This window comes from Helianthus annuus, chromosome 5 (genome assembly GCF_002127325.2).
Source record: "Helianthus annuus cultivar XRQ/B chromosome 5, HanXRQr2.0-SUNRISE, whole genome shotgun sequence".
NCBI lineage: Eukaryota > Viridiplantae > Streptophyta > Magnoliopsida > Asterales > Asteraceae > Helianthus > Helianthus annuus.
Window position 1 is genome coordinate 159,314,969 of NC_035437.2, and position 72,089 is coordinate 159,387,057.

A 72,089-nucleotide genomic window follows, 5' to 3' on the forward strand; every position below is an offset into this window, starting at 1 on the left:
GGGTTGCCGGAAGTTAGAGTAAGGAGGAGAAGGATGGTGGTAGTGGTGGTGGCCACGGTGGAGGAAATTAACATGGTTTGTAATGTTTTTATGTTTGAAGTGGTGTTTAGACAACGTTGTAGTTGGTTATATAGTGGAAAGTTGTGTGTAAAGAGTATTTTACCCTTTAGGGAAACCATAATCAATGTTAGAATTTAATGATATAAATAAAGTGATAATAATTATATGAGTTTGTTAGACCATGCGGTGTGTTCTCGTAAAAGCTATTCGTTAGCTTAGGTGGTACTCGTGGTCACTAGTGAAACACCGTCCTCTCACTAGTGGCTTTGAAGCTTATAGAGATTTTTACGATTGTTACGAAGAAGCGAGAAACGCATATGTCCATTGGTAGTGCTGAGAATTGGTAAGGGGATAGTGGATTAGTGAACCACACCCTTTGGACAGTGAAGGAGATTGATAATGAAAGGGGGGGGGGGGGTGCTACTATGGTGCTTAGATGGAAGATGATGATGAGGCTCTACACGTGAACCACACCCTATGATCTTACCATCCACCACATTTAATTGTGCATATCTTCATTTTAGACTATGTGTAGCGGGAATGGAAGATAATGTGCCCTAACTCTTGGGCGTTTTACGTCATGTGACGGTCCAGTCAGTATATGGGTATCATGGGGCATTATCTTAAAAAGGGTGTAGTAGGATAATGCCCCACAATACCCCAACCAATCATTACCGATTCATTTTCGTCCTGATCCACCACATTATTAATTTTTTTTTTAAAAATTAAAACTAATAAAATTTCATTAAATAAAAAAAATAATATTGCTAAAAATAAAAATAAAAAATAATATTGCTAATAAAAAATTACATTGCTAAATAAAAAAACTAATAATCTAAAGTCCGTATTTTTCACGGATTTGTTGTCGACACATTTCTGCTAGGATCAAGGCGTCACCTACGAGGTTATCGATCGGTTTAGACAAAAATTCTATGTCTTTCTCCATTTGCCTCGATTCTTGTATCGCGAGTTTTTTTTTTGTTTTCGGCGTTTCTTTATTGCATAGTCTCTAGACGCCTATGACTGATGTCTCGAGTGTCTTGTAAGCGTCGGTTTATCTCTTCGAAATCTTCCTTCATTTCGAAATTAGCGGAAGACGATTCCGCCTTTTCCCCCTCTTTTTTCCCACTTCTTCTACCGGGCGGTCATTCCAACTCCACATCCTCGTCGTCCTCCAAATTAATGTTTAAGTCGACGTTACGAGCATCGGAAGTGGGTGTCTCAGGATCAACCGAGGATGATGGTTTGGACCATTTTGCTTTAAGTATACCACTAGACGTTATAGTTGGTACATTAGACCATTTGGGACTTTCGCGTAAAGGCTCCCAACATCTCAAGTATGTGAAAACGCCTCTCGTTTGGTTGTACTTAGGGGTGTTCAAAACCGGATATCCGAAAATTCGGATATCCGAATTTCGGATATCCGAAATTTTCGGATAGTAGATTTCACTATCCGAATCCGTATCCGAAATTTCGGATATCCGAAATTCGGATATCCGAAATTTCGGATACGGATTCGGATAATGAATCGGATATCCGAAAATCCAACTTTTTATTTAATTTTTATTTTTTTATTATTTTTTTCATATTCGGAAACGGATATTCTGGATAGTTTCGGATATCCGAATATAAATTTTCGGATATTTTTCGGATATTTTTCGGATACTTCGGATATTTTTCGGATATTTCGGATATTTTCGGATATTTTTCGGATATTTCGGATATTTTCGGATACTTCGGATATTCGGATATCCGAAAAAAATGAAAATTAAATTTTTCGGATATTTCGGATATCCGAAATATCCGAAAATTTTGAAAATCACTATCCGAATCCGAATCCGAAAAATTCGGATATCCGAATTTCGGATATCCGAAATTTCGGATATCCGATATTTCGGATATTTCGGATTCGGATATCGGATAATTCGGATCGGATTTTCGGATACGGATACTTTTGAACACCCCTAGTTGTACTCTTCCAACTTTACGAGCATCGGAAGTGGGTGTCTCCGGATCTAGACGAAACACCGAAAGGGGGTCGGAGGGGATTCATGATGTAATTTTTTTTATAGAATTTGAAATAGTATAGAAGAGAGTAGGGTAAAGTTTATAAAAAAGAAGTGAGAAGTGGGGTGTTTTATAGGTTAAAAAATGAAATAAAAAAATTAAAAGTTTTTGTTTGTTACCGTTGAACAACGGTATAATTTTGAAAATGTATGAAATTTTGGCGTTGTAAAAAGAACGATGCAGACATTGTTTTTGAAAAAAACGCCCCAGGTGACAGTCCTGTGTCATGGTTGGACTTTTTTTAGGAAAAAACGCCAAAAAAAAACCCACTACGGATGGTCTTATAGATACCAAATCTAATTTCAAATCTCTTTAAAAGAATCTCATTTATTTTCTCATAAAACTAAGCCTATGCAAACCTCTAACACCTACTTTTTATATAAACAATGTAAAAATAAAATTGTGTGGGTCAGTTTCACATACTTAGCCACATCACCCACATTGTGGGTGCTCTTATCAATTTCAATATATTCTTGCGTAATTAGAATTTGAGTTTTATAATATACTTAATTAATTTTACAACGTCCGCTCGTATATTAAGGGATATTGTACGTTAACCGGACTCTATTGTTATATTCTTAAAAAATAAAACAAATATCTTTTTATAACACTTACCAACTTCGGGGTCCTCCGATATGTCGAGTCACGCCTGTGCTAACGCATACTCCTCATCTTTCGACCAAGCTAGGTAAGTTCGATTCCGGCGTGGAATAAAATTATTTTACGAACGTACAATATATTGTATTTGTTTTATTTTTTAAATAGTTTGGTAATCGTTTTTTTTTTTTGTAGCAAACTATCAAACTTTATACATTTTTTGGAATAAAATTCGTGAAACTTTTACTAATGCGAGGGGTAAAGGTAAGTATCGGGACAAAGATTCGATATCAAGCAAATAGACCGATATAAACCAGAAATGTAGAAATGTCATCAGTTCCAAAATGTTTTTCGACGCACGAGGGATAACTGGGATAGAGGACAAAACAACGCGGGTATATCAACGAGAGCGTTGGAGGAGTACAACCAAACGAGAGGCGTTTTCACATCGTTGAATTGTTGGGAGCTTCTACGTGGAAGTCCTAAATGGTCTAACGTACCGAGCATGACGTCTAGTGGTAGACGTAAAGCAAAACGGCCCAAAACATCATCCTCGGTTGATCCGGAGACACCCACTTCCGATGCTCGAACCGTTGACTTAAACATTAATTTGAATGACGACGAGGATGTAGAGTTGACCCGACCGCCCGGTAGAAGAAGTAGGAAAAAAAGGGGGAAAGGCGGAGTCGTCATCGGCTAATTTCGAAATGAAGCAAGATTTCGAAAAGATGAACTGACGCCTACAAGACATTCGAGACCTCGATCATAGGCATTTATAGACAATGCAAGAAAGAAATGTGGAAAACAAAAAAAATTGTCGCACTACAAGAATCGAGGCAAATGGAGAAAGACATAGAATTTTTGTCTAAATCGATCGACCACCTCGTAGAAGATGCGTTGATCCTAGCGGAAATGCGTCGGCAACAAATCCGTGACAAATACGGAAATGCGTTGATCCTAACGGAAATACCATTTACACCCATTTTAAACAAATGTTCATAATGCCTCAATGCTGACTAGACCGTCACATAACGGATAATGCCCAAAAATGGGGCATTCTCTTCATCCTCTCACTACACATGGTATAAGTGTTTAGCAAGAGATATAAATATCAACTTTGATTCTCTTTGTTGAAATAATGTGATGTGATTTAGAAAGAGTTTTCAGCAACCAATGTTTTTTTTTTCAGCAACCTATTTGTCGAATCTAAAACTAGGTGCGTGTATCTCCAGCTTATATTTATGCTAAATCTAGATGCACATTTTTTCACCTTTTATTTATCAAGTCGTTAAAGTTTGATTCACTATATTAGCTTTTACAAGGCTTTTATTCAAATTTTAATTTTTTAATTATTGAGTTCTAAGTTTATTCTAAATTTACTTTATAAATGTTTCGTTTTATAATATTATTAATATATTATTATTAGAGCTTTAAATGCTCAAAATATACAAGACATTCAAATAGTTCTAGAACAAAATCGACCCACGTATTTATTTATAGTTCGTATTTATTTCATTTATTATGGAGGGGTTGTGAGCAATAATTTGGGTGATGAGAGGGTGGTGGTTGATGAGTTATGTTATAAAGCTTTAAATGGTATGGTACTAAACTCCTGATCCACCTACCTAGCTTAGTGGGTTATTTGTTGATTGCTTATTCATTTTGTCAATGTTTTTATAGATTTTTCAACGGGAGGGCATTTTGCTTAGTAGCTTCTTGAGAAAATGTGTCTCCAAAAGTGGTGATGAAATTTCAAGTCATGCTCGACAAATAACATATGGTGTAAATTGAAGTATTGTATTAGAGTTGGTGCGAGTTAAGCTGGTTGGTGTGGTTTAAAGCCCCTAGAGGCTTTATAGTACCACATATACACCACATAAGTGAGAAGCTTTATCGTTAACTTTCACGGTGTGGTAGAAAACCCCCTATTAAAAAAATAAAAAAAAAATAAAAAGGAAAAATCAAACATTGGGCCTCACCTGCACATACCATTGGCGCTCGTTACTCGGATGGAGCCCCTTCCATAACACCCCCCCCCCTTTTGGCGCCTAGGAAATGGAGAAGGGGCGCTATGGGCCGCCATTGAAGCTGATGTGGCGGAGACGGTATACCACACCCACCAGCCTTAATGATTCTAAAGAAATATGTTTGAACCGTTCGTATATAAAAGTAAAATAAAAAAACTTTTACTATAATTACAACACATAACTAAAAAATGTACCAAAAAACTAGTACAACTAAAATAATCAAATAAAATTAAGAAAATATAAGACAGAAAAGAAAATTTGCTGAGGATCATATTAAACATAGGTCACTTAAAACAAATTTTGGATCTCTCTAAGAGAACTTATTTTTTTTTTCCTAGAGTATACCAGCCAAAGAAGTTTGTACCATCGGAGAAGACCCAAAACCCAAAAGTATACCTTAAAGATTAAAGAACGTAAAAGAGAATTGCTAGATGTTTTTGTGTTTGCTATACCTCAATTGCGTTTGCAAACTTAGGAACCCTTAGTGTGTGTATATACATATGGTAGGAGTTGGTTATAAAGTCAATTTTTCATACAAAGTGTAGGAAGTCATATCTGTGTGACATGTGACAATTAGATATTTTAATCAAAAGGGCAGGTTAGTAATTGGATAATTAATTTATACAGGTTATGGCCTGTAAACAAGGAAAGTTGTTTCTCGTTGATCTAGGGTTTCTAATAGTATGTCGGCGTGTTAACTTGGGGCCCACGATTCGTAACTCTCTTCCATGCACACGGCCCGTAAACACAGACTTGGGCCTGCATTCAACACATCTTCAATAAACTTCAATTTTGGCCTGAAAATCCTCCAATTTACTTAGGAATCTGTAAAATACTCATAAACAAACATTTAAACCATTCCAAACAGAATTTACAACAAACAACTATCAAAATGCGGGTTTTTACATTATAATAATATGTTGCCTTTCAGACACATCGATAGGCAACAACACTACTAAAATATGCCTAGGCCGACTTGTTTCTAGGGCATCCATTTTCGTTTTTGCTTAGTTAACATGGCCTGAGAGACCGTTTTTCAATTGTCTGAAAGATCTCCGTTTTGATCTATGTCTCGATCTACTAGCTTTTATGAGAGATCTACAATCTCTTAAATCTCCCCCCTATCTCAGAGAACTGGCTTTCGGGGAGATCTAAAAAAATATCCAAAACCTCCTTGGTAACGGCCTGATTCTATTCCTTAGCTAATGAGTTATTTTAACAACCGTCGGTAACTCCTTATTAGCAAGATAACAAGAGAAAAATTCTGAACAAATCTTTGAATCAAGTTATCGCTTTCCTAAAATAAAGGTCTCACTGGAGAAGCTTGACTGAAGGGTCCTAAGAGCAAGGACCAAGTTTTCAGCCTCATATTGTCCTTGGATGTCAACGACAATCAACTAAAATAGATTGATGTATTAGATACAATGAACTGTGATTTACAAATTATCGTTATCTTTGCTTCATCTTTTTCGGATTCTAAGAATAGATTGCTCTTGAAGGTTTTTGCAAGGTTAATGTGTATTCCTCTGCTACAGGAATCAAAAAGATGTGAAATACAAATTGTTCTTCTCCTTTTTACCCATGTTTGGATAATGAACTTGTTATTCACGACTTCAAGTGCAAGCATGGGTGATATAGTCTGAGCATCAAATGTTAAACTTATGGGACCATTGGCTTAAATAATTGGTAAACTCATTGTTTTGGTCTGGCAATCATGTTCACTGCAGCCACAATGAGTTAAAATTTTTGAGCTTATACCTTGAAAACCGAAGTCCGTGGGTTATGTCATTACCCCATGGTTGGCTAGGCGATGATGATACCCAAAAAATTGGTCAGATCATTGTTTGGCATGGCAATTACCCTATCTATTAATATGAGAAGGATTTGAACGTTTTTTTTTCCCGTTTGTTGCTTGATCTATGGTGCATGTTGCGTGTTTGCAAAGCCTTTGTTGGCTTCCTTTCAAATGATGGGTTTATTTGCAGCCACAACGAGATGTAGTTTCTGAGCATTTGGATCTGAGCCTTTGAACATCACAAAACAATGCTTCACATGCACTTTAATAGTCGATAACCAAACGACATTTTGCACATCTTGGATTATGATCATGTAGCTGCAGGTAAGCTATTTTCGTTTGGACCGATGGCTTAATGCATGGGCAGGGTGGGTCTAGACCTGGAAAACGGGTCGGGTCATGGGTCAAAACGGGTTCAGGTCGAAACGGGTTTGGGTCGAAACGGGTCAATTAAAAAAAGGGTTGTTTTGGTTCGGGCTGAAACGGGTTCGGGTCAATTAAAAATGAGTAGGTATTCAAGTTTTGGCTCAAAGAAGAGATCATCCTTCTGATGTCGATCATAAACAGTATTATGTTGGATGCCTCATCTTTTAATATGTTGGTTTATGTGTTTACAAGCAATGTCATGAGTAAATGTGGCGCGTTTCGGGGCAGCCTTCTATCATCTATGTTAGTGCCATTGGTGAACAAGGGCGTAGGATAGTGGGGGCGGGAGGGGGCGGCCGACCCTCCGAACTTTTCGCTCAATATTGGAGAGTATGTAGTTTTCGTATAGAAATTTTTGGGTATATACGTTTTCGACCCCCACGTTTTATAGAAATTTTTGGGTGTGTACGTTTTCGCCCCCCCCCCCCGGTCGGAAATCTCAAGATTCGCCACTGTTGGTGAAGGAACAAGTGATATAGAAAGTTACTTTTTGTAAACCTTTCAGCAACTTGGTTTGAGATAACACTAAGGCTGCCATAATGCATAACCTTAACGCACTAAATCGTCTAAACCCATGTCCCTCGCGCAGCGCGCGATAAGGAATACACCTAGTTTAGTTGAAATTGTAAGGAAGTAAAATGAAATTTACTCTAGATATTAAATTAAAATGAACGTTAGACCGTGCGGTATGGTGGGGCTTGGGTTTGGTTTAGATTAGGGCATGAGTTGACACGTGGCTTGGGGGGCAGACATGGGCTGACCCACATCACACACGGTATGGTGGGGGGGGGGGGTTAGGGCGTGGGTTTGGTGGGCTTCGCTGGGCTATTTGAATATTTTTTAAAACAACAAATTTATTTTTTTTAATATTTTTAAATAAAGAAAATTACATAAAAAAATTCCTAACGTTTATATTTGTTTTTTATCTCTTCTCTCATCTCCAAGACTAGTTGCAACTCGTCACCCTCAAGGTGATCAATGCGCTCGGATAGAAATTTCAAATCATCCCGTCTTTGTTTCAGGGCATCTCTAGCGGCATCTCTAGCTTCTTTGCTCTTTCGTTGTTCGGCCCTTTGTTGTTGGAAGACGTTGAATGTATCTAACTTGCATGCAATGTCATCCAACCGATCCCTGTATATTCCCCTACGCGAGCCCGAACTCCCAGCTGAAGGCGATGCCGTACCAGATCTTGATTTTTAAGCACGCCTTTTTGCGGCATCTCTTCCATACTCAGGCCGGTTTGGGCTTGGCGAATCATCCAAAGGGTCCTCAAACTCTTGATCTCGTGCATCAGATTGGGCTTGGGACGAGGCCCTTGACCTTTTGGAAGACGGTTATTTTCTTGGATTGCATACGGGTTGTTCGGTTCATAAGCACGGTTATGAGGATGCATTTTTTCGTTTTGTAGAAGAAGAATTGAAGATGATTATAGAAGATGTGGTTGAATGTGGTAAAAAATGGAAGAAAAATGTGAGTTTTATAGTGAAAAAATAATTTTTTTTAACATAGCCGTCGGCCAACGAGTAGCCCAACGGCTAGTTTGGTTTGGCCATTGAGAGCCTGCCATGTCAGCTTGTCAAGACCGCCCCACGCCCGGCTTGAAACCCAAGCCCCAAGGGCCACGCCCCAACCCAAGCCCACCCGGGGTGGTGGCTTGGGCGTTTTCCCCCAACCCACGCCCCAACCCAAGCCCCATACCCCATAGTCTTATGTCATCATGTGAGTGACACTTGTTAAGAGTTAACAAAAAAAAAATTAACTGGATTATGACAAAAGGACACTGTCCGATGAAAAACAATAACATAAAGAACATCTAGTGTAATTTCTTTAGTTAGAGGATAGCGTCTGCAATTTACCTCAAATTTAAAGAACCTAAATTACAATTAGTAGTTTTAAATTCATTCTGAATTAATTACTTTTTGAATATTACGTTTCTAATTATTATCAAATTATTAAAGCTTTAAATACTTACATTATACAAGACATCGAAATAGTACTAGAACAAAATAACCTACACATTCCATTTGTAGTTTGTATTCATGTCATTTAACATTTGTTACACTGGTGGGTGTGGGTGTGGCTTTTGGGCGTTGTTGGCCCTTTAACGTCGGCTGCTTTAACATGGGTTGGTGTTTTGGTCGGTGTTGCCCGCTTGGCGTGACAATATTGTTTGGCGTAGGGCGTTGGCCTGGGGTGACGTGACTGGCAATGTATGGCTGGGTGTTGATAACCGTTTGGCTAGCCCCTTCCACAACGCCGGCTTGGCCACGCCCCTTCCACACCCCACTTTTTTGGGTATGGACTGGTGAAGCCCACATCTGTTACGTGTCGTGTAATGCCCCCAACCCAAACCCCTCCACACCCCATAGTCTTGTGGAGACCTGAGTGTAATAATTTAGATGATGAGAGGGTCGCTGATGAATTTTGTTATAGAGCTTTAAATGTTAAAACTTTATATGGTATGGTCCTCAACTCCTGATCCACGGACCACCTACCTTCGTCGGTTGTTTATTGGTTGCTTATTCATTTTTTCAATGTTACATAGTTTTTAGATTTGGATACTAATCTTATCATGCTCATTTTTTCAATGTTACATAGTTTTTAGATTTGGATACTAATCTTATCATGCTGACATTATAAACGTAACAAGTTATAAAAATTCCAATTAGTGAAAACTAAGGTTGAATGTTATTCACACGTCTATATTGTGTTATATTTGGATATTGATCCGTTTGGAAATTTTCAATAATGAAAGTTGAAACACACTAACATACTATATTAATTGGAAACATGTAAAAGTGTGCCAATTGATTCCCATTACGTTTGTTTTACAATCCTTATTTTACCAGTGTTATTAAATCCATATTGTTGGTTACATGTAAACGTGTGCCGATTGATTCCCATTACGTATGTTTTACGATCCTTATTTTACCAATGTTTTGATACTCCGAACATGCATAGTGGTTGGAGTGAATAATGCCTCATCCTTAGGCGTTGTCCTTCACGTGTCGTCCTAGTTAGCAAATGGACGTTTTTCTAAAATGGGTGTAGTGGGGATGTGGACATTATGTTAAAAATGATGTAAAGAATTAAATAAATAAAAAACATGAAAGAAATTGATTGGCTAAAGAAGATGGGGCTTACATGTGATTGGGCCATCAAAATGGGGCTTTGGCGTTGTTATTAAAACACGCTTTGGCGTTTTCGGGCAACAAAACGCCCCAAATCCACACCACTACGGGTGGTCTCATATCGTTCATTGAACTAGCTATTCTACTACTTCATCAGGTGATGTCATAAATAATTTAGAGTTAAATGCCATTTTAATCCCTTTGGTTTGGGTTATTTTGCTAGTTTAGTCCAAAGGTTTCATTTTTCGCCTGTGGGTCCAAAAAGGTTTCACTGTTGCCATTTTAGTCCACTGGGTTAACTTCATAATATAGAGAGTGAGAAAGAGATACAGGGGAGAGAGATATATAAGAGAGAGAGAAAAATCTAATAATAATTTATTTTTTAATTTTTTAATTATAAGGGTATTTTGGTCATTTAACAATACTTAACCAAAAAATTCTAACAGTGTTATAAATTTGGACTCGAATGGTTAAGAAAAGTGGCTATATGGACTGAGCGCGTTAAACACAGGGGCGGAACCAGAGGGGGGTCAAGAGGGTCCACTGACCCCCCGGACATAGAAATTTGTAAGATTTTTATATGTACAATATGAGATTTTTATAGGAAAAAATATGTTTTAGACTCTCTAGTTGTAGCCGGTAGAAAAGAGAGTCTTATGATGACCCTTGACAAAAAAAGTTCTGGTTCCGCCACTAATTAAACATTTTGATTTTGAACTTAAATGTTTAAAACCTTTAAAACATGGAGACTCAAAAAGTAACTCGTATCATACATTCATAGCTGATCTTTTAATCATAAAATTAGTTTAAAACTTTTCTAGAAACCTACCAATAAAATCACCAAATCCTATAAAATATTGGATTAGGATCAAATACAAAGAATCCTAATTGTAAGAAGTGTAAGAAGAATTTATAGAGTGACAAGTGTCTAATAACCTAAAAAAACCCACTACACAAAAAAAAAAAAAAAAAAAAAAACCTTAAACATCCACCACCACCAAAAACCTAAACCCCCACCCCCCTCCCCCCCCCTCACCCACCCTAAAAAAAAAAAAAAAAAAAAATTTGCCGAGTGGGTGGGGGGGTTAGGTTTTTGGGTGGGGGTGGGTGTTTAGTTTTTTTTTTAAGATTTTTTTTATGTTTTTGGGGGTGGGGGGGGGGGTTAGGTTTTTGGGTGGTGGTGGGGTGGGTGTTTAGGTTTTTGGTGGTGATGTAGTGGGTTTAGTTTTAGGTTATTAGACACTTGTCACTCTATAAATCCTTCTTACACTTCTTACAATTAGAAGCCTTTATAGAATAACTTGACGCATAAAATATTTATCTTTATACCTTAAACGTTATGCGTACGTTGGTGAAATGTGTAATTGTCGTATGGCTCTGATTCAATTGTCAGAAAATGTAGTGGGATGAATAAATGGCAATTTAAGGCTCCATGCCTTTTGTAGTTAACTTCACATGCACTCAGGTCATTTCCTTTTCTTTTTGAACGGCAAATTATAATCTTTTATTCAATCACCAAAAAAAAAAAATTCATCAAAGCTATTAGCCAAGAGTGTGCCTATTGGCACACTAAAGTGCCTATTGGCACACCAAACCCTAGCAAAAGTTAGGGTTTATCTACGCTGCGTATTGGTCAATACGCAGCCTATAAGGTTAACCCTAGACGCTGCGTATTGACCAATACGCAGCGTAGATAAACCATAGATCTCAGTGCCTGATTACCAATCATTGCACAGAAAACAAGGGCCCTATACGCTGCGTATTGACCAATACGCAGCGTATAGAAAACTGATGCACATTTGGGGTCATTTTGGTAGGTTTGAAGTGTCAAATGTTTGCCAGGTTTCTATACGCTGCGTATTGGTCAATACGCAGCGTATATAAACTTGGTAAAATTTGACACTTCATACCTGGAAACATTTTGTGTCAATTTCAGAAACATAAGGGACCATTATTGTAAATCCTGGAATCATCAGGGACCATTTATCTAAATTATGAAACAACAGGGACCATTTTTGTCTATTCATGAAACTTCAGGGACCATTTTTATAAAAAATGAAACACCAGGGACCAAAATGTAAATATATATAAAATCAGTATAAAAGGGGGTCTTCTTTAAAGAACCGGCCCTTATCAAGAATCGAACTCGTGACCTATCATTTAGAACCGTAAAGCCTTAACCAGTTTATCCTCCGTTCCGGAGCTGTTAGAACATGGAACTTAATTCATATATGCAGTAACTGCTAATAGGCTGCGTATTGGCCTATACGCAGCGTATACTGACACCTTGTATACGCTGCGTATTGACCAATACGCAGCGTATAAAGCCTTCTGAACTTTAAATTCACACAGAACTTGTTGTATTCCAGATACAATCGTTAGGCCCGTACGCGCCTTACGGACGACGTCGACTAAATAATAAAAAAATATTATTTAGTCGACGTCGTCCGTAAGGCGCGTACGGGCCTAACGAGCGTCGAAACTAAGTCCGTCGTTGCCCGTTAGGCCCGTACGCGCCTTACGGACGACGTCGACTAAATAATAAAAAAATATTATTTAGTCGACGTCGTCCGTAAGGCGCGTACGGGCCTAACGAGCGTCGAAACTAAACCCGTCGTTAAAATTTTAACGACGGGCTTAGTTTCGACGCTCGTTAGGCCCGTACGCGCCTTACGGACGACGTCGACTAAATAATAAAAAAAATATTATTTAGTCGACGTCGTCCGTAAGGCGCGTACGGGCCTAACGAGCGTCGAAACTAAGTCCGTCGTTGCCCGTTAGGCCCGTACGCGCCTTACGGACGACGTCGACTAAATAATAAAAAAAATATTATTTAGTCGACGTCGTCCGTAAGGCGCGTACGGGCCTAACGAGCGTCGAAACTAAACCCGTCGTTAAAATTTTAACGACGGGCTTAGTTTCGACGCTCGTTAGGCCCGTACGCGCCTTACGGACGACGTCGACTAAATAATAAAAAAAATATTATTTAGTCGACGTCGTCCGTAAGGCGCGTACGGGCCTAACGAGCGTCGAAACTAAGTCCGTCGTTGCCCGTTAGGCCCGTACGCGCCTTACGGTTGATAAATTTACAAAAATGGTCCCTGAGGTTTGATGTGTTTACAAAATCGGTCCCTGAGATTTGATGACTTTACAAAAATGGTCCCTGGTGTTTCCAGGATTTACAAAAATGGTCCCTGGTCAATTTCTGAAACACAAGGGACCATTTTTGTAAATCCTGGAAACACCAGGGACCATTTTTGTAAATTCATCAAACCTCAGGGACCAATTTTGTAAACACATCAAACCTCAGGGACCATTTTTTTAAACATAAACTTAAATTGTTTTTTTTTTAACGACGTCGGGCCTTACGGGCAACGACGGACTTAGTTTCGACGCTCGTTAGGCCCGTACGCGCCTTACGGACGACGTCGACTAAATAATAAAAAAAATATTATTTAGTCGACGTCGTCCGTAAGGCGCGTACGGGCCTAACGAGCGTCGAAACTAAGTCCGTCGTTGCCCGTTAGGCCCGTACGCGCCTTACGGAGGACGTCGACTAAATAATAAAAAAATATTATTTAGTCGACGTCGTCCGTAAGGCGCGTACGGGCCTAACGAGCGTCGAAACTAAACCCGTCGTTAAAATTTTAACGACGGGCTTAGTTTCGACGCTCGTTAGGCCCGTACGCGCCTTACGGACGACGTCGACTAAATAATAAAAAAAATATTATTTAGTCGACGTCGTCCGTAAGGCGCGTACGGGCCTAACGAGCGTCGAAACTAAGTCCGTCGTTGCCCGTTAGGCCCGTACGCGCCTTACGGACGACGTCGACTAAATAATAAAAAAAATATTATTTAGTCGACTTCGTCCGTAAGGCGCGTACGGGCCTAACGAGCGTCGTAACTAAACCCGTCGTTAAAATTTTAACGACGGGCTTAGTTTCGACGCTCGTTAGGCCCGTACGCGCCTTACGGACGACGTCGACTAAATAATAAAAAAAATATTATTTAGTCGACGTCGTCCGTAAGGCGCGTACGGGCCTAACGAGCGTCGAAACTAAGTCCGTCGTTGCCCGTAAGGCCCGACGTCGTTAAAAAAAAAACAATTTAAGTTTATGTTTAAAAAAATGGTCCCTGAGGTTTGATGTGTTTACAAAATTGGTCCCTGAGGTTTGATGAATTTACAAAAATGGTCCCTGGTGTTTCCAGGATTTACAAAAATGGTCCCTTGTGTTTCAGAAATTGACCAGGGACCATTTTTGTAAATCCTGGAAACACCAGGGACCATTTTTGTAAAGTCATCAAATCTCAGGGACCGATTTTGTAAACACATCAAACCTCAGGGACCATTTTTGTAAATTTATCAGCCGTAAGGCGCGTACGGGCCTAACGGGCAACGACGGACTTAGTTTCGACGCTCGTTAGGCCCGTACGCGCCTTACGGACGACGTCGACTAAATAATATTTTTTTTATTATTTAGTCGACGTCGTCCGTAAGGCGCGTACGGGCCTAACGAGCGTCGAAACTAAGCCCGTCGTTAAAATTTTAACGACGGGTTTAGTTTCGACGCTCGTTAGGCCCGTACGCGCCTTACGGACGACGTCGACTAAATAATATTTTTTTTATTATTTAGTCGACGTCCTCCGTAAGGCGCGTACGGGCCTAACGGGCAACGACGGACTTAGTTTCGACGCTCGTTAGGCCCGTACGCGCCTTACGGACGACGTCGACTAAATAATATTTTTTTTATTATTTAGTCGACGTCGTCCGTAAGGCGCGTACGGGCCTAACGAGCGTCGAAACTAAGCCCGTCGTTAAAATTTTAACGACGGGTTTAGTTTCGACGCTCGTTAGGCCCGTACGCGCCTTACGGACGACGTCGACTAAATAATATTTTTTTTATTATTTAGTCGACGTCGTCCGTAAGGCGCGTACGGGCCTAACGGGCAACGACGGACTTAGTTTCGACGCTCGTTAGGCCCGTACGCGCCTTACGGACGACGTCGACTAAATAATATTTTTTTTATTATTTAGTCGACGTCGTCCGTAAGGCGCGTACGGGCCTAACGATTGTATCTGGAATACAACAAGTTTGTGTGAATTTAAAGTTCAGAAGGCTTTATACGCTGCGTATTGGTCAATACGCAGCGTATAGAAAACTGATGCACATTTGGGGTCATTTTGGTAGGTTTGAAGTGTCAAATTTTTGCCAGGTTTCTATACGCTGCGTATTGACCAATACGAAGCGTATATAAACTTGGTAAAATTTGACACTTTGTGTCAATTTCAGAAACATAAGGGACCATTATTGTAAATCCTGGAATCATCAGGGACCATTTATCTAAATTATCAAACAACAGGGACCATTTTTGTATATTCATGAAACTTCAGGGACCATTTTTATAAAAAATGAAACACCAGGGACCAAAATGTAAATATATATAAAATCAGTATAAAAGGGGGTCTTCTTTAAAGAACCGGCCCTTATCATGAATCGAACTCGTGACCTATCATTTAGAACCGTAAAGCCTTAACCAGTTTATCCTCCGTTCCGGAGCTGTTAGAACATAGAACTTAATTCATATATGCAGTAACTATTAATAGGCTGCGTATTGGCCTATACGCAGCGTATATTGACACCTTGTATACGCTGCGTATTGGTCAATACGAGGCGTATAAAGCCTTCTGAACTTTAAATTCACACAGAACCTGTTGTATTCCAGATACAATCGTTAGGCCCGTACGCGCCTTACGGACGACGTCGACTAAATAATAAAAAAAATATTATTTAGTCGACGTCGTCCGTAAGGCGCGTACGGGCCTAACGAGCGTCGAAACTAAGTCCGTCGTTGCCCGTAAGGCCCGACGTCGTTAAAAAAAAAAACAATTTAAGTTTATGTTTAAAAAAATGGTCCCTGAGGTTTGATGTGTTTACAAAATTGGTCCCTGAGGTTTGATGAATTTACAAAAATGGTCCCTGGTGTTTCCAGGATTTACAAAAATGGTCCCTTGTGTTTCAGAAATTGACCAGGGACCATTTTTGTAAATCCTGGAAACACCAGGGACCATTTTTGTAAAGTCATCAAATCTCAGGGACTGATTTTGTAAACACATCAAACCTCAGGGACCATTTTTGTAAATTTATCAGCCGTAAGGCGCGTACGGGCCTAACGGGCAACGACGGACTTAGTTTCGACGCTCGTTAGGCCCGTACGCGCCTTACGGACGACGTCGACTAAATAATATTTTTTTTATTATTTAGTCGACGTCGTCCGTAAGGCGCGTACGGGCCTAACGAGCGTCGAAACTAAGTCCGTCGTTGCCCGTTAGGCCCGTACGCGCCTTACGGATGATAAATTTACAAAAATGGTCCCTGAGGTTTGATGTGTTTACAAAAGTGGTCCCTGGTGTTTCCAGGATTTAATAAAATGGTCCCTTGTGTTTCAGAAATTGACCAGGGACCATTTTTGTAAATCCTGGAAACACCAGGGACCATTTTTGTAAATTCATCAAACCTCAGGGACCGATTTTGTAAACACATCAAACCTCAGGGACCATTTTTGTAAATTTATCATCCGTAAGGCGCGTACGGGCCTAACGGGCAACGACGGACTTAGTTTCGACGCTCGTTAGGCCCGTACGCGCCTTACGGACGACGTCGACTAAATAATATTTTTTTTATTATTTAGTCGACGTCGTCCGTAAGGCGCGTACGGGCCTAACGAGCGTCGAAACTAAGCCCGTCGTTAAAATTTTAACGACGGGTTTAGTTTCGACGCTCGTTAGGCCCGTACGCGCCTTACGGACGACGTCGACTAAATAATATTTTTTTTATTATTTAGTCGACGTCCTCCGTAAGGCGCGTACGGGCCTAACGGGCAACGACGGACTTAGTTTCGACGCTCGTTAGGCCCGTACGCGCCTTACGGACGACGTCGACTAAATAATATTTTTTTTATTATTTAGTCGACGTCCTCCGTAAGGCGCGTACGGGCCTAACGGGCAACGACGGACTTAGTTTCGACGCTCGTTAGGCCCGTACGCGCCTTACGGACGACGTCGACTAAATAATATTTTTTTATTATTTAGTCGACGTCGTCCGTAAGGCGCGTACGGGCCTAACGAGCGTCGAAACTAAGCCCGTCGTTAAAATTTTAACGACGGGCTTAGTTTCGACGCTCGTTAGGCCCGTACGCGCCTTACGGACGACGTCGACTAAATAATATTTTTTTTATTATTTAGTCGACGTCCTCCGTAAGGCGCGTACGGGCCTAACGGGCAACGACGGACTTAGTTTCGACGCTCGTTAGGCCCGTACGCGCCTTACGGACGACGTCGACTAAATAATATTTTTTTTATTATTTAGTCGACGTCGTCCGTAAGGCGCGTACGGGCCTAACGAGCGTCGAAACTAAGTTTGTAACGACAAAACACTTTAAATAACCTGCCAGAATTTTTTATAACCTGCCTGAATTTCAAAACATAACATTTCAAAATATGTGAAACTGTTTACACCGAAGTTTGATACATACATTACAAAATACATTACAAAGTTTGTACATACATAACAAAATGATAAAATACTACTGCTGCTGTTCCTGATGCTGCTGCTGCTGCTCCTGCTCCTGATGCTGCTGCTGCTGCTGATGCTGCTGCTGCCGCTGATGCTGATCCCAGTCCGCATCCGCAATGAAGGGTAGTGGAGGTAACCCGTCATGCTGTCGCTGCTGCTGCAGCGCCGCAGCCACCCACTCTAACAAATAATTGTTTCTCTCCACGTTTCGAAGCAGCCGCTCATGTGACGGGTCAGGACCGGGCATAACATGGCGTGGGAACTGGGGCGCCCCGGGTGGTCCACGCGGCTGTGGTGGCTGCGGAAAAACGGCGACCGGCTGATGCGGCTCTGGCGGCTCCGGATCCCGCGGGGGATAAATCAGAGGGAAGTCTTCTGGCAGGTCCTTAAGCTCGTATTGCGTGCCGTCCAGATTCTTTAACCGCTTCCCGCATGGAAAGTCTTTGGTAATATGCATCCCGTTTATTGTGTTCATCCCCATCCGCTTTGGCTGTGCCGCCGGGCCTACACGGCCGCGGTCATTCTCCGGATGATAGCCCAACGAATGGGCTATCTTGGTCACGTAAGCGCCGCCGAATAGTATTCCGCGCTCCTGTCGATGATGCGCGGAGGCGAAATACTGCGCCAACCCGTAGGCGAGAGCGCACGGCCTCTTGTATAAGAGGCAATACAAAAAGAATAAGTCACCACTCGTACACCACTCCCGGCTTTTGTTTCGAGCAGTGATCGAAGTGGAAATCATCTTGTGCAAATACCTGCATAAATGGAAACCAGTCAGTAAATAATAATCAGTCAACATCGATTAAATGGAAACCGTAAGTCGCGTAGGTCCCTAACGGGCAACGACGGACTTAGTTTCGACGCTCGTTAGGCCCGTACGCGCCTTACGGACGACGTCGACTAAATAATATTTTTTTTATTATTTAGTCGACGTCATCCGTAAGGCGCGTACGGGCCTAACGAGCGTCGAAACTAAGCCCGTCGTTAAAATTTTAACGACGGGCTTAGTTTCGACGCCCGTTAGGCCCGTACGCGCCTTACGGACGACGTCGACTAAAATTTATATTTTCTGTTTAAAAATATATATTTTTCTGTATTTAAAAAAAAAAACAATTTAAGTTTATGTTTAAAAAAATGGTCCCTGAGGTTTGATGTGTTTACAAAATTGGTCCCTGAGGTTTGATGAATTTACAAAAATGGTCCCTGGTGTTTCCAGGATTTACAAAAATGGTCCCTGGTCAATTTCTGAAACACAAGGGACCATTTTATTAAATCCTGGAAACACCAGGGACCATTTTTGTAAATTCATCAAACCTCAGGGACCAATTTTGTAAACACATCAAACCTCAGGGACCATTTTTGTAAATTTATCATCCGTAAGGCGCGTACGGGCCTAACGGGCAACGACGGACTTAGTTTCGACGCTCGTTAGGCCCGTACGCGCCTTACGGACGACGTCGACTAAATAATATTTTTTTTATTATTTAGTCGACGTCGTCCGTAAGGCGCGTACGGGCCTAACGAGCGTCGAAACTAAGCCCGTCGTTAAAATTTTAACGACGGGCTTAGTTTCGACGCTCGTTAGGCCGTACGCGCCTTACGGACGACGTCGACTAAATAATATTTTTTTTATTATTTAGTCGACGTCATCCGTAAGGCGCGTACATTATTTAGTCGACGTCGTCCGTAAGGGCTGTACGGGCCTAACGAGCGTCGAAACTAAGCCCGTCGTTAAAATTTTAATCGACGAACTTAGTTTCGACGTTCGCTAGGGACCTACGCGCCTGACGGTTCGACTTCGACTAAATAATAAAAAAATATATATATTTTAACGACGAACTTAGTTTCGACGCTCGTTAGGACCGTACGAGCGTCAAAACTATGATCGTCGTCGTTAAATTATATTTAGTCGAAGTCGAACCGTAAGTCGCGTAGGTCCCTAACGGGCGTTTAAACGGCTGCAAACGCAGCCGCAAACGGCAGATATTTCGCTGCTGTTTGCGGCTGCGTTTGCAGTCGTAAACGGGCGTTTAGACGGCTGCAAACGCAGCCCCAAACGGCTGCGTTTTCGCTGCCGTCTGCGGCGGCATTTGCAGCCGTAACCGGGCGTTTAAACGGCTGCAAACGCAGCCCCAAACGGCTGCGAAATCGCTGCCCTTTGGGGCTGTGTTTGCAGCCGTTTAAACGCCGGTTTACGGCTGCAAACCCAGCCCCAAACGGCTGCCGGTTTAGACGTCGTTCAATTTTTTACAAAAACGGCTGACGGTTTGATATATTTACACTTTGTTCCCTAAAGTTTCTATTTTTTACAAAAATGGTCCCTGATGTTTCAAAAATTGACAAAAATCAACTAAATAATTAAAAAAAGAAATTTTCTTTTAAAAAAATCTGTTTAATAACTAACGTACCTGAAGAGCGGATCCTCAATCAGCGTACTCCTCCCCTTGGATTGGTAGTGGTCCCACTGACGGATGTCCGCGATCAGATCCCAAAACCCTAATAGCGTGGGTTTATCAATCATTACGAGCCCCTGTTTACACGAATGTTTATTAAACGTTAAATTAATATTAAATCTTAAATGTTATATATTAAAAATAATAATAATAACAATACAAAATTTGTGTTAAACGTACCTTCGTATAAAGATCCGTAGCAATCTCAGCCTCCGTATACAAACCGCTATGCACCGCAAACTGTGCAAGTGACATTTCGCGCGCCTGGCCAGCCATGCGAAAAGAAACCTCGGGCGGGGGAGGGGGCTGCGCGGGGTCCACAACCTCATTTGGCCGACGAGGATGAAACTCGAACGACGACAGAAACTCGACTAGTATCTCCCTGTAGGTCGGCGTAAACGATAGCTCAAACAGACGATCCCACGGTGAATCAACGGGAACAAACTTACGCACCCAATCTTCAACCTCAAGCTTCCGGAGGGTTTTCCACGAAACCGCAAAATGTTCACCAATATGCATCTTCCGAAGCTTCTCGCAACGGAGCGCAGCCTCGGACTCCTGAGGAAACTCCAAATACGGGTGATTCTCTAGAGGATCTGGCGGTGGACGCGCCCGCCGTTTCCGCTGCGGCTGCTCCGGAATATCTTCTTCGTAATCCATTTCCTCCATTTTTCTGTTTTTAAAAAAAAAACAATTTAACTTTAAGTTTAAAAAAATATATATTTTCTGTTTAAAAATATATATTTTCTGTTTACACAGCAAAACCATGGCACAAGTGAAAGCATAAAGACAAGTGAAAGCATAAAAATATATATTTTCTGTTTAAAAATATATATTTTTCTGTTTTTAAAAAAATAAAAAAACAATTTAAGTTTATGTTTAAAAAAATGGTCCCTGAGGTTTGATGGGTTTACAAAATTGGTCCCTGAGGTTTGATGAATTTACAAAAATGGTCCCTGGTGTTTCCAGGATTTACAAAAATGGTCCCTGGTCAATTTCTGAAACACAAGGGACCATTTTATTAAATCCTGGAAACACCAGGGACCATTTTTGTAAATTCATCAAACCTCAGGGACCAATTTTGTAAACACATCAAACCTCAGGGACCATTTTTGTAAATTTATCATCCGTAAGGCGCGTACGGGCCTAACGGGCAACGACGGACTTAGTTTCGACGCTCGTTAGGCCCGTACGCGCCTTACGGACGACGTCGACTAAATAATATTTTTTTTATTATTTAGTCGACGTCGTCCGTAAGGCGCGTACGGGCCTAACGAGCGTCGAAACTAAGCCCGTCGTTAAAATTTTAACGACGGGCTTAGTTTCGACGCTCGTTAGGCCCGTACGCGCCTTACGGACGACGTCGACTAAATAATATTTTTTTTATTATTTAGTCGACGTCGTCCGTAAGGGGCGTACGGGCCTAACGAGCGTCGAAACTAAGCCCGTCGTTAAAATTTTAACGACGGGCTTAGTTTCGACGCCCGTTAGGCCCGTACGCGCCTTACGGACGACGTCGACTAAATAATATTTTTTTTATTATTTAGTCGACGTCGTCCGTAAGGCGCGTACGGGCCTAACGGGCGTCGAAACTAAGCCCGTCGTTAAAATTTTAACGACGGGCTTAGTTTCGACGCTCGTTAGGCCCGTACGCGCCTTACGGACGACGTCGACTAAAATTTATATTTTCTGTTTAAAAATATATATTTTTCTGTTTTTTTAAAAAAAAAAAAAACAATTTAAGTTTATGTATAAAAAAATGGTCCCTGAGGATTGATGTGTTTACAAAATTGGTCCCTGAGGTTTGATGAATTTACAAAAATGGTCCCTGGTGTTTCCAGGATTTACAAAAATGGTCCCTGGTCAATTTCTGAAACACAAGGGACCATTTTATTAAATCCTGGAAACACCAGGGACCATTTTTGTAAATTCATCAAACCTCAGGGACCGATTTTGTAAACACATCAAACCTCAGGGACCATTTTTGTAAATTTATCATCCGTAAGGCGCGTACGGGCCTAACGGGCAACGACGGACTTAGTTTCGACGCTCGTTAGGCCCGTACGCGCCTTACGGACGACGTCGACTAAATAATATTTTTTTTATTATTTAGTCGACGTCGTCCGTAAGGCGCGTACGGGCCTAACGAGCGTCGAAACTAAGCCCGTCGTTAAAATTTTAACGACGGGCTTAGTTTCGACGCTCGTTAGGCCCGTACGCGCCTTACGGACGACGTCGACTAAATAATATTTTTTTTATTATTTAGTCGACGTCGTCCGTAAGGGGCGTACGGGCCTAACGAGCGTCGAAACTAAGCCCGTCGTTAAAATTTTAACGACGGGCTTAGTTTCGACGCCCGTTAGGCCCGTACGCGCCTTACGGACGACGTCGACTAAATAATATTTTTTTTATTATTTAGTCGACGTCGTCCGTAAGGCGCGTACGGGCCTAACGGGCGTCGAAACTAAGCCCGTCGTTAAAATTTTAACGACGGGCTTAGTTTCGACGCTCGTTAGGCCCGTACGCGCCTTACGGACGACGTCGACTAAAATTTATATTTTCTGTTTAAAAATATATATTTTTCTGTTTTTAAAAAAAAAAAAAACAATTTAAGTTTATGTATAAAAAAATGGTCCCTGAGGATTGATGTGTTTACAAAATTGGTCCCTGAGGTTTGATGAATTTACAAAAATGGTCCCTGGTGTTTCCAGGATTTACAAAAATGGTCCCTGGTCAATTTCTGAAACACAAGGGACCATTTTATTAAATCCTGGAAACACCAGGGACCATTTTTGTAAATTCATCAAACCTCAGGGACCGATTTTGTAAACACATCAAACCTCAGGGACCATTTTTGTAAATTTATCATCCGTAAGGCGCGTACGGGCCTAACGGGCAACGACGGACTTAGTTTCGACGCTCGTTAGGCCCGTACGCGCCTTACGGACGACGTCGACTAAATAATATTTTTTTTATTATTTAGTCGACGTCGTCCGTAAGGCGCGTACGGGCCTAACGAGCGTCGAAACTAAGCCCGTCGTTAAAATTTTAACGACGGGCTTAGTTTCGACGCTCGTTAGGCCCGTACGCGCCTTACGGACGACGTCGACTAAATAATATTTTTTTTATTATTTAGTCGACGTCGTCCGTAAGGCGCGTACGGGCCTAACGGGCAACGACGGACTTAGTTTCGACGCTCGTTAGGCCCGTACGCGCCTTACGGACGACGTCGACTAAATAATATTTTTTTTATTATTTAGTCGACGTCGTACGTAAGGCGCGTACGGGCCTAACGAGCGTCGAAACTAAGCCCGTCGTTAAAATTTTAACGACGGGTTTAGTTTCGACGCTCGTTAGGCCCGTACGCGCCTTACGTACGACGTCGACTAAAGAATATTTTTTTTATTATTTAGTCGACGTCCTCCGTAAGGCGCGTACGGGCCTAACGGGCAACGACGGACTTAGTTTCGACGCTCGTTAGGCCCGTACGCGCCTTACGGACGACGTCGACTAAATAATATTTTTTTTATTATTTAGTCGACGTCGTCCGTAAGGCGCGTACGGGCCTAACGAGCGTCGAAACTAAACCCGTCGTTAAAATTTTAACGACGGGTTTAGTTTCGACGCTCGTTAGGCCCGTACGCGCCTTACGGACGATGTCGAGTAAATAATATTTTTTTTATTATTTAGTCGACGTCGTCCGTAAGGCGCGTACGGGCCTAACGGGCAACGACGGACTTAGTTTCGACGCTCGTTAGGCCCGTACGCGCCTTACGGACGACGTCGACTACATAATAAAAAAAATATTATTTAGTCGACGTCGTCCGTAAGGCGCGTACGGGCCTAACGGGCGTCGAAACTAAGCCCGTCGTTGCCCGTAGGCCCATACGCGCCTTACGGATGATAAATTTACAAAAATGGTCCCTGAGGTTTGATGTGTTTACAAAATTGGTCCCTGAGGTTTGATAAGTTTACAAAAAATGGTCCCTGAGGTTTGATAAATTTACAAAAATGGTCACTGTAAACCCTAATCAAACAAATCAAAAAAACACCCCTAATTTACTGTAAACCCTAATCAAACACATCAAACAAACACCCCTAATTCACTGTAAACCCTAATTTACCTATGATACAGCCCTAATTTACGGATAAAATAGCAAAAAAATCAAAATTACTTAAATAGGTTGAGTATATACCTCGATTATACTTCGAATTCGCGTGTATACGGTCGGAAATACGTAGTCGCCTTCGTAGGGGTTCGTAGTGGGTTTTTTTTGTAATTTGGGGAAGAACATACGCTGCGTAGGGGTTTTCCTGATTTATATCAGAAGCTATACGCAGCGTAGTGACCAATACGAAGCGTATGTGGGTGTCCAAAATTACGATTTAGCCCTTCTATCAGTGCTATACGAGGCTTAATATAAGGGCAAAAACGTCATTGTGCACCTTTATATACGCGTCGTATTGATCTCTACGATACGTATATAAGATGTCATCACAATGACCTTTATACCCTTCTGTTTAGCCTATACGAAGCATCTGTAGAAGGGCATAAAGGTCATTATGAAGACAACTACATACGCAGCGTAGAGACCCATACGAAGCGTATTTAAAGGTCCAAAAATGACATTTTTGCCCTTATATTTAGCCTCGTATAGCCCAAAAAGAGGGGCAAAATAGTAATTTAACATGTTTATATTTTCAAACTTCAATTTGGGGGGAAAATTGTCCGCCTTTGACATAGGCTGCGTATTGATCAATACGCTGCCTGGGTTTTCTCATTTTACCTTTTTGCCCTTGTTATGAGGCTAAAGGAAGCCAAAAAGAGGGGCTTTATTGTAATTTGGATAACATACGATGCGTAGGGTTCCCTACGCACCTTAGAAGACCTTTTTTTTTTTTTTTTTTCTTGGTTTGTATTTAGAGAAAGTAAAAATAATCCAAAAATTATGTTTATAAAAATTATAAATTATAAATTATAAATTATAAATTATAAATTATAAATGAATTAAAAATTATAAATTATAAATTATAAATTATAAATTATAAATTATAAATTATAAATTATAAATGAATTAAAAATGATAAAAACTTTATAAATTAAAAAATTTCTACAATTTACAAAATTACAAGTTTCCGCTTAATCTTCGATAACATTTAAACTCGGTTCTCTGTCTTTGTCTCGGTCTGATTTAGGATGCATTAACTCGTAGTAGTGCTCTAACTGCGGTGTATACATTTCTTCCCACCGTTTCGCAGCTATTGATCGATGTGCCGACCACATCGGGTTCACTAAAGGCATGGGGTAGTCTCCTTCCAACTTAGCATGTATGAAGTGTCCCCCGTGAACATGTACAAGCGTTATCGCTTGAGGTCGTGGATCTAGTGGGGCATCCGTTAATGGGAAGATGGTAGAGCTCCATTCAATGCTTAGCACGTGGAGGACAATATTATACCTTTGCGCTATGAGAAGCCCTACGTGGGGCATTTCCATCCAGTGACTTCCATCGCACCCTTTCACTGAATGCCATTCGATGCTCTTACGTATTCGTTTAAAGTCTCCTTCGTTATATGTTTCGAATACATGCTTCCAACGCGGTTTGTTATGGTCAATCTCCAGTAGTAAATCTCTACGAATATTGGGCCATGCGTGTTCCGTAAAACCTAACCCAACAGCCACAGACCTGTACCCACAATGACCGTCTGGGGTCACATCTTGTATACGCGATATGTAAGAGCGAAACTCTGATGGAATTTGATTCTTAAACCTCTTAATGCATAACAAGTGCTCGTCCCCTTTTATTAATGGAAAAACCTTATCATCCCTCGTCTCCTTCTTTTTAGAACTTGTTGAACTGTTTGGTTGCATTTTAGGTTTTTCAGACTTCACAAACGAACCAGTTCGACGAGAGCCCTCTGACGGTACGTATGAGCTGTGTCGGGGTAAATCGTACTTATGCTTGGGGGAAGCGGTAATTACGTTGCTGTCATCGCCATAGGAGCTGTATCTCGCAGCTTGGTCTAACCTCGCAGCTTCATCTAGCCTTTCTTGTACTTTCTTTGATGTAGGCCGACCGCGAGTGTTTTGCTGGACGATCGGTGGTTTCTTGGTTGACGATTTTGGGGTGAAAACCGCTTTTATCTTTGAAAGCATACTCTTTTGTTGAACGGGGGACTGCGCCTCTAAATGTTGCCGCACATTATTGAGCTCTGCTACAATATCGACCTCCTCGTCTACCAGTTTACAAGGGAGCAAGTCAAGCTTGCGCCAGAGCTCGTCTAACTCAGTTAGTGGTCCCTTGTATTAAATGCTAACCTAGTTAGGATATAACTATGATTTAACTAACTAAGTTAGGTTTAAACTAACCATTTTAACTATGATTTAACTAACTAAGTTAGGTTTAAACTAACCATTTTAACTAAAAATCAATTTCATGATTCTTTTATTTATTTACAATACTAATTTATTTAAAATATTTTTTATTAATTTATTTATTTAGAGAAGAAAAATAAATTGTTTATTAACTTAACTTTCTTAACTTGTTTATTTACTAAATCTTATAATTATTTTGTTAATTAATTATAATATTTTTAACAACAACAACAACAATAATAATAATAATAATAATAATAATAATAATAATAATATTTATAATTATATTTATAATTAAAGTATTTTAACAATAATAATAATTATTATAATTATATCATTTTTAACTATAATAATAATGATACCTCATTTACTTGAAATGGATTGCTCGGGGTAGATGGTTCATAAAGTGATGTGTTACGGGACTCATAACCATATCCAACTTCATCCCTATATCTATCGTATACACTGTCGTATACACTGTAGCCCCCATATCCACTGTAACCACCTTCACCCCCGTATCCACCATCACCACCGTATCCACTGTAACTTCCGTATCCACCTTCGTCCCCGTATACCCCATAACCCGGATACGATGGCTGCGACGGGTAATATGGTTCATCAACAGGTGCATTCTCAGCACCGTATCCACTTTGTTGCACGTACGGAGATTCATACCCGTATCCGTAATCTGGACACACTTGATGCACCGGATAATTTGGTTCATCAACAGGTGCATTCTCAGCACCGTATCCACTTTGTTGCACGTACGGAGATTCATACCCGTATCCGTAATCTGGACACACTTGATGCACCGGGTAATTTGGTTCATCAACAGGTGGAGTGGGAGTCTTGTTCAAGTCTGGCAACTGTGTTTCTTGATCAACAGGGACTCCAGACACAACCTCCTCCTCCTCATTGGCAGCATTTGATCCCCATGTGTCGTTAGAATAGCGATTACCGAAATAATTATCCTTCCAAAATGATGACATTTTAACAAGGTTGAACAAAAAACAAACAATTTACTTAAGAAGAAGATGAAGGAAAGCAAAGTATATGAAAAGGAAAGCAAAGTATATGTCGGATGATGGGTAACAGACATGAATGGAGGGATAAATAGACTTTCATCTGGCATGTCAATACGCAGCGTATTGATCCCTACTCACCGTATTACTTTATTCACGTGCCCTGGACAACATCGTATCAGGTCAAATCAGTCTGTCAATACGCTGCGTATTGATCAATACGCACCCTATTTAAGACTGATTTGACATGGTACTAGGTTTGACTGTCTGGTCGTGTACCTACCACTTATATACGCTGCGTATTGACCAATACGCAGCGTATCTAAACCCTAAATGTGCAGATAGCCTGGCTTGGTGTGCAGATAGTGAGAGCCTTAGCCAATCATCCAATACTTGCTTTTGACTCACTATATTACAAAACCAAAATTGGACAAAATAAAAAGTGAGAAAAAATCTGCGTTTTTTAGTTCATCATATCAAACCGAACCCATTTGCTCCATTTCAAATTACATCTCTTTGCTCGTCCCTTGATCCATAGAAACATGGTTGCTTGCATCTCCCCAAAATTCGTGTCGATGTTTACTATTTTCACCCTGAATATGCTTTCATTTCTCGCCTTCCATACTCCCCGACACGTTGCCAAAACAATGAGTTGAATATATTCCCTTTTCCAGTCTTCGATCGATGCATTTTTTTGATATTCCAACAAGTCTTTCATTGAGAATGCGAATATTTGTTGTGTTTTGCACCACCTACTTACCTTGTTCAATAATATAGACACTACGAAACAACCCTTGAAGAGATGATCTGCATCTTCATCCAATTCCCCATACAATTTGCAAGTTGGAGATCCAGAAAATATGCCTCTTTTTTTAACCCTCTCATTGTTGCTAATCGGTCTTGCACTCTACGCCACCTAAATATATTAACTTTTTTTGGTGCCCACTTAACCCAATCATTTTCATTGTTTTTTAAATTACTGTATTTAAGTTTTAACACTTAGTTATTGTATAAATTTAATGTGTAATTTATTAAATAATTTAACAAGTACAATTATAACAAATAACAGTTTGGGTCTTAAAATGGGCATAGCCGACTTAATCATTAGGGGACTAGGGGTGGAATCACTAGTGATGGATTCCATCACTCCCACTATCCAATCAACTAATGCCATGTCATCAACCATATTTCCATCACTAGTGATAGAAATGGACTAGGGGTGGAATCACTAGTGATGGAATTCTATCACTCCCTCCCAATTTTTTTAATTTTCATTTTTAAATTAGAAAATAAAAATAAAACACTAAATTAAAAATTTCACTAATTTTAAAACATACTAGTTCAATTTAACATACTAGGAACATACAATTTAAAAAAAAAAAAAAACCCTACTCCTCGAATTTAACATACTAGGAACATACAATTTAAAAAAAAAAAAAAAACTACTCCTCGTCCGAATCTGGAAACTCCAAACCTAGAGAACCTACTAGTTCGATTAAATCGTATCTCAACCGAAAGTGAGTTTCTTCGTTACGCAATTGTAAATGGATATCTTGTGGAACTTGAACTTGTGTAGGAGGATCCGGTACCCAATCCGGGGATATTGCACGTCCGTCGTGTTTGATCAACATATTGTGCAATATGATACACGCATACACTATGCTATGTATTGCTTTCTTGGTCATCGAACGAACCGGTCGGTGTAGTATACCCCATCTACCCTTTAAAACACCAAACGCCCTCTCAACATCTTTTCTTGCCGATTCTTGCAATTTTTTGAACGCCTTTTCTTTAGCCTCGACGGGAAATGAGGGAGCTTTCACAAAAACAGACCAAGACGGGTAGATACCATCCACAAGATAAAAGCCTCGTCTGTAATGTCGACCGTTAACATAGAAAGGAGAGGAAGGTGCGGTACGGTACCATCCGTTACGCTTTGGAACAACGGCGACGTGTGCAACACATTGATGTCGTTGTTTGAACCTGGAACACCGAAGTACGAATGCCAAATCCATAAATCATTCGACGCCACCGCTTCTAGTATGATGGTTGGTCTTTTGATGTCTCCCCTCACATACGCCCCTCGCAACTCTCTTGGACAATTTTTCCACTCGATATGTGTACAATCGATGCTGCCGAGCATCCCGGGAAAATGCCATCTAGCCTCGTGTGCGGCATAAATACGAGAGATGTCGTGGCTCGTCGGTTTTCGTAAAAACTCGCTAGAATACAACTTAATAACCGCATTGCAAAAAAATTGCAAACACTCACGTGAAGTTCTTTCAGACATAGCTAGGTATTCATCATATTGATCGGGTGGGTTACCCGTCGCTAGTTGGCGAATGGCGGACGTGCATTTTTGAATCGGCGTGAAACTTGGTTTGCCCCTCGCATCGTAACCTTCTTGAAACCATCCCTCGCTTGCCTCGATGTCTCCAACAATCTTTAAAAATAATTCTTTGGATAAACGAAAACGATCTCTAAACGTTTCGGAATTGTATAGCGGGTTTTCCACAAAATAATCGTTCATCAAAACTTCGTTGGCACGTATACGATCACGGCCGACCATCTTCTTCTTTGGGCGGGACGACTCGGCATCAAGCTCGTTATACACCGACACAAAATAGTTTAGCGTGTCGTTGTCGGAAGACGACTCGGAATCGCTAGACATCGGAAACGTCGAATCGGTAGGGAATTCCATTTGAGAAAGATATAAAAAATTGGGTGAAATGGGTTTAAAATGGTTAAAAGATAGAGTTTGGTGTATGAAAAAATGGTTAAAATGTGAGTATATATATAGATAAAATGGATTTTTTTTTTATTAAAGTTACCGTTGCTTTCAACGGTCATCATTGAAACGGTCGGATTTTTGATTTTCAACGCGTGATACATATGACGCGTTAATAATATAACGCGTTAAAAAATTGGTGGCGGCGGTGTACATATAGCCCATCACGCGTGATGGGTGGCCGAACACGGACCACCCCGGGTCCTCTTATAATTTCAAAAATTATTGGGTAAAGGGTTGGTAGGTGTTCATCAAAGAGGGATTCATTATAATTTAAGTTGTTCAAAAAAATTTCAAAAATTGTTTAAAGAGTGATTTTACCTAACGTCCTAACATATGTTGATACATTAATTAAGTTGTCCTGAAGTTAAATCTATACTATATAATAAAAGAAACCTGATTTGGGACACTTGTCAATCTCTCATTCAATTGATTAAAATTATTAATAAACTAATAATAATAATAATAATATTTAATCTAAATTAATACAAATTATTATTATTAATAATATTTATTCAAATCTAAAATATAATCTGATACAAATTTTTATTATCAATAATATTTAATCAAATCTAATAAGAATTCCTACGAATTCCAAAGTTGATATTGACTTTCAAATAATTAAAAAAATATCCACCTAACATCATAAATGTTTCTGTTAAATTCGATTAATTAATTTGTTCAACAATCACTATTATCTTTATCATTCAGTACAGTTAACAGATTTATCATCATACAACCTCCCACCTATTCAATCATATGATTTTTCAATCTTATATAACTAAATGATATTAACTTTCAAATAATTAAAAAAAATATCCACCTAACATCACAAAAGTTTCTGTTAAATTCGATTAATTAATTTGTTCGACAATCACTATTATCTTTATCATTCAGTACGGTTAATCGATTTATCATCATACAATCTCCCACCTATTCAATCATATGATTTTTCAATCTTATATAACTAAATAAATAAAGATTAATATTCAATCTTATCCTACTTTAAATGTAAAAAAATTTATTAGTTCAGATTAATATTCAATCTTATCCTACTTCAAATATAAAAAAATCTGTTAGTTTTTTTAAATATATTTTTTTATTATTTGGTATATAAAATCATATTTATTCAACCCATGTAATACACAAAACTTTTTTGATTATTTGGTAAACAATATTACATTTATTCAACCCGTGTAATACAATGGTTTTAAAGATATATTTTTTATTTGGTATATAATATTACATTTATTAAACCCGTACAATACAAATGGTTCTTGTAGATATAACTTATTTTATTATTTAATATATAAAATTAAATTTATTCAACCCGTGCAATAAAAGAGGCTTTTAAAAAGATAATGCTTTATTATTTGGTATATAAAATTCATTTATTCAACCCGTGTAATACACGGGGTTATAACCTAGTTAAATGATAATTGATTTAATTATTATAGCTTTGTTATCATATCTAATAAGTAAAAAGTAAACTGTTAAAATGGTCCTTAAAGTTTGGTCACTTTAGTTCAAAATACAAATCTTTTGAATTCAGGTTTATCTGGTTTCAATTTTGTTGTCATTTTCATCCAAAATCAAAATCTAGTCAGATTTTTCAGTTAACATCTAGTTTTTTTTTTCTTTTTTTTTTGTCTTTTTCCTCCCTTTAATTAAGGGCAAAATGATCTTTTTAACGCTTTATTATAACAAATTTAAAAAATCTGACCATTTTGCCCTTCATTACAAGGGAGGAAAAAGACAAAAAAACTGAATGTTAACTGAAAAATCTGATCAGATTTTGCTTTTGAATGAAAACGATAACAAAATTGAAACCACAATGACCCAAATTTAAAAGGTTTGAGTTTTAGATTAAAGTGATAAAAGTGACCAAACCTAGGAGACCATTTTTACAGTTTACTTATAATTAAATATAAACCTTTTAAAGGAAGAGGCCTAAGCATTATCTAACGTCCTAACATATTACTATTACTATACACTACAATTTCCGTGGCAGGGAATAGTGCCAGTTGTCTGACACTCTTCTATTGGCCCAAATAAAATATGATTACCCCTCCTTTAAATTTATAAATATGCCCCTGTTAAAAGTTACAATTTTGCCCCCAGTTAAAAATTACAGTATTGCCATCGTTTTAGCTTTTGACAAATTACGATTTTACCACCGGTTTAAAATTAGCTTTTGCCCCCAGTTTAAAATTACGCTTTGCCCCCAGTTCAAAATTCCAGATTTGCTATCGTTCTAGTTTTTATTTGTTTGCAAAACTATGGAAGTGTTTTTTTTAATTGGTTGACTTAATATAATTTTTATTCGTGTCAGACAGATAGCACTCGCTCATTGGTCCTGATAAATTCAGTTTTGCCCTAGCTCAAAATTATAGTCTTGCTATCGTTTTAGTTTTTTTTAGCAAAACTTTGTTAGTGGTTTTTTAATTGGTCGAGAAATATTCGGCCTAACGACTCGCAACGCGGACGAGCATAAAACTACTAGTACACTACAAAACCAATGTGAGGGAATAGTGCTAGGTTGTTTTCTGGCACTCCGCCATTGGTCCAGGTATATTATAATTTTACCCCAGTTGAAAATTACGAATTTGCCCAAAGTAATGATTTTTCCCCTTGTTAAAAATTACTGCATTGCAACCGCTTTAGCTTTTGGCAAATTACAATTTTACCCCAGCCCAAAATTACGATTTTGCCTCAAGTTTAAAATTACAGTATGGTCACCCTTTTAGTTTTTTTTAAAGGTGTGTTGGGGATTAGTGCTAGGCTGTTGCATGACACTCCCTCATTGGCCCGGGTATGTTATGATTTTACCCCCAGTTAAAAATTACGTATTGGCCCTATCTAAAATTACGATTTTGCCCCTGTTACAAATTACAATTTCACCCTAGTCAAAAATTACAATTTTGCCCTTAGTTCAAATTACAATATTGCTATCGTTTTAGTTTTTTTTAGCAAAACTATAGAAGTTTTTGTTTTAATTGGTTAACTCGATTTAACTTTTTATTCGTGTCAAGGAGCTGCCTAACACTCCCTTATTAGTCCTGACAAATTACAGTTTGTCTCGAGCTAAAAATTACGGTCTTGCCATTGTTTTAGTTTTTTTTTAGCAAAACTATGATAATGTCTTTTTTAATTGGTTAAGAAATATTCGGCCAACCCGCAACGCGTGCAAAACATCAACTAGTGTTAATACATTAATTAAGTTGTCCTAAAGTTAAATGATAATTATTATTACTATTACTATATATTATTATTATTATTACTATTATTATTATTATTATTACTATTATTATTATTACTATATATTAATAAACCAATTGAAATGAATAGTGATTTTAATACTATAATAATATATAGTTTTTTAATAATTTTATTATTTTAATATTATAATAATAGTTATTTTTTTAGTTTTTAACTTTAATCCTTTTTTTAGTATCAGGGGTTGAGATAAGCTTGGTGTCAACCGGTATCGAATCAATACTGGTATTGAAAATACCGGAACGTTCATGTTCAGTATCAGTACATGAAGGTAAAAACTTACAATAATACAGAAAATGCCAAAAGTTGATGCCCAATTGATATTGAAAATCTTTTGGTTTGGGAAATTCAGAGCTGCTACCCGGTACCATTTGCTCATTCCTAATCACGGTTACCGTACGAACAACGGTATTGTACAACTTTTTTTGTTGATTTTCTTCAACTTTTAATTTTTTCTTTTTTAGTTTTAGGGGTATGGTTGAGCTCGGTGCCAACTGATACAAAATCGGTACTAATACCGAAAATACTGGTTACAGTATCGGTATATGAAGGTAAAAAACGGTAGTGAACCGGTACCAGGAACGCCAAAAGTCGGTACCGAATTGGTACTTAAGATCTTTCGGTTCGGCAAATTTGGTACCGGTACCCAGAACAATTTGCTCATCTCTGACCACGAGTTTCATACGAACAAAATCGTTACCATGCAACTTTTTGGTTGATTTTCTTTCGGTTATCTTTTAGTGTTTTTTTCTACATTTTCTTTTTATTATTGTCAGCAGTTCCGTTCGCAATACGCTCGTAGTGATTTCAAAACACACGTAAACACAAACTAAATAACAAAAGAAATTCGCCGCAACGCGGCGAACTTCTTTAAACCTAGTTGATTTAATTATTGCTTTGTTATCATATCTAATAATTAAATATAAACCTTTTAAGGAAGAGGGTCAGGTATTATACCAACTAGTTTTTTTATATCACGTGTTGCGGCGAAACCGAGCAAATAATAATGTAAAACAAACGTGATTTGAAAATAAAGCATGTTGTTTAGAAAGTCAAATCATTAGAACGATTTAGTTTATCATCGTACCATTTTATGATACCAAATAAATACTTTATTTTGAGTATAACCTCGTTTTAACAAAACTTATAAGGGAATGTCAGTGAAAGAAATCAGGCACAACTACGTACTTAAATTTTTAGAAAAAAGTTATAAACATAACTTATTAAAGAAGTATCAATTAATCGATAAATTAATATATGTTAATAAAGGAAAAAAAAAACAATTATTAGAAAAAAGGTAAAGGAAATAAATGATTAGAAAAAGAAAAATATGTTATTAAAAGTAAATATAATAATAAACTATTATAATATATTAAATAATAAAATAATAAAAAACTATATATTATTATAAAAATAAAGTTACTATTTATCGTCCATCGAAATCTATATATATATATATATATATATATATAATAGGCTTAATAGGGGTATTCCCAATAGGCTTAATCTATATATCTATATAACTATATAAAGCAAATGTGGTGTACAAGCATGTAATTTTACATCGTATCCAACACTTAAAGCGATATGTACAATGCTTGTTTTATAAGGGTAAAATTGGAATGAGTGTAAAATTTTAAGACACTATAAGGGTATAATAGTAAATTACACCTACACCCTATACTCACACACTCAAAATCCTTTCCAACCCTCCGCCCCTCCTTTCACATTCCTTTCAATGAATTCATAATGGAAACCCCTACATCTACTCCTTTCACATTCACGGCTTCATCAAGAGACGCAAGAGACAGAGAGAAATCGAGCAACCCACCATAGTTTCCTCTCTGGATCTTTGAATTCCTGGAATGGGCGCTCACAATTTCTTACTTTTTGTGTGGTTGTAATCTGTGGGAAAAAAGATACAGGTAGGTTTAATTTTATTTTATGCTAAATTTTTTTCTCAGATCTATCATCAATTTCTAGGCTATCTTTGGTTGTTTTGTTGTAGATGAAGATGGAGCGAGGGAGATCAAATTCACTGGCAACAATACTGTAGAAGTTTGATGTCACGACCCCCGACCCCACCCTGAACGGAATCGGGAGCCACGAACAGCCAAGTGGTACCCGTGGTTATGTTTGAAAAGTAGTGCTGCGGAAATTTCATCAGAACCGTGTGTTAGGAAAAATATTAGAGTTTAGAAACACCGGATTTTATTTATTAAATAGATGGGAATAAACCCATGTTTTACAAAGGTAGCTTTTAATATGGGATAAACCTGAATACATAAAATGATAATTCTTAATTTAATAAAATGAGCCACTTCTGTAAGTCTTGTTGGTGCCATATCCAACTCTTACTCCAATCTACTTGTAATTACCTGAAATGCGTTTTAAAAAGGTTTTGTCAGCAGGAAATACTGAGTGAGTTCATTCATTTTTATAAAATGACCCTTAGTTATAAATTACAGCATAAGAGCGATTACGATGGCTTTTATCTTTATTTTTATCTGGCGCCGTGTCAGTTTCGGGCAATATCGTTTGATGTGTCCTCTTTCTCCGCAATTGAAACAGGTATTAGTTGTCCATCTACACTCTTCCTCTATATGCCCGGTCATCTTGCAGAAGTCACAGTAGGGTGTTCTCCTAAAACGACATCTTCCTGAATGCTTTTTGTTACAATTTCTGCAGGCAGGTTGCTCCAATGACAATTCAGTTCTTTTTTTTTTCTTGAATTCTTGGGAAACTTTCCGGGCCAAGTCTTTTTTCTTGTTTTCTTCTCTTGTGGGGATTAGTCCATCTGTTAGGATGTTAGCTAGTTCAACTGTTTCTTCAATAGTCTGTGGTCTAGTGGCCTTAACCATGTCTCGGATTTCGCTAACTAATCCCCAAATATAACGAGAAATTAGTACGGGTTCTGGAGAAGCCAGAGTTGGTACCATTCTTGCATATTCGAAGAACGTTGTCGTATACTCCCGACAATTCACATCTATCATTTTATGATTTAGGAACTCGTTAGCCATTCGTTCCTTTTCATAAGAAGGACAAAATTTCCTTTCTGTCATTTCCTTGAATTTTTCCCAGTTCATGGCATAAGCCATGTCACTTCCTTTTGCCTGAAGAATTGTATTCCACCATTCTAAGGCTTCTTCCTTAAAGAGGTTGGAAGCATACATCACCTTGTCTTCTTCGGTACATTTGCTGATCTTAAGAACAACTTCCGTCTTTTCCAACCATCGTAGAGCAGCCGTGGCTCCTTCACTGCCTGCGAATTTAGTTGGTTTACAAGCTAGAAATTCTTTGTAGGTACACCCGAGAGTCATCACCTTCATTTTCTTGGGAAATGGGGCTTTGATAATATCATCATTGCCTCCATTGACACTATGGCTAAAACTTTCGTCACGAGTATGCTTGCTACTCACAACTTTGGTGGGTTCTACGGAGTTTTTAACAGCTTTAATTATTAAAGGTATAGCATTAGCTATTCCTTGAGCTATTATATTTTCTATAGCATTTTTATCCAAAGGATTTTAATTATTAGCATGAACTTCTGGATTATGTGATACTTCATTCGACATCTGAATGGCAAACATTTTCAATTATTAACATCACAGAATAATTAAAACAAAACAATACTTCCAGGAATCATATGTGCATATCTACATATATATATATATATATATATATATATTCATATATTTAAATCTACAAAAATAACACATATGTTACTTTGTATTAATTTCCTAACTTTATTGTTTAAGTTTAGGTATTAAAAGAACACCTAAATAAAATAGCTTAAACACGTGGCTCTGATACCACCTTTGTCACGACCCCCGACCCCACCCTGGACGGAATCGGGAGCAGCGAACAGCCAAGTGGTACCGGTGGTTATTTTTGAAAAGTAGTGCAGCGGAAATTTCATCAGAACCGTGAGTTAGGGAAAATATCAGAGTTTAGAATCACCGGATTTTATTTATTAAATAGATGGGAATAAACCCATGTTTTACAAAGGTAGCTTTTAATATGGGATAAACCCGAATACATAAAATGATAATTCTTAATTTAATAAAATGAGCCACTTCTGCAAGTCTTGTTGGTGTCGTATCCAACTCTTACTCCAATCTACTTGTAATTACCTGAAACGCGATTTAAAAAAGTTTTGTCAGCAGGAAATTAAACAATAATGCACACGAAACTAGGTAAATAACTGAATACAACTTTTACGATAAGCTCACGAGATTAAAATCCTCACAACGAATGACAAAATGCGATACTTAAACATCCAGCGGATTCGCAACGAATGACAGAGTATTGCCCGAGTTCGGGCGACACTCAAACATCCTGTCGGAATCACGACGAATGACAAAGTATAACCCGGGTTTGAGCAGCACTTAAACATTCGTCGGATAGTTTCAATCGATCGGACATTGAATCGTAGCAGCGATTGAGTTAATACCCTGTATCGTAGCAGCGCCTCACTGTATTAAAAGTAAATTTCGGATTTGAGCAGCCAAACTTCGTTTTTGAGTTTTGGTTTCGACATCAGAGGAATGCTCGTAGCCTGTCCTATTTATAGCAGAAATTTGGGTCTCACGCGGCCCGCGTGAGCCCTTGCTCGATCCTTACGCGGCCCACTTAGCCGCCTAGTCTACGCGTAGGGTTGCTGGGTCATCAGTAGGTGTGCCACGTGGATGACACGTAGCCCCGGATGCTTATCCGGTCAACTCTCAAGTTGACGCGCCCCGCAAGGGCCTTCTTGTGCTTTACGCGGCCCGCGAGAGGGTCAAAAATATGATTTTCTTGATTTTTGATATGGATTAGAGTTTTGGAGGTCCGGGCTTTCACTAATGGATCAATTTGGGACATTTTTTAATATAATTATATCACAAAAAGGGAATAAAATGGTGAGAAAAGAGAATGGACTCACTTTGTAACTTTAGGGTTCAACTAGAAAACCTCCTGGTATAAATCTTGGGTATAATTTCTGAGCTATTAAAAATATATAATGCACTCGTGGTAAGTATAGTACCCCTAATTCAACCTTGTCCCTATGTCACGAGACAAAACCCTAACGAACTTGCCCAGGCAGAGCCTTGACATGCGTTATGGGGCTCAGATCCATCAGAAAGGGTAGCGGTGATCGGGAGTTAAAACACTTAAAACGGGACAGTGCTTTGGAGTATTATATGTATAATACTTAAGAAAAATAGATATATAAAAGGGACAGAAAGACGGCGATAGAGAAGAAAAGGAATTATCAGAGGGAATTGTGAAATGGTCATCTCTATTTATAATACTTTCAAATTTCTTGGAGTGTAAGTTTACATGGGATGCTTTTTGATTTGAAGTCTTACACGTACACACCTACGTGTGTTTTGAATTTAATGTAGGTTAAGATTATTTTATTTTTATAATTATAATTCACACCTACGTGTATTTTGAATGTAAGTTAAGATTTTTTTTCTTTTTATTATTATTATTATTTTATTTTTATAATTATAATTAATTCAGCTGCTTCACTCATTTGGCGTTTATAACTTCTAGAATATGACGCTTTATACAACAATGAATATGTCATTAGAACGAGAATATTGGTATCTACATTTCGAACCAAGTTTCATTAAAAACGGAGCAAGTTCAAATATAATGTATTTTTATAATTTAATTATTAAACGGTTCCTAGGTTCGTCTAGGTACTTCATATTTCTAACAGTCAACTTACCCGTGCTCTACCAGTCTGCCCATTTAATAATATAAGTTTTTATATACTTTATTTTAATATAGAAATAGAAATGTCACACATATATAAGCCAACTAATTAGTATAACATTCCAACCAAATATATATAAAATAGTTTTTAAAACTATACGGGTTGAATAATTATTTTAAAAATAAAACTAGTTACTAGTGGTTAATAAATTTAAACAACTTATAACTCTTATATGAAAAAAATGGAAACGTTACATCCTCCCCTCCTTGTTTTAAATCTCGTCCTCGAGATTTGGGTTACGATGTCTCCTCTAGAGTTATGTCACGTCTTAGTCAATAAGAACAGTATTAAGGTAAATGACACAGAATCAAGACATATTCAAATTTTGTGGATACGAGTTTTACAATAAATAGGACTCAATGGTTCAACTGAATTACTAAAAAAAATCGATGTCAAACGAACGAGATGAATGATTTAATTTCCAAGATGACTAGGTTCAAGCCAAAAGAGATATTTGATCAATAGACGTCCAAATCGAATGTTTACAAGTTGTGAATGACTTTTAGAATCAATAGAATTCATTGTCAAAGGAAAAATTACTTTAGTTGTCAATTAAGGAAGACTCAGAATCAACAATCTGAAATAGAAGCACGAAAATGATTTGTCAACTATTAAACCATGATATGAGAAAAATCAATGTGTTGACATTTATTGAATTGCAAGGATACACCGAAATACAACAGAGTTTAGTGTATCATTGTCTTAATACATAATTGCGTTAAGACTTTTTTTTCAATGATGAGTCAAACGAAAGACAAATGTGGTTTTGAATGATTCGTATGATTGTGATTAGCCCAAGTTACAAGTTTATACCGACACCGCAAGGTGTCGTAATGATTGAAATAGTTCAATAATTACGGTGATCGAACAAATTCACCATGTAATCAACTGAAAGCTTTAATGAAGTAAATTTGGATATTCATTTCGAATAGGATTTTCAATTGATGATGAAAAGACCAAATGAATATCATAGAATTTTCGATCAATGATCAATGATGAAAGAAACTTTAGAGATACACCGGAATATGATATGAATTTGTGTACTCTTATCTTAACACATAATAGTATTAAGACTGTTTAAGATAAAGAACTAACAGAAATTAAATAAATAAATTCGTACATCAGGTGTGAAAATAAGATTAGCGCAAGCTTCAAAATAAAGAAAACGCCACCACAGAGTGTCGTAACCAATTAAATGATTCAATGAAAGTGAATACCAAATAAGTCTGTTATGGTTCAGAATAGATGAAGTACTTGACAAAATGCATTTATTTATAAACTTTTATTTGTACTAGGGTTAAATAATAACTTAACTTAGATATTAGATATCAGCGATTACGTCTGGAATCATTTCTGCTTCTTGCGTAGTAAGTACGAATGCTTGCGCGTTCTTCTTAGCTCCGTCTGTTGCTTTTGTCTTGTTTGTCGAGTGCTTTGGTCAGTTTCAGGCAATATCGTTTGATGTGTCCTCTTTCTCCGCAATTGAAACAGGTATTAGTTGTCCTTCTACACTCTTCCTCTATATGCCTCAGCGATTACGTCTGGAATAAACCCATGTTTTACAAAGGTAGCTTTTAATATGGGATAAACCTGAATACATAAAATGATAATTCTTAATTTAATAAAATGAGCCACTGCTGTAAGTCTTGTTGGTGCCATATCCAACTCTTACTCCAATCTACTTGAAATTACCTGAAACGCGTTTTAAAAAGGTTTTGTCAGCAGGAAATACTGAGTGAGTTCATTCATTTTTATAAAATGACCCTTAGTTATAAATTACAACATAAGAGCGATTACGATGGCTTTTATCTTTATTTTTATCTGGCGCCGTGTCAGTTTCGGGCAATATCGTTTGATGTGTCCTCTTTCTCCGCAATTGAAACAGGTATTAGTTGTCCATCTACACTCTTCCTCTATATGCCCGGTCATCTTGCAGAAGTCACAATAGGGTGTCTCCTAAAACGACATCTTCCTGAATGCTTTTTGTTACAATTTCTGCAGGCAGGTTGCTCCAATGACAGTTCAGTTCTTTTTTTTTCTTGAATTCTTGGGAAACTTTCCGGGCCAACTCTTTTTTCTTGTTTTCTTCTCTTGTGCGGATTAGTCCATCTGTCAGGATGTTAGCTAGTTCAACTGTTTCTTCAATAGTCTGTGGTCTAGTGGCCTTAACCATGTCTCGGATTTCGCTAACTAATCCCCAAATATAACGAGAAATTAGTACGGGTTCTGGCGAAGCCAGAGTTGGTACCATTCTTGCATATTCGAAGAACGTTGTCGTATACTCCCGACAATTCACATCTATCATTTTATGATTTAGGAACTCGTTAGCCATTCGTTCCTTTTCATAAGAAGGACAAAATTTCCTTTCTGTCATTTCCTTGAATTTTTCCCAGTTCATGGCATAAGCCATGTTACTTCCTTTTGCCTGAAGAATTGTATTCCACCATTCTAAGGCTTCTTCCTTAAAGAGGTTGGAAGCATACATCACCTTGTCTTCTTCGGTACATTTGCTGATCTTAAGAACAACTTCCGTCTTTTCCAACCATCGCAGAGCAGCCGTGGCTCCTTCACTGACTGCGAACTTAGTTGGTTTACAAGCTAGAAATTCTTTGTAGGTACACCCGAGAGTCATAACCTTCATTTTCTTGGGAAATGGGGCTTTGATAATATCATCATTGCCTCCATTGACACTATGGCTAAAACTTTCATCACGAGTATACTTGCTACTCACAACTTTGGTGGGTTCTACGGAGTTTTTAACAGCTTTAATTATTAAAGGTATAGCATTAGCTATTCCTTGGGCTATTATATTTTCTATAGCATTTTTATCCAAAGGATTTTCATTATTAGCATGAACTTCTGGATTATGTGATACTTCATTCGACATCTGAATGGCAAACATTTTCAATTATTAATATCACAGAATAATTAAAACAAAACAATACTTCCAGGAATCATATGTGCATATCTACATATATATATATATATATATATTCATATATTTAAATCTACAAAAATAACACATATGTTACTTTGTATTAATTTCCTAACTTTATTGTTTAAGTTTAGGTATTAAAAGAACACCTAAATAGCTTAAACAAGTGACTCTGATACCACCTTCTGTCACGACCCCCGACCCCACCCTGGACGGAATCGGGAGCCGCAAACAGCTAAGTGGTACCGGTGGTAATTTTTGAAAAGTAGTGCAGCGGAAATTTCATCAGAACCGTGAGTTAGGAAAAATATAAGAGTTTAGAAACACCGGATTTTATTTATTAAATAGATGGGAATAAACCCATGTTTTACAAAGGTAGCTTTTAATATGGGATAAACACGAATACATAAAATGATAATTCTTAATTTAATAAAACGAGCCACTTCTGTAAGTCTTGTTGGTGCCGTATCCAACTCTTACTCCAATCTACTTGTAATTACCTGAAACGCGTTTTAAAAAAGTTTTGTCACAGGAAATACTGAGTGAGTTCATTCATTTTTATAAAATGACCCTTAGTTATAAATTACAACATAAGAGCGATTACGATGGCTTTTATCTTTATTTTTATCTGGCGCCGTGTCACCGCCTGGTGACGATGGTCATACCACTATTGGGTCCTTTCACCTTAGTAGTGATGATTATCACTATTAGGATTTATTAGCCTAACCGTGAGAAATTAGTAATTTGCACAATACCCCACTAGCCAGTGATTCAAGATAACCACGACTTAATCCCTGTAATTATAACTTTTGAAAGTAATTGGAGTATTGTAAAGCATTGTTGATAAAAAGAGAATGACTCACATTATAAGCATGCAGTATTGATTTAACAAGCTTCCTGATTCAAATTCTTCTGAGAACTAGCATCTACTTTGATTGTAAGTGTATGGGGTAAAGTTTAGCCTACTGATAAGCCTGATAACCTAATTTAAACAATAATGCACACGAAACTAGGTAAATAACTGAATACAACTTTTACGATAAGCTCACGAGATTAAAATCCTCACAACGAATGACAAAGTGCGATACTGAAACATCCAGCGGATTCGCAACGAATGACAGAGTATAGCCCGAGTTCGGGCGACACTCAAACATCCTGTCGGAATCACGACGAATGACAAAGTATAACCCGGGTTTGGGCAGCACTTAAACATTCATCGGATAGTTTCAATCGATCGGACATTGAATCGTAGCAGCGATTGAGTTAATACCCTGTATCGTAGCAGCGCCTCGCTATATTAAAAGTAAATTTCGAATTTGAGCAGCCAAACTTCGTTTTTGAGTTTTGGTTTCGACATCAGAGGAATGCTCGTAGCCTGTCCTATTTATAGCAGAAATTTGGGTCTCATGCGGCCCGCGTGAGCCCTTGCTTGATCCTTACGCGGCCCGCGTAGCCGCCTAGTCTACGCGTAGGGTTGCTGGGTCATCAGTAGGTGTGCCACGTGGATAACACGTAGCCCCGGATGCTTATCCGGTCAACTCTCAAGTTGACACGCCCCGCGTAAGGGCCTTCTTGTGCTTTACGCGACCCGCGAGAGGGTCAAAAGTATCATTTTTCTTGATTTTTGATATGGATTAGAGTTTTGGGGGTCTGGGCTTTCACTAATGGATCAATTTGGGACATTTTTTAATAAAATTATATCACAAAAAGGGAATAAAATGGTGAGAAAAGAGAATGGACTCACTTTGTAACTTTTGGGTTCAACTAGAAAACCTCCTGGTATAAATCTTGGGTATAATTTCTGAGCTATTAAAAATATATAATGCACTCGTGGTAAGTATAGTACCCCTAATTCAACCTTGTCCCTATGTCACGAGACAGAACCCTAACGAACTTAGTCAGGCAGAGCCTTGACATGCGTTATGAGGCTCAGATTCATCGGAAAGGGTAGCGGTGATCGGGAGTTAAAACACTTAAAACGGGACAGTGCTTTGGAGTATTATATGTATAATACTTAAGAAAAATAGATATATAAAAGGGACAGAAAGATGGCGATAGGGAAGAAAAGGAATTAGTAGAGGGAATTGTGAAATGGTCATCTCTATTTATAGTACTTTCAAATTTCTTGGAGTGTAAGTTTGCATGGGATGCTTTTTGATTTGAAGTCTTACACGTACACACCTACGTGTGTTTTGAATTTAATGTAGGTTAAGATTATTTTATTTTTATAATTATAATTCACACCTACGTGTATTGAATGTATGTTAAGATTTTTTTCTTTTTCTTTTTATTATTATTATTTTATTTTTATAATTATAACTAATTCAGCTGCTTCACTCATTTGGCGTTTATAACTTCTAAAATATGACGTTTTATACAACAATGAATATGTCATTAGAACGAGAATATTGGTATCTACATTTCGAACCAAGTTTCATTAAAAACGGTGTAAGTTCAAATATAATGTATTTTTATAATTTAATTATTAAACGGTTCCTAGGTTCGTCTAGGTAATTCATATTTCTAACAGTCAACTTACCCGTACTCTACCAGTCTACCCATTTAATAATATAAGTTTTTATATACTTTATTTTAATATAGAAATAGAAATTTCACACATATATAAGCCAATTAATTAGTATAACATTCCTACCAAATATATATAAAACAGTTTTTAAAACTATATGGGTTGAATAATTATTTTAAAAATAAAACTAGTTACTAGTGGTTAATAAATTTAAACAACTTATAACTCTTATATGAAAAAATGGAAACGTTACATTTGAATCTATTAATTCGTAATGGTAATTGAAAATTTGACTTATGAACAATTATGGAACTTCATTTGTTAAAACAGATTCATGAATTGGGTTATGTTATGATTTTTATATATCATGCTTGTATTTAAGTTTATGATAACAGATTCATGAATTGGGTTATGTTGTGGAACGTCATGAGTATATGGGAAGCTTTTCTCGATTTCCTTGGAAGGTACGTACTCCCAGACATTCGATTTATGCATCAATTGTGCTTCTATTTTGTTTTAATTTGGATGTCTGGCTGTATAGGGCTGATTTCTTCTTCTATTTTGCGTTTGATTGATTTTGGACAAGAGGCAGAAGAAGACCCTGAACAACTCTTAAGAAGATGGTATGGTAACTCCGTTGGTTCTCTCATCTCTGTAGATGTTGTCAAGCACGAGGGTTTGAGAACTCTTTGTGGCTCAAAATGGGTTGGATTGGGTTGACCCGCCATAAGTTTTTCCCCTTTCTATTTTATAACTAAGACAAAGCCATAAAGAGGCAAAAACTTAAAGTTGTGTCTGATTTAATGAACTGATTTGTAAAAATTGTAATTTCGGCAAAGGTGATGAATTGATTGGCGAAAAATCAGATTCTAGTCAAGACTAGGGTTCCGACGAATACTTCGATAAGGCTGTCAGTTGCATGGTTCTATTTTTGTTTACATTGGTAACGTCAATGATGTTTGGCTTCTGCTTCAGTGCCTCGCAATTACTCTGGCTACGAGCTTGGGCGCAACAAAGGTGATAGAGACATTAGGGTCTTCCTATAGGATAATGGTGGTGGCCTTATTAGAATAAGCTTTGTATTTACCCCTTATAATAATCTGATATGCTGATTAAAATAATTAAGAAATCTTTATACATCAGAATAAGCTTTGAGTAATTTTTGACCCTTTTGAACCATTAGACCTGCTATGGCCACTTTCTCTTTCAACTATTTTGTTTTAATTTTATCAGTTTGATCTATTAGAAATAACCTAAAATAACCCATTAATTTGTGTATGTTTAAATGCAACCTTTAGAAATCACCATCTATGCATATGGGACCGTGTGTTTATGTATGTATACAAAGGGATTGTGTGTGTATCATAAAGAATTTATCATGAATCCTGTCTTTTTTTTTTTTGCAATTTTGCAGGTGATTGAAATTAGCAAGGGGAGCAAGGTAAAGTACGAAGTTGACAAGAAAACATGACAAACAAGGTAAATATAAAAATGGTTATTAGTGATGCAGTTCCGCGTGCAATCAAATGGCTCAAAAGCGTAATGATTAATCAAAGACGATAAACGAACCGAAAGGTTCAAGAACAACGTTCTTTTCTATTAAAATTCAATCAAAAACTAAATAACAATAAACACTAGCTCCAATCATAATGTAACTAGGAAACAAATACGATAAAATAGGAAATTGAAATCTAAATAAATAATAAAAATAAATATGAATATAATTTGCATCATTCTCCCTATCTTCGAGAAAAACTCGTCCTCGAGTTTTGTTTTTGAACCAAAGCCATCTGGATCAAAAGGAACATCAACCCGGTTTTGAATTATTATTGTGACGACCCGATTAAACAGTCCAACTTCTTTGATCATCTTGCCCGACTCTAGACTTGTACCACCCGGGTCAAATGCAACATTACACCAACTCATGTTCACAATCGACACTTTACTAGAGTCTGCTATGTTTTGCCGATTATTGTTGCATATAAAAGGCACACAATCCCCTAGTTTCTTTGTATTATTTCCATTAGCTAGCAAGCCCACTTCCAACATAATTTTGCATGGTTCTCCAACTATTTTAGCATGTTCTTGTAGCCCACAATATATATCCATTTGATATGAAGCTTCCACGTTTTTCAAATTGGCATCCATACCATGACGTGGCCTATTAATATGCATGGAATGTACACCATCTTTATTTTCGGTATTATCCCGAACTGAGGAAAGATAAATCGGGTAATTGTCACAAAAATCAATATCTTTCATTTGAATTTTCAACTTATCTTGAGATGCCATAAATTTCTCATCAACAATTTTTCTATTGGACCTCACCATTTGACTTTTCAAAATTATTTTTTGTTCACATGGATCTTCATCTTTTTTCGCGTAAGATATATCTCGCACAATCGAAACTAGTTTAATACCCGTCCGGTGGACGGGTTGTTCCTTGTCATAGTCTCATAACTACACTTCCTTGTTTTTTAAAAGAAAAGATCCATGTTAAATATGATATTAAGGTGGGGTTTGGTTTTTAAATGTAATGATAATGGCAATGTGTACACAAAAGGAGAGAAGAAATAGGAAAAAAAATATTACTTACCACGTTTGTTTGTTACCATCTCTGGATTGCCTATCCTCATCATGGTTACAAATATTGTTTTACTTACCACGTTTGTTTGTTAACAGCTCATTCACATAGACTATTGAGAGAGATATACCTCCTGGAGTTATTTTGTGAGGGCCTTTGCACTAAATCCTCATGAAGAAGAGGTGGCATACGGCCAGACCACAGATGCTCATAAAGTAACAACTTGTTCAAGATCCAAGCAATCACAGGTCGCCATGTGTCCCTTGATATTGCATCTGTCTGCTTTTCTGCTTTCTCCATAGTCTTATTGGCTGGTTTCTTCTATAAGATTATTTTCTGCATACTTAAATACAGAAAAAGGAATCCTAATTTGGTTTTAACTAAAAGATGGTTGTTTATAATACAATACAATTTAATCGTGCTTGTTTCTTTAAATACAAAAGAAGACATACTCTATGTTCATATATGATGAACGGTGTTCTTAACCTACAAATGCAGTTACAAAAAAATGTCTTGTTTACATTTCAAATGTCACAACGAATTGATTCAGTACAAACCCAATGACATGTATGCCAGTAACTCAAATGCCTTTCAGTACATTAATTCACATATATACCTATAAAGCTCGGATAAAGCAGATATAATCTAGTATATTTAGTGGTTTAAAACCATTTCACTGCTAGCCATTCGATCAGTACCAATAAGCGATAGCCTATCTTCATAAACATCTATATATCCAAATGCATTCGTGCCAGGAGGACATGCCAGTGCTGCTTCAAGTACCCGATGATGTACCCCACAAGAGTCAAGAAAGTGTCCACCTTTATGAGCATTGCCAGCTAAGCAAACCTTCACACAATCATACTGGTGTATCACATCCATAACTTCATCGTAATTCCATAAAAGTGCTTGTTTTGATGAAGCTCCGGGATCTAGGGGAATATGGCAGCATACAACAACTTTTTGATTGGATTTTGTCGCATCTTGGAGTGTTTTGTCTAGCCATTTCAACTGTTCTTTCCCAACTCCCCCATTGAATTTCAGGAACCTTCTTTCAAAATCGACTAATCCATCTGGGCTATTCTTTTCCAAATTGGGGTTTTTCTCGTTAAGTAAGTTTATGGCATCAATGGTGTGAGGATGATCATGAGGCCAACCAATTGCACTATTATCATAACCATCAAAAACAACAAATCTGTACTCTGGGATCGGAGAAAAGTCATAGTAAGCACGTTCAACATTAGGAAAAGTCATCAACGGGAGCAACTTGCTGCGGGGGAGATTATAGAGGCAGTGATTGCCAATCATATGATACACACGACCATTGAACTTATCAAATTCTTTAACTACTTTCTTGACAGCGTCTAAAGATTGGTCTTTGGGACAAAACCCATCAACAATGTCACCAAGTTCAGCGAAAAACTAATATTTTGGTGATTATTCCAATTTTGTACTGCCTTTTGCAACACTAGAATGCTGTTTCTGTAATATCTAGGAACACCAAGAAACGAACGCCCATCAGGAATATCAGCATACTGGACATCTGTGATAACCCCAAATGAGAAAAGAGGCTGATTCCCTTGTGATACCAATCCATTTGGGTAGCTCATTGTTCTTTAACTATCCAATAAAAATTAAAACACATCAATGTAAGCATGGTAGTTACTAGTTAGTGATTAGCGGGTACCGTTAAGTTCATTTTGTTATAATATAGCTAGGGCTTCATATTAAATACAATAACTTAGGGTGTACGGTGTGGAAAGTGGTAAACCCACTTTACCGATTGGCAAACCAATGCCAACTTGTTTGCCGAACACCATTTGCCGAAAAGGGGGGTAAAATCGGTGAGTGGATACCGATTCGAGAAGAGGGAGGGATGTGAGAGAGAGGGTATTGTGGGGTGGGGTCCAATCCAATCTCAACCAATCACACCTTTTTCCTTTTTTTTAAAAAAAAATAGTTTACCACTTCACCAAGTGTCTAAACCATTGCCACCATTTTGAGCATAGTTTACCACTTTGACATGGCACACTCTCATTGGTTGATTTTTTATTTTGCCACTCAAAGTGTTTAACCACTCCCTACACCCTTAATCAAGGAAAACTTCTAGTGTAAAAGCAACTTTCAAGTGGTCATGAGTAAAGCTTTACAGATCACCATTATTCATATGAAAGCTACCTGATTCAGATCACTACAACTTATATCCCAAAAGTGATGATGTAACTTTAGAATCTAAATGGCCTATTAATTAGTTAATTATGTAGACAGACAGGCTCAGAGATCTGCTTACAAGTCCAGTGCGTGTAAATGCTGGATATTGAATTCAAAACGTAAGTAATGTAGGAGCTATTTCAAAAACAATGGCGTCTAATAATAGGGGCATACAGGCGGTACAAAAAAACAGGATGATTAAATTCAGATACATGATGATTGCATAAACTAATTAATTAACTGAAAGTACAGTAATCGGATGAAAAAACTTACAATCAAATTGAAATACAGGAAGTCAAAGGAAGCGAGGGATCTGCGTATCAACTGAGAGAATCTTCAAGGGAGTCTTACGGATAACCTACAATTGTTAGAAAAATATGAAGCAAATCCAGATCACAGTATGATATTGGTTTGAGAAGCAATGAACAATCTGATGGCTTTAGTAATAAAGAAGACGCGAATTAAGGGGAAAAACCCTAAGACGAACCTCAAATATGCTCTGTGATGATGTGTTCACAAATTCTTCTTCAATTGCAGTGGGGGAGAAACCATAAGAGATCAGAGAAGGTTGATTTGTGTATGTATGGCATAGAGAGCCGCGACATGTGGAAGGGGATCCAGAGAAATAGAGAAACCTTGATAACCGATGCAAAATAGGAAAGAGCGAGGCTTGATGATGCTGGGTAGAGGAGGATTTATAGTGGGTGACCTGGGGCGGTTGGGGAGGAGAAAGCGGGAAACGTGGGTGGGGAGGACGGAAACCGCCTGAAACCTCATGATTTGAGGAGAGAGATTGTAGAACTGCCATTTCAAGGACTTTCAATGGCTAGTTACAATTAATGGTGATTTGGGGAGAACATGGGTAGGAAAATGTGGAGGCCCAGGAAACTACTTTGAACTGTCATTAGAGAAGTTATTTTTATGAGTTTAAGTGGCTGAGATTTAATCTCAGCCAAATCCAATGGTGGATATTGATTTGAGTGTTGGTTAGACTTAATGGGTTCCATAGATATATATAATTTTATTCTTTTCCATATTTTCAAATTGCAAATTTGAAGGAGATATGGTAATGTGATGGCTAAAATTCAAACCTCCCAAACTTACTTGTGAGATCTTTGGGTCATCCAAGGAAAGTGGTTGACCACTGTTAGCCACAATATCATCATCGGTGGTCACCGTAGCACCACCTTTTGTAGCCACGACATCCTTCAAAAATCCAATAAGGTTACCTGAAGAAATCTTTGAATATTTCTGCACTTGACGCTTAGCATCACAATCAAAATTCTGTTTATTTATAACATCTTCATCATCTTGCACAATAATTCCGTTAAGAAGCGTTTTCACCAACAAACATTCTTCTTCATCGAAATCATATTCATCAAACACGGGTGACACATTATAGATAGGGTCGCCTTCGAAAGGATCCTCCTCTTCCCTGGTTGAATCGTCCCAGACAAATCCTCCCAGTTCAGTTTCCTCCCAAGTCAACCATGATGCCTCAAGATCTCGGACCCGTTGCTTAAGTCGTCGGATCTCATGTTGTAACTCGAGGTCTCGAACTCGTCGACGAAGTCTTCTGATCTCAAAATTCCATGGATCAACACCAACTCTTCCTCTTGTGTTCGTAGAATCGCCGACCGAGGCAACGTCAAAGATAGTCCCGACTCACATGCTCGTGGAGAAGACCGATACCACCTGATGCAGTTCCACGTGCAATCAAATGGCTCAAAAGCGTAATGATTAATCAAAGACGATAAACGAACCGAAAGGTTCAAGAACAACGTTCTTTTCTATTAAAATTCAATCAAAAACTAAATAAACAATAAACCCTAGCTCCCTACTTATAGGTTAAATCATAATGTAACTAGGAAACAAATACGATAAAATAGGAAATTAAAATCTAAATAAATAATAAAAATAAATATTAATATAATCTGCATCAGATTCTATCTTTATTCTTTTTTTTTTCTCAAGTTCTTATTATTTGTTTTTATTTCAATACATGTGGTGAAGATGTTTGCTCTTTATAATTATACCATGTGTCTTTTATGTCAAGTTATTGATGATACTTGAGGAGTTTTGACTCCAAAAATCAAAATACATGGTTTTACCGATACGGTATCATAACAGACCAAACCAATAACTAAACTCCTGGCGCATCCTTTCCGTAGTGCGCGGTAGGGGTGTGCAAAAATCCGAATTAACCGAAACATAACCGAATTAACCGACAAAACCGAACCGAAAAAACCGAACCAAATAAGAACCGGTGGGTCGGTTAATGGTTTTTTTGAAAACCGAAAGTAGCAGTTCGGTTACGGTTATCATTTTTTCCATACCCACCATAACCGAACGGACATGTAATAAATCTTTGTAGGATTTAGTACTTTTCACCATATTTTTAATATTTTATGTTTTTGACTGAAGATTTTTAGTACTTATGGGTTTTTCATATCATTTTTGTGGTTTTGGTTGAATGTTTATTTGAATTTATGGAATGTATCATATCACTTTATTTGGATATTCGATAATAATTAGTATTAATATTATAGATTATATGTATTTTTTAATACTATGTAATATATTAATATATACAAATATGCAATAACAATTTATTCCATGTTAAAAACATTAAGCTATTTTTAGCTAAGCTAAATACACGGTTAACCACCCATAACCGACCCGCTATAACCATCAAAACCGAATAATCGGTTATGGTTATGATTATCCAATAACCGACATCGCGGTTATGGTTATGGTTATGGTTATGGTTTTTAGTCAAAACCGACCCAAACTGACCCATGCACACCCCTAGTGCGCAGGACAAATAAATAAAACATTATCATTTCTTTCTAGCATTTTTTGCTGCTTTTATTTAGTTATGTATAATTTTCTGTTTGTTCAATTTTGCAAGTTTGTTTATGTAAAACGAGCGATTATGGTCTATAATCTTATATTATACAATTACATAAACGTGTGTTGTGTCGACCAATATAACTATCTAGACAGAGAAGGCACATTTAGACCATGCGTAGTCGTTAGAATTTGGGTGTTTTTTTTAGTTGAAGAACGCCCCTCCACGCCGGACCTTCCGCCCCCGTGGGCGTTTTTTGGCCAAAATTGGGCTTGACCGTTGTTAATTCCACGCCGGAGAAGAATTGGGTTGGCCAATGACAGTTATCTCCTTTTTGTTTGGCCAATAATTTTTTTTATGATTTTTTTTAATTTAATTTTATTACACCTCTTCTAACATAATGCCCATATCTCCACTACACCCATTTTACAAAACGCCCCATAATGCTTCATTGCTGACTGGGCTACCACATATCATAAAACGCTCAAAGGTATGGACATTACCACTACACATGGTCGTAGCCTTAATCATGTTTTGGTTTGCTTTGCTTTGTTGGTACAGATAGTGATGTCACATGTTGGAAATTAAAGCCATCACTAGCTTTTTTTTTTTAACTTTTTGTTGACTAATGCTCTCCTGATGTTTTCACCCCAAAATGAATAAAAAAAAACTTTAGTGACAGACAGTAATCTTCATATTCTTGACTATAAAGCGTGGATAAGCAATTCTTTCATATGGGCTACTTATACTTGTTGGTCAAACACATGCTGAAGACTTGTTGAAAACTTGCTGGTCAAACATGATGAAGACTTGTTGAAAGCCCGAATGAGGTATCTTTTAACTCGAACGTCTTAATACTTTAAATCTTTTTTATAATAGTGGGCCACACTTACATCATCTTGTTTGATCCGTTAGTGATAAAATATGATCTTGGATGATTCATCCATTAAAGCACACTAAGGGTATTAGGATAAGCCGATAAGAAGCTACATACAAAAAAATACTTGGGCTCTTTTTTAATTTATGTACATAGGTATGCAAGGGCAGGTTCGTATCAGAACCAAAAAACACATTTGGGCTCTGAGAAAAAGAATACTTAGCTCGCTTTCTTTTGATCTCAATTGTTTTGTGGGTTTTGTACAAACTTTCTCCTATTTGGGAGTTGCTTATTATGATTAAAAAAACTAAACTCATCATTTTTCTGATATTGTAGCGATATTTCTCCACTATGATAAAAGTTTAATGCCTGAGAACCCATCAGCTAGGAGTGCATGCAACTTTCTTAGAACCGTGGACCAGAAAGTTTGCTTAACATGTTGGTTTAATGTGCTTCATGTTAGGATCGACAACACCCGTTGAACACGAATTGCGGAATACACACGAACAACTGAACACTCGGACCACACTCTCTCACTCACTGTCACTCAAGAACACAAGGATTTAACGTGGTTCGGTCTAAACTGACCTACGTCCACGGGTAACTAGGAGTTTATATTTAGCTTGGATGAGGTACAAAGTTTACAATACATATGAATCTCTTATATAGAGATTGAAGAAAGAGAAAGACAAGATCCGTGAATTATGGATCACAGGAAGATTGGATAACCCTGTGGATATCATCCTCTTATCCTGCTTTCTGACCTCAACTTGATCAAGTTGTCAAGTTGGCTTCACACTCAACAATGTCAATTTGTCAAGTTGGCTTCATACTCAACAATCTCCCACTTGAAGTCATGGGATAATCTTCACCCGTGCTTCAACTGTGCATCTGTATCTCTGTAAAAACTTTAGCTCTTAGCTCCTTCCTAGTTACCCCGGCCTTTTCTTCAATTAACTTGAAGGCCCGTTGAAGCTCCCACTGAGCCTCAACTCATCAGTCATGGCTAAATCTGCCCCTGACCCGTTCTCTGTCTCTACCGGCTCCCACTGACACGAACTGCCGGATTCTGAGAAAACCTGAGAACTAACACTCTCCGAATAAAGCAGGTAATTTACTGGAGAGACTTTTACCACTGGAATACTGGTTCTCTTAACCCACTGTCGTCTGGGAGTTCTGACTGAAACACTACCTGTGCTCCCACTGCCACGAATACCCTTGACTGGTTTCTCTGAACCTTTCTTAGCACGTTCAACCTGAATCTGACCTGTGGCTCTGGGTTTGTCTCCTGCAAAACAAACCTTCTTCTGGCCACGAGATTCTGTGAACCGGATCTTGGTCTTCTTCTGAACTGGGACGGTTACTCCCTCAGACGATAAACTGACCATATACAGCGAACCCCGTTTCTTTCCTCGAGCTACGACTAGATTTCCCTTTAGAACCTTCCACTGCTCGTTCCTGAACTTAACCTCGTGCCCCTGTTCATCCAACTGCCCAACAGAAATTAACTGTTTCTTTAAGCTTGGAATCACCCTGACATCCTTCAAAGTCCATGAACCGACTGGAGTCTTCAGATCTAAGTCACCCATGCTCGTCACATCAAGAACCTCATCGTTCGCAAGTCTTACCTTACCAAAATCACCTTCTTTCAGATTTCGCAGTGCTTCACTGCTGTGGGTAGCGTGAAATGAAGCACCCGAATCCATAACCCAGGAATCCACACTGCTCTCCACACTACAGATCAAAATATCATCATCTGAGTGGGCTACTGTAGCGTTAACTTCTTTCTTCTCATTTGGACAATGATTCCTAAAATGTCCTACCTCTTTGCAGTTCCAACAGGTTACATCGCCTCGAGCCCTAGACTGACTCCTATTTCTGTTCCTGCTCTGACTATCTCTGTTATTCTTCCTTCCTCTGCCAACATTCAGTAATTCACTCGACGATCCACTCGAACTTCTTCTTCTGACGTCCTCGCTCAGAATAAGATCATGAATCCCTTCAAAAGTAAATCCGCTGGTACCTGATGAACTGGAAATCGCTGTAACAGTTCCGGACCAACTGTCTGGCAAAGAAGATAACAGTAGCAAAGCTTGAACTTCATCTTCGAATTTGATGCCCACTGACGCAAGTCTGGCCAAATTTAATTTGTTGATGTGCTCTGTGACTGAACTGCCTTCCCTCATCCTAGTATTCACCAGCTCTCGAATCAGAAAGACCTTATTAGCTGGCGAAGGCTTCTCGTACATGTTAGATAGGGCTAACATCATACCACTTGTTGTGGTTTCCTTCATGATATTGAATGCCACAGTCTTTGATAACGCCAATGTAACAACTGCCCTGGCTTTCCTGTCTTTTGATTCCCAATCTGCTGGTTCCACCCTTTCTGGTCTAACTCCTGTTAACACAATATCAAGATCTTTTTGAACCAATAATGCCTCAATCTGCATCTTCCACCAGCTAAAATCTGTACTGTTAAACTTATCGATTTGAACTTTCCCGTCTTCTGCCATGTTAACAAACACAACTAACCGAAATTTAAATCGAAATATAAACCGAAAATCAAACTGAAACAACCGAAACAAGCACTGGTCTACGGTTCTGTTTCTTCGATCTTCAACGAAACGATACTCTGAAAATTTGCTGGTTTAACCGGACAAAAACTGATCTTGAAAATTTTAAACCTTCTGCCTAATGCCCCAAAAAATTTTAGTTCTTTGAAAAAATAAAAGTTTGGCTAGTACTGCCAAAGGATTAAATAAACAGAACTAAACCCAATTTTCTTTTAAAGTTGAGGGGCCTTCTGGTCAAATTGACAACCTTTACTTCTCCACCAAAATAAAACACGCCTGTCTTTCTTCTTCTTCCTACGCACAGAACAAAGAAAAAAACTTCTCTCCTTCTGAAATCCAGCGAACCCCAAGCAAAATCGAAACCCTAAACCTTCGATTTTGAAACCCTAGATGCGATATTTGGCAACAATGGTTTCTAATTCGAAACCCTAGGCGGCGGCTGGCGGCGGGAAGATGACCGGCGGTTCTGCCGGCGGTTCTGACGGCTGTGGAGACGATTCTGATGACGTTGGAGGCGGTTCTGATGGCGGTGGAGGCGAAACTGATGGCTTCTGATCGGAACTGATGGTTTCTGATGGCTTCTGATCGGAACCCTAGTTCCGGTTTCACAGGTCAGTATCTTCTCCTTCTACACCTTCGTTTCTGTTCGGTTCAACAACAAGAGCCTGAGCTCTGATACCAGTTGTTAGGATCGACAACACACGTTGAACACGAATTGCGGAATACACACGAACAACTGAACACTCGGACCACACTCTCTCACTCACTGTCACTCAAGAACACAAGGATTTAACGTGGTTCGGTCTAAACTGACCTACGTCCACGGGCAACTAGGAGTTTATATTTAGCTTGGATGAGGTACAAAGTTTACAATACATATGAATATCTTATATAGAGATTGAAGAAAGAGAAAGACAAGATCCGTGAATTATGTATCACAGGAAGATTGTGGATATCATCCTCTTATCCTGCTTTCTGACCTCAACTTGATCAAATTGTCAAGTTGGCTTCACACTCAACAATGTCAATTTGTCAAGTTGGCTTCATACTCAACACTTCAGGTATATATTATTCGTGTAATTGCCTTCATCTTGGATTAAATATAGCTATATTTTATATTTACGTTAATCGACACTGGATTGGATGTTCTTCCACGTACTCGCGAGTTTTTGTGGTATGTATTAGTCAACCTTCATATACTTCCAAATATTAAGAATGCTAAGGCACTACTTTATGTTAACGGGTCAAATGGGTTCAGATTGAAATAGGTTGTTTCTATGACAGACATGTCGGGTTTGGTTGATCCATTGACAGTTTTCTCTTCTATAAAGTTTTAAACAACTCATTAATGTGTTGATTTCGATTACATAAACAATACTATCACAAAAATATTTTTTTTTCAAATAAAAATGTTATTTTTTTAGTTTAAGAAATGGCCATGGCATGTTTTTACATGCTACAAGTTTAGAATGTGTACCGAATTTATTGAGCAAGGAGCCCGGACGATTCCAGTAGGACCGTATATGGTAGAGTTGTACCATACTGTCACACACTCACACGATTCCATATATGGTATAATTGAACCATTAACAACTTTTCCCATGTATCCATTGCAGGTGAGGGGCAGCCGCGCGTATCATTTGGGAAAATTGAACCAGTAACAACTTTTCACATGTATGATGTATCCAATGTTTCCCCTACACCTAGAAACGTCTTTGGTATCCTGGAGCCTCCTTTTTTCCAGGTATCTATTGTGTCACTTTTAATAGTGATCAAACACTTTTCTTTTACCTTTTAAAATTGTGTTTTTCTTGTTGCACAAATAGCAGAGATGATGCAGTTAATGGGATGCATGGATGAGAGGTGAAACCAGGGACCAAGGACTCAATTCTCTGAATTTTCAATCGGCCAACATGCTTCTTTGGATGCAACAAAGATTCGACCCGTCGTTCGTGATTCAAACCAAAATCGGTAGCGCTATAGTCGAAACTGGTACCCGTAATATTTTTTTTATGGTTCTCGATCTATCAATGTAAAACACGTTTTGCTATCCTTATTGGCGTAATTTGCCTTCATTTTTTGGATTTTTCAGTATTGTAATGAACCGAAACAATGTTTTGATAAAAAATTCTTAAGGTTCAATAAACCTAGCTATTTATATGAAAATTATTGACTTTCTTCGCGTGTTTGTGACATTATACGTTCTACAACTATTTTTCCGTTGAGTGGAATAAGATGTTAGAAACCCGGGATTGGCTGTGGTTCGTAATAGACATCATATTGGGACACCAGCCGCAACGCACGGGCATTCACATTATCCAATCTAAAAAATACTGATGTTCTTGCAAGATCCAAAATTTAAATTTCAACAACACTACAATGTCTATATTTGAATCTTTGAACATATTTCATTATTTGTAAATTGATCTCCATATGTTATTACAAACGCCAAAGTTATTGGGGTTCAGAAGTGTGAAAAATGTTCTATAGAATACTAACAAAAATGAGTTTCGCGTTGCAAATTGTCGCTCCCTCAGCAACGCGCGGGTTCGCCACTAATAGGCTAAAAAATGAAAGAACAGACATTTGGGCTTGGAGTATGAAGAATCAAGTGCCTAATTTTAGCAAGATTACCTACGAATTACATATTGTTTGGAGTTCAGATTATGCCTCTTTTATTTTAAATTTGGTTTTTCAATTGAGCATTGCTATAAATATAGTTTTTGTTTTGTTCATTAGGGACTAATACAACAATACACATATACTTGATCGGAGTGTCGCGCTCCGGTCAAAGATAATATTTATAATTACCCTTAACAATGTGTTAGTGGTAGTAAGGGGTCGAACCACGAAGAGTATGTGGTTTGTGTGTGGATTCGAATGAATTAAACAATTGTCAAAATTTATGAAGCTTGCTAAAGTATGTTTGTGTTTTCGTTTGATGGAAAGATATGATTTTTAACTAACTGAATTGATGCAAATGATTAACAACTACTAATTAACGACTGCAATGAAAATTGGTTACTAGAACAATAATAATAAAAAGGAATCACGCCCGGTTTCGGTAATTATTAACCTAGGATTTCTACAAGTTTTAGTTTCAACTCAAATGCATTCGATTAACGGATTTAGTGTACCGTGACTTAGGTGCTACTAGCTATCGACGTCTCGAAGAATGGACAAAAAGACACTTTATAATCAACACAAGTAAATCCTAACAACGACAACGTACAATTACATATCACCGTTTCGCAAAGTCATAACTTTTAACATCGCTCGACAATTCACGAATTCGTAACAAATGTAATACTATTGTCTAAAGTTTCAAAAACCAAATACAAATTGTCACTAAGATGAAACAAGAACAAATTGAAACCCTAAAATTAACAACTACCTACACCGGGGTGAAACCGAGATGATTAGCCGCTCATGATTGATGCAACTTGATCACCGGATGTTTGGAATGCGGATGGAGTCATCTTGAAGCTTGATTGGAGGATTGGTGAATGATGGAGAATTAGGGTTTATGGAATGATGATGGTGAAGTGGTGAATGGATGAAGAACTAGGGCTATGGATTAATTGTGATGATGATGAATTCGGGTTGTAGAGATGAAGATGGATGGAATGGTAGGTGATAGATGGGTGGTTGTGGCTCCAAGAACAAGATTCAAAAAACTCAAAAGAAGGTGTAACCCCCGAATTCAATGATCCCCCACCAATAGGAATCGATCCAACACTTCAAAACCCACAAATTCGCGTTCCTGACTTTGACGAGCCGTCGCCGACGGTGGATGTGTCCGTCGGCGACGGTGTGTGGATGGTTGAGATTGGCCGACGGCTTAATTCCCTGTCTACGGAGAAAATCAGGCGACGGTGGTTTACACAAGCCGTCGGCGACGGCCCATATGGGCGTCGGCGACGGTGCCCAGAAACCCCTCTTTCTGTTTTTCGCACTCCTTGCTCCCGGTTGACCCGTTTTGCTTCCCGGTGGTCCCGTTTTCACTCCGGTGACCCGTAAAGCCCCCGAAAAGCTCCTTAAACTCCAGTAGACCTGCAAAACACAAATCTAATCAAGAGTAGGCAATTCGAAACTAAAACTTGTGTAAAAACATCAAATTATACAATTACAAGCACCGGTTTTCAACCACGTATCACATCCCCACACTTGTCTTTTGCTTGCCCTCAAGCAAATCTGTTTTTCACTTTCACGTGGGTCGAACAATGAATATACATCCCATTCCCGAGACAAAGGTTAAGGTCTAATGTCATGCTAAAGTTCAAACTCTTTAGAATATTCAATGTATTTAACGGTAACATGCTTTTAGATACACAAATGGTTACCCAAGATTAACCCGCCCGTAAAACTAACAACTCATGCATATCCCTCACAATGTGCTCTCCACTCGGCTTAAAATTTGCTAACATGTATAACATGTTAGCATTTCAACAATTAATCGCTCAAAACCGATTAGAACACGTACCCGCATAGGCTTGCAACTCAATCATTCTCCACTATCGAACACAAATACTAAGCACAAGTCAAAAGGTCTTTGAAGGGTGGTACGTGCGTGACTATACATATTTTTACAATGAAATTACACACGAATTGGTTTTAAATTTATAAAAGTGATTATTACTTTTACATCAAAACACACACGAAAGAGGCAAGTGTACCCCGTCATATATGTAGTAAAGTATCGGTAAGAACCAAGTATCGATCCACGGAAATGGGCGGAGAAATAATACTAGACCTTTGCCACTAAATTACCGGTAAAAACATAATTTGTTTTGGTTTTAATTAATCTAAAGTAAGCATAAATAAATATTTATCAAACATAGTAGATTATATATAAATAGCCTTGCTTAATACACAACCAAAGCATGTCAACTAAGTCAGTTTTGCCACTAGAAGCATTCGGTCAATTTTCCATTTTGAGACAATTAGTATCCCTTTCGGGAATCCTAACATGACAATCATTCGGAAAGTTAAAACGATAAACACACTTTAACCACCTAAAATTGTTCTTTAACGTGCGATTGATTAATGTCTACAAAAATCTCCTAAAAATAAGTTAGTCATCCGTTAGGAGTTTTCTAACCTCACTTAATCAAGGAAAGCAACACCGATAAACACAATGCAACCACCGAGACAAGCATAAACTAGATTAAATCACAACCGAGTTCATTTTACAAATCTTGCACATAAATTCACCAAGATAGCAATTTTGGCCGAAACTACTAACTAAGCTAACAAATCATGGCAAGAATTCGTAACAACACCATCTAACCCGTTAGAGTCCTTCCGTGAGGGCAAGCTCTCTTGATTAATAATAATTACATTTTATTAAACCACTAACCCGTTAGAGTATCATGGTGCCTACATTTTAACCAAGTTAAACGAGTTAACCAAATTAAAAGTTTACTAATACATGATTAAATAAGCTTCATTTTGCAACTATCTTACCTAACCAAGCACCAATCATCCAACACAATTACTTATAATCAAGAAATCAATATCAATAACAAGGTTGCAAACCAATCATCAAAGATAATCATAGAAAATACTTCAAAATGTCATTACAAACAAAGATTAACATACTAATGGTTATAATCAAGCAAGGGATTGTTGTGTTTTTGCCCAAAGGCTACAATAATACATAAATATTAATCTAAATGCTTGAAACATTAACAAAAGTATGGAAAGATTAGAAAACCCAACCATAAACAAGCACAAGATTAAGAATCCGGATAGTAAATGAGCAAAACCGGGCAATGTGGCTTGAATCCGAGTGAAAGCAGAAGCCTTCGGACCCTCAAAATCGCCTGCAGAGCTCTCCAAAATTCCAGAGTTACTAATAGAATAGTTCTGTTCTGTTTTTATGCTTTTTCGGTGTCGCACGGTCGTTCTCCGATCGCACGGCCGTGCACTTTAAGCAATTATTGGTGGTGGTCCACCATACTGCATGACATCAGCAGAGTTGACTGGTCTTCGGTCTCGCACGGGCGTGCCATGGGGTGCACGGGCGTGCATATCCGGGATCGGGGCTTGTCATCGAATCCGCATGGGGGTGCAACCATTCGCACGGGGGTGCAACCATTCGCACGGGGGTGCAACCATTCGCACGGGGGTGCGTTGCCGGGATTTCGTTGCACTCCTGATCGCACTGGGTGTGCAACGCCGAGCTGAGCCTTGTTGTCGCATCCGCACGGGGGTGCCACCAACCGCATGGGGGTGCAACTTGCCCAGATCAGATTTCTTCACAGAATCTTCGCAGCTTTGTCGTTTCACCCGAAAAATCATCGTGTTCATCATTTTCTTGTTTGGTATGTTGTTTTAGGCCTGTAAACAAAAATATACCTGATTAAGTATCCGAATGACGGTTTTACGGCCGAAAACGCATAAAATGGGGATAAAATGGGGGACTAAAATATGTGTAAATTAGTGAATATCAAATCTCCCCACACTTGAACCTTGCTTGTCCTCAAGCAAGCTGAACTAAAAAGCAATAAAAGACGGAACAAACAAGAACGATAATTTACACACTATTTTATTGAAAACTACTATAAACGGTTAGCCGGTTTGTCGAAAGACAACATCAAAAGACTCAAACCCAACAAGCATATGCAATTATAATAGCGACAACCAAAAAGCCGTGACTTCACATTTAATTGACTCAACATGTTAATCTTCACACGACTCACAATATTCACACACACTCAGTTTTATTTATGAAACATACATAAAATGTGTATGTGCAAACACTCAATGCCACGTCAATGAAATATGCAATATCATAAGCTTGTCATAAGATCTCGTCTCCACCAACTAACATGCGAATAAGTGTAAATCAAGAGGTCTTTACGGGTTGTAACGTTAGGCTTGGGCGAAGGGTATGGAAGTAGACATATAAAGTGGCGAAAATGGTTAAAACTCGGTATTAGCGTTTAACTAGCAACAAAGTATACAACTTTACATACAAATGCCTTAAAGAGGCGACTATTGCGCAATCGAGCTTATCAATGAAATTTTAACATTTAAGCATTCAAAATTTGCTCGATTCTTATCAACTTCACCCTATTTTAGGGTGTTTTATTTTCTTTTTTTTGTTTTTTTTTGTTTTTTTTTTGTTTGTTTTTTTTTTTTTGCAAACTAATGGATTTATACAATGAATAATAAACTATAACAAGCGCTAGTTAAACGATTATTTTGACCGAGTTTCAACACTAAAAGGTTTAAAACATAAAAAGGCTAAATTTGGCTAAGTGGGCGATTATGTTGGGTAAACAAAGGTAAACGGGAAGGCTCGACATGGTTAATCCTAAAGGGTAATGTAAGGTGAACGGGGAGCACAACACAAAGAACAAGGTTTACAACAAAGGGGTAATCTAAGTGCCTCTATCACTTTTACACAAATCCACAAGTTCATGGTTTTAACAAGCATTCTAGTGACAAGTTCTAAATTACACATGACATCCGGCTCACTCGTACTCCGAAATGAACAAATACATGACAATATCAAGGCTCAAATATGCTCACGTAACGGAAGGAATGGGTAAAAGTGTGAAAACTATCATGCAAGTCTTTCTTTGTTTGTCACGCTTTACGGTTTTCTTTTTCAAAATTTATTTTGCTTGTCGGGTTTTTATCAAGTCCGAAGCTTTCTAAAACACAACCAACCGGTTTATTTACTAAAATATATACAGAACACGGATATTTTTGGATGATTTTTCTGGGGTTTTTTTTTTTTTTTTTTAGAGGACAAACAAAGTTAACCCCCTCCCCACACTTGAACTTCGCATTGTCCCCAATGCGAAACCGAAATATAGAGAAAAAGGATAATAGTACTCCCCTCAAGATGATATCTGATGAAACGAGACTTCCAAAGCTGTGTCTGTCATATGCTCCGGTCCAAGATATGTCGGATCTGCAAGTATGTCACATGTACACCAAAACAGAACAATAACAGAATAACATAAAAACCATAATGTACATAAATAGAAATACTAGAAATCCCAACAAAGACAAGACATAAAGTAAAGTGTTTGAAAATAAAATACAATCCGGGGGTGTTTGAAATACTACGCAAAATGAACACCTGAAATATAAAGTACTGAAATAATAAAAACCATCAACGAACACCACCACCATCTCCTACTCGTCATCACCATCATCATCTCTTGTGAAGGACGGGCCTGCATCACCTTAACCAGGTGGGTTCCACGGTGGGAACTGTGGGGGGTGCTGAAAGTAGTCGGGATATGCATGATGCATCTCCCCGAATAAGTATGAAAATTCAGCACTCACTCCCTGGTACAAACTCTCCTGGTTATGCCTAAGCTGATCCTGAGTGGCCCTGAGCTGATCCTGACTAGCCCTGATCTGGTCCTGACTAGTCCTAATCTGGTCGATATAAGTCCCATGCTGCTCCTGCGTAACTCGCATCTGTTGGAACTGCTGGTAAAACTCTGGCCACTCCTGATGCTGGTGGTAATCATGGTGCTGTGGTGAATGTGGTGGTGTGTGTGGTTGGTGCTGCTCGTGCTTCATGCTCAGCCGAACACACAGTTATGAAGATTCTGTCAAACTGATCTGGGTGTTTCGCACGGGCGTGCGAATGGACGCATGGTCATGCGTCATCGAGATCAGTGGTGGTGCGGCCTTGATTATCGAAACATGACGGGATTGCACGGACATGCGACTGGTCACATCACCGTGCACATCCGACACCACAGTTAAAAATCATGAACGACCCGCATACGCACGACCGTTCCATGTACAGAACGACTGTGTGATCCCGTTTTCTGCAGATTCTTAACCCCGAATCAGAACAGTCAAATCTTTTCGAAATTTTTCAAGTTTCTAGTGACAGGGGTTTAGGAAATCAGCCGGGTGTTCATGATTTGTGAAGTTCTTGCAAGGGCTAGGGTTTCGATTTGTTTATGAAGAGAACCCTAAAAAGCCTTGAAGAAATCGGAGAATCTAACCCTAGAAAGCGATAAAAACAGGAAATCGACAAGAAAAAAAAAACAAACCGTGCGAGAAGATCTGAGAAACCGTGCGAAAAATGGTGCGATTTTGGGGAAATATCGACCAGGAACGAGAGTGCAGTAGGGTTTCGCGAATGTGAGAAGTGGATGCAGATGAGGGCTTTTATATGGAATAATGACAAAATGCCCCTGACCATGCGCATGGTCGTGCGGATTTTCGCACGGGGGTGCGGATTTTTGCACGGGGGTGCGGATTTTCGCACGGGGGTGCGGATCCGATGTTGACCCATTCTTGCACGTTGACCTCGGTAATGCACGGGGGTGCGACTCGAGGTGCAGGCCAGCCCGAAACCGCACGGGCGTGCGACCCATGGCACGGCCATGCCAAATCTGCAGATGTGTCTGTTTGCTGCAGAAACCAGTTTCAGCACTCTTTTTGGCTATTTTTCGCCATTTTTACCATCCGCAACATGTTTTAACAATATTCCCACGTAGACCCTTCACTCGGCACGTATAAAAACTGTACAAACAAACGGAAACTACCAAACACTCCTAAATTACGCTAAAACTAGAAAAACACATAAAAGGACGATTTTACCCCTAAAGCGCTTTTGACGCTCTTGCTACATTTTTAATCCGCGAGTCAGTAGCGTAGACTCATGCTAAATTTTTGTCGGCGAGTCGATAGCAAGACTCATGCTAAATTTTTGTCGGCGAGTCGATAGCAAGACTCATGCTAAATTTTTGTCGGCGAGTCGATAGCAAGACTCATGCTAAATTTTTGTTGGCGAGTCGATAGCAAGACTCATGCTAAATTTTTGTCGGCGAGTCGATAGCAAGACTCATGCTAATTTTTTGTCGGTGAGTCGATAGCAAGACTCATGCTAAATTTTTGTCGGCGAGTCGATAGCAAGACTCATGTCCCCACACTTAAGCTGTATGCGGGGTGTGGAGCTCGATAACCTCCACCGCCGACTCGATCGGCCCTCCAACGTAAACCTTCAACCGATGCCCATTTACCTTGAAAATAACGTCGTCCGCGTTCTCTATTGCAACAGTCCCATAAGGAAATACCTCTTTTACTGTGTATGGTCCTGTCCAACGTGAATGAAGCTTTTTCGTAAACACGCTTCTTGTCGTTAGCCATGATGATGTGTCCTTCGTCGGCTGGGCCCTCTGTCTCAGCGGATACCACCTGCTCGTCCACAGCTGCTGCGAGTTGCAGCGCAACCGCACGGGATCTCTAATGAAGACGTCTCCTCAGATCACGCTCGGGTTCGTCTGAAGGCTCAGCAGCGTCGGGAGCGGGGGTTGAGGACACGAAAAATTGATCGACAAGAATATTATATTATTATTATAATAAGGCTGTTTTTTTTTTTTTTTGCTGAAATGAAACAGAATATTTGTAAAAATGGGCTGAAAATTTTATAAAAATCCGAAAATGGGCCGAAATTTTTATAAAAATTAAAGCAATGAAAAATAATCGAACCGGCTAGTTTAAAAACGATTTTTAAGAGCCGAAAATTCAACGAATAAATGAATAAATAAATCCGGATTAGAACAAATAAAAAGAATAAAAATTTACAAGTGTACAAAAGAATCACGAAAATGAATAAATTGAATTAAAAGCAAGAAATATTAGCAAATAAATCAACAAATAAACAATCACGAAAATATACACAAATATTAACAAGTATATGCACCGATAACACAATGACTCGGGTCGTTCCTAAAACTCGCCATTCCCCGGCAGCGGCGCCAAAAACTTGACACGTGCGTGACTATACATATTTTTACAATGAAATTACACACGAATTGGTTTTAAATTTATAAAAGTGATTATTACTTTTACATCAAAACACACACGAAAGAGGCAAGTGTACCCCGTCATATATGTAGTAAAGTATCGGTAAGAACCAAGTATCGATCCACGGAAATGGGCGGAGAAATAATACTAGACCTTTGCCACTAAATTACCGGTAAAAACATAATTTGTTTTGGTTTTAATTAATCTAAAGTAAGCATAAATAAATATTTATCAAACATAGTAGATTATATATAAATAGCCTTGCTTAATACACAACCAAAGCATGTCAACTAAGTCAGTTTTGCCACTAGAAGCATTCGGTCAATTTTCCATTTTGAGACAATTAGTATCCCTTTCGGGAATCCTAACATGACAATCATTCGGAAAGTTAAAACGATAAACACACTTTAACCACCTAAAATTGTTCTTTAACGTGCGATTGATTAATGTCTACAAAAATCTCCTAAAAATAAGTTAGTCATCCGTTAGGAGTTTTCTAACCTCACTTAATCAAGGAAAGCAACACCGATAAACACAATGCAACCACCGAGACAAGCATAAACTAGATTAAATCACAACCGAGTTCATTTTACAAATCTTGCACATAAATTCACCAAGATAGCAATTTTGGCCGAAACTACTAACTAAGCTAACAAATCATGGCAAGAATTCGTAACAACACCATCTAACCCGTTAGAGTCCTTCCGTGAGGGCAAGCTCTCTTGATTAATAATAATTACATTTTATTAAACCACTAACCCGTTAGAGTATCATGGTGCCTACATTTTAACCAAGTTAAACGAGTTAACCAAATTAAAAGTTTACTAATACATGATTAAATAAGCTTCATTTTGCAACTATCTTACCTAACCAAGCACCAATCATCCAACACAATTACTTATAATCAAGAAATCAATATCAATAACAAGGTTGCAAACCAATCATCAAAGATAATCATAGAAAATACTTCAAAATGTCATTACAAACAAAGATTAACATACTAATGGTTATAATCAAGCAAGGGATTGTTGTGTTTTTGCCCAAAGGCTACAATAATACATAAATATTAATCTAAATGCTTGAAACATTAACAAAAGTATGGAAAGATTAGAAAACCCAACCATAAACAAGCACAAGATTAAGAATCCGGATAGTAAATGAGCAAAACCCGGCAATGTGGCTTGAATCCGAGTGAAAGCAGAAGCCTTCGGACCCTCAAAATCGCCTGCAGAGCTCTCCAAAATTCCAGAGTTACTAATAGAATAGTTCTGTTCTGTTTTTATGCTTTTTCGGTGTCGCACGGTCGTTCTCCGATCGCACGGCCGTGCACTTTAAGCAATTATTGGTGGTGGTCCACCATACTGCATGACATCAGCAGAGTTGACTGGTCTTCGGTCTCGCACGGGCGTGCCATGGGGTGCACGGGCGTGCATATCCGGGATCGGGGCTTGTCATCGAATCCGCATGGGGGTGCAACCATTCGCACGGGGGTGCAACCATTCGCACGGGGGTGCAACCATTCGCACGGGGGTGCGTTGCCGGGATTTCGTTGCACTCCTGATCGCACTGGGTGTGCAACGCCGAGCTGAGCCTTGTTGTCGCATCCGCACGGGGGTGCCACCAACCGCATGGGGGTGCAACTTGCCCAGATCAGATTTCTTCACAGAATCTTCGCAGCTTTGTCGTTTCACCCGAAAAATCATCGTGTTCATCATTTTCTTGTTTGGTATGTTGTTTTAGGCCTGTAAACAAAAATATACCTGATTAAGTATCCGAATGACGGTTTTACGGCCGAAAACGCATAAAATGGGGATAAAATGGGGGACTAAAATATGTGTAAATTAGTGAATATCAAATCTCCCCACACTTGAACCTTGCTTGTCCTCAAGCAAGCTGAACTAAAAAGCAATAAAAGACGGAACAAACAAGAACGATAATTTACACACTATTTTATTGAAAACTACTATAAACGGTTAGCCGGTTTGTCGAAAGACAACATCAAAAGACTCAAACCCAACAAGCATATGCAATTATAATAGCGACAACCAAAAAGCCGTGACTTCACATTTAATTGACTCAACATGTTAATCTTCACACGACTCACAATATTCACACACACTCAGTTTTATTTATGAAACATACATAAAATGTGTATGTGCAAACACTCAATGCCACGTCAATGAAATATGCAATATCATAAGCTTGTCATAAGATCTCGTCTCCACCAACTAACATGCGAATAAGTGTAAATCAAGAGGTCTTTACGGGTTGTAACGTTAGGCTTGGGCGAAGGGTATGGAAGTAGACATATAAAGTGGCGAAAATGGTTAAAACTCGGTATTAGCGTTTAACTAGCAACAAAGTATACAACTTTACATACAAATGCCTTAAAGAGGCGACTATTGCGCAATCGAGCTTATCAACGAAATTTTAACATTTAAGCATTCAAAATTTGCTCGATTCTTATCAACTTCACCCTATTTTAGGGTGTTTTATTTTCTTTTTTTTGTTTTTTTTTGTTTTTTTTTTGTTTTTTTTTTTTTTTTTTTGCAAACTAATGGATTTATACAATGAATAATAAACTATAACAAGCGCTAGTTAAACGATTATTTTGACCGAATTTCAACACTAAAAGGTTTAAAACATAAAAAGGCTAAATTTGGCTAAGTGGGCGATTATGTTGGGTAAACAAAGGTAAACGGGAAGGCTCGACATGGTTAATCCTAAAGGGTAATGTAAGGTGAACGGGGAGCACAACACAAAGAACAAGGTTTACAACAAAGGGGTAATCTAAGTGCCTCTATCGCTTTTACACAAATCCACAAGTTCATGGTTTTAACAAGCATTCTAGTGACAAGTTCTAAATTACACATGACATCCGGCTCACTCGTACTCCGAAATGAACAAATACATGACAATATCAAGGCTCAAATATGCTCACGTAACGGAAGGAATGGGTAAAAGTGTGAAAACTATCATGCAAGTCTTTCTTTGTTTGTCACGCTTTACGGTTTTCTTTTTCAAAATTTATTTTGCTTGTCGGGTTTTTATCAAGTCCGAAGCTTTCTAAAACACAACCAACCGGTTTATTTACTAAAATATATACAGAACACGGATATTTTTGGATGATTTTTCTGGGGTTTTTTTTTTTTTTTTTTTAGAGGACAAACAAAGTTAACCCCCTCCCCACACTTGAACTTCGCATTGTCCCCAATGCGAAACCGAAATATAGAGAAAAAGGATAATAGTACTCCCCTCAAGATGATATCTGATGAAACGAGACTTCCAAAGCTGTGTCTGTCATATGCTCCGGTCCAAGATATGTCGGATCTGCAAGTATGTCACATGTACACCAAAACAGAACAATAACAGAATAACATAAAAACCATAATGTACATAAATAGAAATACTAGAAATCCCAACAAAGACAAGACATAAAGTAAAGTGTTTGAAAATAAAATACAATCCGGGGGTGTTTGAAATACTACGCAAAATGAACACCTGAAATATAAAGTACTGAAATAATAAAAACCATCAACGAACACCACCACCATCTCCTACTCGTCATCACCATCATCATCTCTTGTGAAGGACGGGCCTGCATCACCTTAACCAGGTGGGTTCCACGGTGGGAACTGTGGGGGGTGCTGAAAGTAGTCGGGATATGCATGATGCATCTCCCCGAATAAGTATGAAAATTCAGCACTCACTCCCTGGTACAAACTCTCCTGGTTATGCCTAAGCTGATCCTGAGTGGCCCTGAGCTGATCCTGACTAGCCCTGATCTGGTCCTGACTAGTCCTAATCTGGTCGATATAAGTCCCATGCTGCTCCTGCGTAACTCGCATCTGTTGGAACTGCTGGTAAAACTCTGGCCACTCCTGATGCTGGTGGTAATCATGGTGCTGTGGTGAATGTGGTGGTGTGTGTGGTTGGTGCTGCTCGTGCTTCATGCTCAGCCGAACACACAGTTATGAAGATTCTGTCAAACTGATCTGGGTGTTTCGCACGGGCGTGCGAATGGACGCATGGTCATGCGTCATCGAGATCAGTGGTGGTGCGGCCTTGATTATCGAAACATGACGGGATTGCACGGACATGCGACTGGTCACATCACCGTGCACATCCGACACCACAGTTAAAAATCATGAACGACCCGCATACGCACGACCGTTCCATGTACAGAACGACTGTGTGATCCCGTTTTCTGCAGATTCTTAACCCCGAATCAGAACAGTCAAATCTTTTCGAAATTTTTCAAGTTTCTAGTGACAGGGGTTTAGGAAATCAGCCGGGTGTTCATGATTTGTGAAGTTCTTGCAAGGGCTAGGGTTTCGATTTGTTTATGAAGAGAACCCTAAAAAGCCTTGAAGAAATCGGAGAATCTAACCCTAGAAAGCGATAAAAACAGGAAATCGACAAGAAAAAAAAAACAAACCGTGCGAGAAGATCTGAGAAACCGTGCGAAAAATGGTGCGATTTTGGGGAAATATCGACCAGGAACGAGAGTGCAGTAGGGTTTCGCGAATGTGAGAAGTGGATGCAGATGAGGGCTTTTATATGGAATAATGACAAAATGCCCCTGACCATGCGCATGGTCGTGCGGATTTTCGCACGGGGGTGCGGATTTTTGCACGGGGGTGCGGATTTTCGCACGGGGGTGCGGATCCGATGTTGACCCATTCTTGCACGTTGACCTCGGTAATGCACGGGGGTGCGACTCGAGGTGCAGGCCAGCCCGAAACCGCACGGGCGTGCGACCCATGGCACGGCCATGCCAAATCTGCAGATGTGTCTGTTTGCTGCAGAAACCAGTTTCAGCACTCTTTTTGGCTATTTTTCGCCATTTTTACCATCCGCAACATGTTTTAACAATATTCCCACGTAGACCCTTCACTCGGCACGTATAAAAACTGTACAAACAAACGGAAACTACCAAACACTCCTAAATTACGCTAAAACTAGAAAAACACATAAAAGGACGATTTTACCCCTAAAGCGCTTTTGACGCTCTTGCTACATTTTTAATCCGCGAGTCAGTAGCGTAGACTCATGCTAAATTTTTGTCGGCGAGTCGATAGCAAGACTCATGCTAAATTTTTGTCGGCGAGTCGATAGCAAGACTCATGCTAAATTTTTGTCGGCGAGTCGATAGCAAGACTCATGCTAAATTTTTGTTGGCGAGTCGATAGCAAGACTCATGCTAAATTTTTGTCGGCGAGTCGATAGCAAGACTCATGCTAATTTTTTGTCGGTGAGTCGATAGCAAGACTCATGCTAAATTTTTGTCGGCGAGTCGATAGCAAGACTCATGTCCCCACACTTAAGCTGTATGCGGGGTGTGGAGCTCGATAACCTCCACCGCCGACTCGATCGGC

At 38.6% G+C, this 72,089-nt stretch overlaps 2 protein-coding genes, 1 long non-coding RNA gene and 1 pseudogene across 3 annotated transcripts in view; 1 reads left to right on the top strand and 3 right to left on the bottom strand.

The window, feature by feature from the left end:
- The window catches only part of LOC110941696 (GDSL esterase/lipase At3g48460), a 2,769-nt gene extending 2,599 nt beyond the window's left edge, over window positions 1-170 (bottom strand). The window contains exon 1 of the mRNA XM_022183357.2: window positions 1-170. This exon is cut by the window's left edge and continues 550 nt beyond it. Within this exon, the coding sequence (XP_022039049.1) occupies window positions 1-74 (74 nt within the window). The 5' untranslated portion in view covers window positions 75-170.
- Window positions 171-17,583: 17,413 nt separating this feature from the next.
- Window positions 17,584-20,799, bottom strand: LOC110943855. Its single transcript, XM_022185585.2, has 3 exons — window positions 20,311-20,799; window positions 20,086-20,207; window positions 17,584-18,432 (listed from the first exon to the last, which is right to left on the bottom strand). The coding sequence occupies exons 1-3, from the start codon at window positions 20,797-20,799 to the stop codon at window positions 17,688-17,690; spliced, it is 1,356 nt and encodes a 451-aa protein (XP_022041277.1). The 3' UTR covers window positions 17,584-17,687.
- Window positions 20,800-45,072: 24,273 nt separating this feature from the next.
- Window positions 45,073-45,538, top strand: LOC110939327. The gene is made up of 3 exons (XR_002592168.2): window positions 45,073-45,095; window positions 45,214-45,282; window positions 45,360-45,538. It is a non-coding gene; the product is annotated as an uncharacterized LOC110939327 (long non-coding RNA).
- A 2,131-nt stretch (window positions 45,539-47,669) lies between these two features.
- Window positions 47,670-49,012, bottom strand: LOC110939328 (annotated as a pseudogene).
- Window positions 49,013-72,089: the final 23,077 nt, after the last annotated feature.

Bases quoted from the DNA above. Each gene is read 5' to 3' on its own strand.
- LOC110943855 (XM_022185585.2), bottom strand. From the start codon at position 20,799: ATGGAGGAAATGGATTACGAAGAAGATATTCCGGAGCAGCCGCAGCGG. The intron at 20,208-20,310 runs GTACGTTTAACA...TCGTGTAAACAG, and splicing joins CTACGGATCTTTATACGAAG to GGGCTCGTAATGATTGATAA. The intron at 18,433-20,085 runs GTACGTTAGTTA...CCATTTATGCAG, and splicing joins ATTGAGGATCCGCTCTTCAG to GTATTTGCACAAGATGATTT.